Genomic DNA, 72,089 nt, shown 5'->3' on the forward strand with positions numbered 1-72,089 from the left:
CATGCATCCTCTGAGTGCCTTGCCAGTGAGGTATGTCATCAAGGAACCGTAGTCAAGCTGGAGTCAATTGGCATCAAGAGTAAAGACTCTTCTGGCAAGAATCATGCAAATTAAGCTGGTTGTAGTCAGAGGAAAGATGTAATCCCAACCCCAAAACATTGCCACCCTCAGCATCTGCAGAGTTCTTGTTTTCCAGTAAAGATGTTTCTCAGGCTAGAGTTCAGGTACAAGCACCCATAGATTCTTCCTTAATAGCCTAAACTTCATCACAAAATCTGAAGCAGTGAAGCATTCCATTCACAGCCCATCAGATGACAAAACTGACATTTCCTGGATCTGGACAACATTCATGATTGGACATAGTAGTAAAATTCATGCAATACAATGTTAGGCAAGGACCATTTTTAACAAGAGAAAATCTACAATTATCAGATTCTTTACCATCAACATCTTGAATGTCACCATTGACCTGAAGCTTATCTAGACCAGCTACAATAAATATTGTGGCTACAGGAGAAAATCAAAGGCTGGATTTAGCTGCAGATAATTTATCCCTTGACTCCCCAGTGCTTTTTTTAATCATTTTCAAAAGACATGCCACAGTGCATATATAAATACACAACGGCCAGGATTCAGATGGACTGGGATTGCACCTAATTTAGTGATTTTGGGATTACATGAATTTATAAAGAAGTTACATTATAGAAAGAGGCCATTTGACCTAATCATTCTTTAAAGGTGATGATCCTCCACATGAGCCTCTTTCCATCTTACTCTCATCCCATAATCACTCTGCAGCTCCTCTCACCCTCAGCTACTTATTTAGCTTCTCTTTAAATGTATCCATATGATTCATCCCAGCTACCTATTTTGATAGCAAGTTTCACATTCTCACCACTATCTGAGGTGGCGTCACTTGGGTTGGTGTCACCCAGTGGGGTAAGTCATGGTGTCATCTCCCCCCCCCCCCACACCCATGGACCTCCTCCTTTACTAGACCATACAGAATACTTAGTAATGGTTTTTGTATTAATAATTACTCAAAAATCATAATTCCCATATATCACTGAGCATAATAGCAATAATAGTGAGATTAACAACTTTAATTAGGAAAATTAAAATTACACCTTTAAATTATATCATATTCACTATAATATCATATTCACAGCTTGAGTGTATTTACAAATACTAATTACCACAATATTGTAGCTAAAACACCAGAAAATTTGACAAAAGCAGTGACTATAAAAACACCAGCAGTAACAAAAACGACAGAGCATGCTTGCAGCGCGTGCAGACGAAATCATGTGATTCGAAGCATCGTTGTAACTGGGTAATAATGACACCTCTGACCAGAACTCATTAGAAAGTAAATGAGCATAGAGTTTTATCCTTGTTGGTGTATTGATACATGTAAGATAGACTTACGAAAAATGTTTTTGTTTTTATAACTAACTACAGGGATATTTTTCTAAAAATAATCAATGTCTGCTGAAACACTGCACAAAAATTTTTTAGACCATCATTTTGGTGTCACCCTCCCTCTGATGGTGTCTCCCAGAGCAGTTCGCACCACCACCACGTACCCCACTAGTGATGCCCATGGTAAGAATTAAATTTGTACAGACTATTTTGGATTTATGGTGGTTTGTTTTGAACACCTTGTGAGTGGAACCAAAGGCTCTCTTTCAGTCAGGTTACTTTTCATCTTTGTCAACATTTCTTGAAGTTTACTTTCCCTAGGTCATAATTAGCCTTAGTTTCTCCAAGCTATTACAAACATTTTTATCTCACTGAAATATTTCAATAATTATTTGAAATGTGTTTTGACATAATACTGTGAAAATGCAATTGAAATTGCAATTGACAAAGAAGACATTGAGAAAGAAAGATTTGATAAAATAGAAGTTATCCCTTGGCTAACCAGTGCTACAACACAGTAGTTCAGCAGTTATCCATTGGGGGTGGTAGGTAATTTTAACAAAGTATGAATTCTGCAAGATAAGACAATTGGTGCTTTCACACACTGCCCAGTAGAACTCTGCAGTGACTTCATTGGGAAGTTGTATGAAGTGTGAAACTTTCATGGTCCTGGAGTAGATATATTAGTAATAAACAACTGGTCAGTTTGTGGAACGGACTCCATCAGAAAATGGTGGAAGTTGTTGCTGATAATGGGCAAGAGATTTCTTTTAGGAAGCACACTTTGGGATATAGCATGAAAGTAATTTGACACATTACGTGAAGCATGGTTAGAAGCAGCCTCTGGATGCTCACAGAACTCACCATTATTCTTTTCCTACCTTGTGAATGGGTTAATTGTAATAGAATCAATGGAAATCAATGGTGATGATTAATTGGTATCTTCATTATTATTGTAACTTGTGACAACTAGGATGGTAGAAGATGAATCTTAATTTTTTTTAATATTTAACGAATTTTGAGCTCAAACATATCTTGATCTCATCCAGGCTAGCAGTTGAGGGCTTCAAATTATGTTAATATCTCTGGGCTAGGAAAGGGAAGTTGGGTTCCTTCTCCTAAACTCTAAGTGGTAATGCAAATTTAGAAGGAGACTTGCATAGGTTTTAGATGAGACTATCAACACCATGTGTTGTTCGCCCTCCCTCTGATATCTTGATTGATTGAGTCACCTTAATTCAAAATTCCTTTTATTTGTCATTTCTTCTTTGGCTTGGCTTCGCGGACGAAGATTTATGGAGGGGGTAAAAGTCCACGTCAGCTGCAGGCTCGTTTGTGGCTGACAAGTCCGATGCGGGACAGGCAGATACGGTTGCAGCGGTTGCAGGGGAAAATTGGTTGGTTGGGGTTGGGTGTTGGGTTTTTCCTCCTTTGCCTTTTGTCAGTGAGGTGGGCTCTGCGGTCTTCTTCAAAGGAGGTTGCTGCCCGCCAAACTGTGAGGCGCCAAGATGCACGGTTTGAAGCGATATCAGCCCACTGGCAGTGGTCAATGTGGCAGGCACCAAGAGATTTCTTTAGGCAGTCCTTGTACCTTTTCTTTGGTGCACCTCTGTCACGGTGGCCAGTGGAGAGATCGCCATATAACACGATCTTGGGAAGGCGATGGTCCTCCATTCTGGAGACGTGACCCACCCAGCGTAGCTGGATCTTCAGCAGTGTGGACTCGATGCTGTCGACCTCTGCCATCTCGAGTACTTCGACGTTAGGGATGAAAGCGCTCCAATGGATGTTGAGGATGGAGCGGAGACAACGCTGGTGGAAGCGTTCTAGGAGCCGTAGGTGATGCCGGTAGAGGACCCATGATTCGGAGCCGAACAGGAGTGTGGGTATGACAACGGCTCTGTATACGCTTATCTTTGTGAGGTTTTTCAGTTGGTTGTTTTTCCAGACTCTTTTGTGTAGTCTTTCGCGCAAACAGAGGAACTACTGACATGGTCTTTGCCCTCAGACAGCTCCAAGAAAAGTGCAGAGAACAAAACAAAGGACTCTACATCACCTTTGTCGACCTCACCAAAGCCTTCGACACCGTGAGCAGGAAAGGGCTTTGGCAAATACTAGAGCACATCGGATGTCCCCCAAAGTTCCTCAACATGATTATCCAACTGCACGAAAACCAACAAGGTCGGGTCAGATACAGCAATGAGCTCTCTGAACCCTTCTCCATTAACAATGGCGTGAAGCAAGGCTGTGTTCTCGCACCAACCCTCTTTTCAATCTTCTTCAGCATGATGCTGAACCAAGCCATGAAAGACCCCAACAATGAAGACGCTGTTTACATCCGGTACCGCACGGATGGCAGTCTCTTCAATCTGAGGCGCCTGCAAGCTCACACCAAGACACAAGAGAAACTTGTCCGTGAGCTACTCTTTGCAGACGATGCCGCTTTAGTTGCCCATTCAGAGCCAGCTCTTCAGCGCTTGACGTCCTGCTTTGCGGAAACTGCCAAAGTGTTTGGCCTGGAAGTCAGCCTGAAGAAAACTGAGGTCCTCAATCAGCCAGCTCCCCAGCATGACTACCAGCGCCCCCACATCTCCATCAGGCACGCAAAACTCAAAACGGTCAACCAGTTTACTTATCTCGGCTGCACCATTTCATCAGATGCAAGGATCGACAATAAGATATTTGTCATTTAATAATACAAAAAATATAAAGTACACCATATACTTCTATTTTTGCTTGCTGTAATGGCAAACAAAGCTTTGCCATGAGCATTTCTTGGTACCCCCAATAATGAGAGAAAGAGAAGTAAAAGAGAGTCCGCTTGGAGACACTGAGTGTCTCTGCATTCACCTCTGGTGCTCCCACAGCCTCTGCAGCCGCACAGAGTCCTGTTCAATCCATAAAGAATTGCCCTGCTCTACTTTGGAAAAAGTGGAAGAGTGTTTTTTACACCAACGTTGGAAGAGAGACCGAGTCTCCGTTTAAGGTTGTATTAAAAAGGAAGTACGCTGTGAGCGTGGGTTCAAATTTCTGGGGGTGGACTTGAACAAATGACTGAGCTAACAAATGAATCCAGGACCAATGTGTGAATTAAATCAGTAAAGTCTGTTCTTAGAGAGCATGAGAAAGTAAATCAGGTTTTATGGAATAAATAATACACTTAAGTTCTTTGATGTGGTTTGGTTGCTTGTAGATTTCACCAGACTACCAAAGCATCTCTCTAACCCAGATATGTCACCTTTTTTCCCTTTGCATGAGGGCACCGTAGTTTGTCCTTAAATTATCCGTTTTCAAATTTAAAAGGACCAGAACATTACAAAGCTGAATTGTTTAGGCAAAGGTATCACAATTAAGTTCTCAAGCACCTCTGAGAGAAAGAAAAGCTTCTGATGGGTAATATCAATGGGGGAAATGCCTATAATTAATTCTGAACATGAAACAAAACACAGGCTAAGAGGGATTCTCATATCTGTGGAGAAAGTATTCAATTTCCTTATGGCTCATCCCTTCTTATCTTTTTGAACTCCATCAACCTTATACATCTCCAAGATCTCTTCATGCCTCACTTTTTGGCTTTTTTGCTTTTCACCTGTTTTAATGAGGCAGTTACCTGTGTCCTAAGCTCCAGTGTTCCCTCCCTGTAACAACATCTTCAACAGAGGATCTCGGCACATTGGGAGGTGAGACACAGAAAATACCACTGGCCAAATGCTTCAGATGGTTCCAAGTTCAAGATCCCATAGATCAATTTGAATGCCTGATTCTGGATCAATGGTCTAGAACTCTGTCTGTGATCCAATACCAGCCCACCCCCACCCCCCCAACACAACAGTTTTAAGAAGAATCAGAATTTATTGTCATGTTACTTGTGGCAGTAGTCACAGTGCAAATATTGCTATAAATTACTGTACTTTTAAATAAATTAGTGCAAAAGAAGGGAAAGTGAGGTAGTGTCTGTCATTCAATGTCCATTCAGAAATCTGATGGCAGAGGGGAAGAAGCTGTTCTTGTGCTGCTAGGTGTTCATCTTCAGATTCCTGTACCTCCCTTCCAAAGGTAGCAGTGTGAAGAGGCCATGATTTGGGTGGTGAGGATCCTTGAGGTTAAAGGTTGCTTTCTTAAGGCACCACCTTTTGTAGGTGTCCTTGATGGAGTGAAGACTGATACCCGCGATGGCTCTGGCTGAGTTCACAAATCTCTGTAGTTTTCTCCTGTCATTGGCACCTCAGCACCAGACAGTGATGCAACCAATCAGAATGCTCTCCACTGTAGACCTGTAGAAATTTCCAAGAATCTTTGATACATATTAAATCTCTCCAAACACTTCATGAAGTACAGCTGCTGACAAGCTTTCTTTGTGATTGTATCAACATGAAAGCCCCAGGACAGATCTTCAGAGATGTTAATATCCATGAATTTGAAGAACCCTTTCCATTCCTGACCCTTTGATGAGGACTGGTTCCATGACTTCCCCCTCTTGAAGTCCACAATTATCTCCTTTGTTTTGATAACATGGAATGCAAAGTTGTGCTTGTGACTCTACTCAACGAGCTGATCTATCTCCTTCCAGTACACTTCCTCATTGCGTCTGTGATTCTGCCAATAACCGTGGTGTCATTGGCAAATTTGTAAAAGGGATTTGAATTGTGCCTAGCCACACAGTCACAGGTGTAGAGCAAGTAGAGCAGTGGCCTAAGCACACATCCCTGAGGTGCGCCTGGGTTGATAGTCAATGAGGAGGAGATTTGGTTACCGATCCACACTGTCTGTGGTCTTCTGATGAGGAAGTCAAGGATCCAGTTGCAGAGGGGGCTGCAGAGGTCCAGATTTTGGAGCTTGTTGACCAGCACTGAGGGTTTGATGGTATTGAAACTGAGCTTTAGTCGATGAAGAGTAGCCTGATATATGTATTACTGTTGTCTAGGTGATCCGAGTGGAGAGCCAGTGATATTGCATCTGCTGTGGAGCGATTGTGATATTAGGTGAATTGCAGTGGGCCCATATCTTTACTTAGGTACGAGTGAATTCTAACCAATGAAAGCATTTCTATTCTCTCTATAAGTAAAGTCCTTCCTCCCTTGTCTTCATCTGTAATGCTTACACATCCTCCTTAACTACATATCCAGAATTGGACAGGAGGATCCTGACCAGTGATCTTAAAAGATTCAGCAAACTTCTGAGTATTTGTATGCAATGCTTCTGTTAATTAATATGCCTTTATATTACATGTACCTCTTCTTTGGTGCACCTCTGTCTCGGTGGCCAGGGAAGGCGATGGTCCTCCATTCTGGAGACGTGACCTACCGAGCGCAGTTGGATCTTCAGCAGCGTGGATTCGATGCTGTCGGCCTCTGCCATCTCGAGTACTTCGATGTTGGTGATGAAGTCGCTCCAATGAATGTTGAGGATGGAGCGGAGACAACGCTGGTGGAAGCGTTCTAGGAGCCGTAGTGATGCCGGTAGAGGACCCATGATTTGGAGCCGAACAGGAGTGTGGGTATGACAAAGGCACTGTATACGCTAATCTTTGTAAGGTTTTTCAGTTGGTTGTTTTTCCAGACTCTTTTGTGTAGTCTTCCAAAGGCGCTCTTTGCCTTGGCGAGAATGTTGTCTATCTCGTTGTCGATCCTTGCATCCGATGAAATGGTGCAGCCGAGATAGGTAAACTGGTTGACCATTTTGAGTTTTTTGTGCCCGATGGAGATGTTGGGGGGCTGGTAGTCATGGTGGGGAGCTGGCTGATGGAGGACCTCAGTTTTCTTCAAGCTGACTTCCAGACCAAACATTTTGGCAGTTTCCGCAAAACAGGACGTCAAGCGCTGAAGAGCTGGCTCTGAATGGGCAACTAATGCCTAAAGAAATCTCTTGGTGCCTGCCACATTGACCACCGCCAGTGGGCTGATAACGCCTCAAACCGTGCATCTTGGCGCCTCACAGTTCGGCGGGCAGCAACATCCTTTGAAGAAGACCGCAGAGCCTACCTCACTGACAAAAGACAAAGGAGGAAAAATCCAACACCCAACCCCAACCAACCAATTTTCCCTTGCAACCGCTGCAACCATGTCCCACATCGGACGTCAGCCACAAACGAGCCTGCAGCTGACGTGGACATTACCCCTCCATTAATCTTCGTCCGCGAAGCCAAGCCAAAGAAGATATTACATGTGCTTTAAGAACAATCTTGTATTGCTATCTTTTAAGGTCAATCAGTTCTTAAAATTGTCCACTTATTCTAGCTAACAAAATGTACTTGTTAGCATTAAATTTTATTCACCCTCTTGATTTCCATTTGACCAAACTCCCAAGTCTGTGGCAGTTCTCATAATTTTTCACTACATATCTGAATTTCATGCCATCTGCAAACCTTTAAGTTATGCCTGTATATCCAAGCACAGTTCATTAATATTTATCAAAAAGAACAGCGCTCCTGATATCGACCCTTGGGAAACACCATTGTATACATCACTTCATTCTGAAAAACAACTGTTCACCAACACACAGCTCAGTCAGTACAATGTTTTTCAATGTTGGCTGTGTGCCAGGTGGGGAGGATGCAGGAGGGAAAAGGAACAGTCTCTCAAGCAGCATCATTTCCTTCCTCCTCCTCCTCTTCCTCCAAGAACATTCTGGCATTCCCAAGGGAGCGCTACAGAGCAGACAGTTTCAAACTTCTCTCTCATGAAAATGCACTCACGAAAATACTATTCCAATTGCACTGCCAGAAAAGTCACTGTATAATCATGTACCTGAGGAGATAACATTTCCACAGTAACAAAAGGCTGTTTATTCTTTCAAGTATGCTCTCCTCTTCAATTAGATCATGGCTGCTCTGTTTCTTTACTCCATGTCCCTTGGAGAGAGTTCGACATTTACACCACCATTTGTGTGAAGAAATGTCACCCAGCTACACATCTGAACAACCATGTTCCAATGCTGTTTTGCCCATTCTTATCGGTTTATCTACCAGAGGAAGTAGTTCAGTAGTTCCTCTCTATCTGCTCTATCAAAACCTTTATTCATCTCTAACATCTCAATTAGAGTTCTCCTTATTTTTAAACACCTGAGGAAATACCTGCCAGTTTACGTGATTTGTATTTTAATCCTTTAAGCAGCATCGAAACATGAAAAGTAGGAGGAGAAGTAGGCCATTCCACCCTTTTATGTCTGCTGTGCCCTCATTATGATCATGGCTGATCATCCATTCCTTTCCCCATGCCCATTGATGCCTTTTGATTACCAAATGTTATCCAACTCCTTAAAAACCTTCAGCAACATGACTGGTACACTATCAATAATACCAAAAGACTGGAGTTGCAGGACGAGAGGCTTTTAATGCCATAAGACTTGGACAATGCTCCTGTTCTGGCCCAATCCCAGGTCTTGTACTGAGGGAGGGACTTGGCTTACTGCTTTTATTAGGGGATTCCAGGGGGTGGAGTCTCCGAGGGAAGGTGGGCCAGCCATACATTTGAACCAAACTCAGTGCCAGTAACCAAGTAACAGTATACCATTGTGTATCAATGGTCTATATAGCTTTCTGCTGTAGTAAATTCCTCAAATTCACCATGCCTGAGTGAAGGCACTTCTCTGTATCTAGATTCTAAATCTCTTGCACTATAATCTGAGATTGTGACCTCTCATTCGAGATATGCTGGCCTGGGGAAACATCCATCATCTATCCAATCTTTGTCAGTATTTTGTAAGTTTCAATGAGATTCTTCATCACTTACAAAACTCTAATGAAAACAAATGCAGTCACAGAATGCTGGTACAGCAGTTCCAGCATTCCAGCAAGCAGTCTGGTTAACCCTCAATCCCCTCCCCTATGAAAAGCATCTCCTTTCTTAGGTAAGAGACCAAAACTGTGCACTTCAACTTGAAGAGTGGTCCTCCCAGGATCCTGTATCAAAAATTCCTTGCTCCTGTACTCAAATCATCCTAGTGTCAAGGCCGGCATACTATTGGTCTTTTTAACTGTGTGCTGCACCTGCCTGTTTGCATTCATTCTTTGATAAGAACACGCAACTCATTTTACCTAATCTAACACCATTTAAATAATTCACCACATTTTCGTTATCCAAGTGGATAATTTCACATTTATCTTGGATCTGTCATGTTTATGCTCAATTACTCACCCAGAAGCCTCTGCATTCTCCTCACAATTCATAAATCCACCCAGTGCAGGGTTGATGAAAAGCTGAGAAGTTGTACACAGATATTCTGTTCCCAATCTAAGTAGTTAAATTATGAAATGAAAAGCCAAACCCTCAGGTACAGTGTCCGTCTAGTAGCCTTCTGCCACATGGAACAAGATCTCATTATTCCTTCTCTCCATCTCTGACCAATTATTTTTCAATGCCTGCGATTTGTGTATTTATTTACTTAGACACACAGCACAGGACCAGGCCCTTTCAGCCCTCAAACCCGTACCGCCCGAATACACCCAAATGACATACACCCCCAATGTTTTAAATGGTGGGAGGAAATCAGAGCAATTGGAGGAAACCCGCGCAGACACGGGGCGAACATACAAACTCTTTTCAAACAGCACCAGATTAGACCCCTGATGACTGGTGCTGTAACAGCATGGTGCTAACTGTGCCTCCAATTACCTTAATTTAATTTAACATACTAATCTTTTATGTGAAACTTTATCAAAGGCACTCATCTCACTTATCTATTCTACCAGTTCCATCCTCAAAAAACTCCAATAGTTTTGTCAAACACATTTTTGTTTCCAGAAATCCATGGCGACTTCATATGGATCCCTCTGATATTTTCCAAGTGTCTGTTACCTCGTCCTTTATAATAGTGTCTAGCAATTTCCCCAGTACTGATGGTTTGCAGCTTCTTGTTTTCTCAGTCCTTCCATTTTTTAAAAATAACGGGGTTACATTTGTCACCCTCGAGTCTGCAGGAACTGTTCCAATATCCACAAAATTCGGGAAAATAATGACTAATACATCCACGGGTGCAACTTCCTTTAGTACTCCGGAATGCAAATTATTGGACCCGGGGGATTTATCAGCTTTCAGAGCCATTAATTTCTCCAGCATTATTTTCTTATTTGCATTTATTTCCTTTAGTTCCTCATCTTCAATAAATTCTTAGTTCATTAACATTTCTGGAAGTTACTTGCATCTTCTTCAGTATAACCAAAACCAAATTATTTGTTTAATTGCTCTGCCATTTCTCAGTTCCCTATGATGAAGTCTCATCATTCTGTCTGTAGGGGGACCTACACTTGACTTCATTTTGTTTTTACATTAGAAGGCAATACATTCTGGTGACTCTGCCTTCAGGTAAGACACACAGCTGTATCAGTAACACTGAGTTCTAGAATTTCATGGCCCAAACATAGAACAAAGTGCTGAAGTCCAGAAGTGAGGTTAAAGAGATTACCCTTGACATGAAGTATTGAGCAAGTGTGACATCAAAGATCATTAGTAACGTACCTTCGCCATGGGTTTGCAGAGGTTCAAGAAAGTGGCTCAGCCCCACTTTCTTCCTCAAGGACAGTTAGGGTTGGAGAATAAACACTAGCCTTACCAGTGATACCCATTTTTTGTACAAGGTATATGAAGAGAACCACACAGAAGAACCATTTCAGTACATGAAAACTAAATTTAAAAAGCACCCTTTTTACTTCAATTGCAGTTCTTTTCCTAAATTTCAGTATTCTTTTAAATTGAAAATCAGAAATTCCAATTGCACAGCACTCACTGAGAACTGCCCCAAGTCTATCAGCCTCAATTTGCATTATCAAGTCCTTGAAATAGGTCTGGAACCTATGATATTCTGACAGGCAAGCAAGAGAGCCACTGCTGAATACAAACTTACTTTTGTACAAAGAATATAAAAAATAGGAGCAGGAAATGGACTATTTGACCTGTCGAGCCTTCTTTGCCATTTAATTAGATCGTGTCTGGTCATGGACTAAATTCCACTTACCTGCCTTTTCCCCATAACCCTTACTTCCCCAACATCAAAAATCTCTCTCTGTGTTTTAAGTATATTCAACGAGACACCCTCCACTGCTTACCTACACAGAAACATCCCCAAATTCACCACTCTCTGAAAAAAAGTGGTTCCTCTTCATTTCCATCCTAAACATACTCCCTCAAATCTTGAGGCTATGTCCCGTAGATCTAATCTCACCTACCAGTGAAAACAACTTTCCAGCCTCTATCTTATCTCTCCCTTTTATAATTTTCTATGTTTCTAAAAGATCTCATTTGATTCTTCTGAATTCCAAAGGATACAGACCCAAGGATCTCAATCTCTCTTCATAGGCTAATCCCCTCACCACTGAAATCAACCTGGGAAACTCCTCTGCACTGGCTCCAATGTCAGTATATCTTTGCTCAAGAATGGAGACGAGAATTGCACACAGTACTCCACAATTGCAACAGAACCTCCCTGCTCATAAATTCAATCCCTCCAGCAATGAAGACCAACATTCCATTGCCTTCTTCATAACCTGTTGCACTAGCAATTCCAAGACCTTCTGCATGACAGAATGCTTCCATCTTTCACCATTTAAGTAATAATCTGATCTTCTATGTTTCATTTCAAAGTAGAAGACCTTGCATTTACCAACATTTTAGTCCATTTGCCAAACCCTCATCTGCTCACCTAACCTATTTTTATCTCTCTCTGCAGGTTCTTCATATTCTTTGCACAATTTGCTTTTCCACTTGTTATTGTCATCAGTAAATATAGATACACTACCCTCTGCCCTTTCTTCCAAATCATCGATGTATAACATGAACAGTTATGGGCCCAGCACTGGCCTCTATGACACTCCACTCACCACTGATTGTCATCCAGATAAACATTCATTTATCCCAACTTTCGTTGTTTAACCAATCTTCTACATTACCCACAACTATATGCATCCTTATCTTTAGTACACAACATCCTCCTGTTCCCCTCTGCCCACCATGGCCATGACATTCCCAAAGAACTCCAATAAGTTTGTCAGACAAGACCTGCCTTCCTGAATCTATGCTGCACCTGCCTGATAGAACCATTTCTAGCTTATTCCTGAGAGGATACTCATTGCTAATGTCATAATGAAGCCCCATGGCTCAACTTGAGATTCTCTTATTGCCTTCTCATGTACAGTAAATCCCTGAATAATGCCATTTTGTTCAAAATGGTTGAGGTATAATCTTGATTAGGGAAAAAAAATACTGCACCACACTTTGTTATTGTTTGGGTTTGAACTGAATGCTGGTATGTGCTGCTGCTTCTTCCAATTTTTGCTTTTCAAACATTTATTCCTTGATTTATTCCTGTTGCTATGTGCACTGTTCACCTCTGTTGACTGCGCCTACAAAACCCCCCCCCAGCTAATCAAGAAGTTCAAGCAATCACAGCACCAGCATTACCACGATCATCAATACCACCCATCACTGCACCCCAATCTGAGGCAACAACCTGGTATTCTTGCAACTCTCCCACCTGCACTTCCTGTGATGATGACAACCAAGCGTTTCTCTGCCCTCAGTGATGATGATCTCTGCGGGATCCCAGTAGCCTCCCTCCCTATACTATTCACTACCACTACAGAAGCCGTCACTCATTCATTCACCAAAATTGATTAATTTTTTAAAATTTGGTTTTATTAATCTTTCTTAAGTGTCTGTATTGCACACATTTATTTCAATATTTAATATTAGAAGCGTTTATGGTCATTATTTAGAAGTCTGGTGATGTTTTTGTGACCAGAAATAAACCATAGGAACTTAGCTCTTGTTTTATCATTGAGCCTCTGGTAAAATTGGTTTTGGTTAATGTTCTTTCACTTAAAGTAACACTTTCCAAGAATCCATCAACAATGTTACGTGAGGACCTGCTGTATTCACAGGATATGAAATATGCCATCAAACTCATCATTTATTCTCCACCTCTAATAGGTCCTTCAACTAAGTGACTTGCTAAGCCATTTCAGAGGGCAGTTAACGTGGATGGATCTGAAGTTGCACATAGAGGAGACCAAGAAAAGGGGTATAAATTGTTTTTTATGATAATCTGGTAGTTATAATTATTGATACTTAGTATTTTACTCCAGAAGGGAAATATTAACCATTCTCTGCAAAGTATGAAATTAAGATGGAGAAGAGCTCTGAAATTTTGTTGTTCTTTATTTCACTTTCAACATTTAGTATTTTACACTATTCTTCAAGAAGACAGATCAGTACAGCAGAGGAACAGGCCCTTTGGTCCATGATCTCTGTGCTATCAACCATGATGCCAAATTAAATCAATCCCATCTGCCAGAAGGAGTCTATATCCTTTCATTCCCTTTCTGTTCGTGCAGTTGCCTAGATCACCCATTATCAACAGGGGCCACCGCGCATTTAATTAAAAGCCTTGTTTTCTTTTCACCTTATGTAACATGCACATTTTTAAATCTTTTATGTAGTTGGTAGGAGAAAAGTACTGAGGAAACTAAACTTGACTGCTTCGCAGGGAAGGGTGGCCATAGACTTTGAGCGGAGTCCTAGGAGGGGCCAGAGCTGATAAAAGGTTGGGAATGGCTGGACTAGATGCCTCTTAAATGCTGTATCATATCTGCTTCCACTACTTGCCTTGGCGTTCACACCAGACACTGTGTAAAAAAAAATGCCTCAAATATCATCTTTAAACTTTCCTCCTCTCACCTTTAAACAATATCTTCTGGTATTTGTCATTTCCACCCCGAGTAAAAGACTCTGACAATCTACCCTCTCTATGCCTCTCATAATTTTATATTCAGTACTTCTTGAACAGGTCTCCCCTCGGCCTCTAACACACCAGAGAAAACAATCTAGGTTTGTCCTACCTGTGCTTATAGTTCGTACTCTCAAAACTAGCAACATCCTGGTGAATCTCTTCTGTGACCTCTCCAAAGCTTCCACATCTGTCCTGCAATGTGGTGAACGGAATTGCACACAGTTCTCCAAATAGCGTCTAACCAAAGTTTAACACAGATGCAACATGACTTCCCAACTTTTGGATTCAGTGCCCCAACAAATGAAGGCAGGCATGATGTAGTCCTTCCTTCTTGACTATATTACAGATAGTGTTCTCAAATTTACTACAACTGAACTACTTTTGATCAAATGAGGAGTATCAGCGTGAAATACTCAGGTTTTTCTTTGTATTATTAAAGACCTTCAGGTGCTTTTCTGGGATTACATTTTAAGAGTTTTATATGGTTCTGGGACAAGGGTATAGCAACTGGTAGATGGGGATAGGGAGCAACGTGGACAGAAATAATCAAAATCATTGAGTGTGAACTGGATTGCTAGAGCTGAACTTTCCTGCCTATCATTTTCAGTAGTTCAGGTACTGGCAGTTCAGTACAGAACAGACCTGTATCCCAGCGACAGTCAGCACCTTCAGTGCAGAAGGGACCTGCATCCCAGGGACAGTCAAATCCCTCTGTAGAGAAGGGATCTGCATCCCGGAGACAGTCAACACCTTGAGGAGAAATTCTAGCTTGTACCCCAGGAGGTTGGCTGAATTAGAGCATTATGGCTCTAAGGAGAGACTAGATAGACTGCTTCCCCTGGAGCGGTGGAGGCTGAGAAGAGACCAAATATAAAATTATGAGGAGGATAGGTAAGGTATTCATTTTCTCCCCAAAGTGTGTGTCAAAGACAGGAGAGTGCAGATTTAGGATGAGAGGTAGAAGGTTTAGATCTGAGAGGACTTTATATTACCGAGAGAGTGGATAAAGCCTGGAATGCATTTCCTGAAGCAGTAATGGAGACAGATACTCTCATGACTCTCATGACTTTCAAGAAGCATCTAGATAAGTACTTGAATTGCCAATGCACAGGCTATGGTCCTAATGCAAGTGAATATGATTAGTGAAGATAGGTACAATGGCCGGCATGAATATGATGGGCTAAAGGGGCTGTTTCTATGCTATACAACTCTGATTTTGTGAAGGGCACCAGCTTCTGAGGAGAGAACCAGAATCCCTGCGAAGGTCAATATATTCTGGATCTTTGAACCCCAGTGAGAGTTAACACCGTCAGGTAAAGAGAGAACAGAAACCTGGGAGATGAAGCGAGAGAAAAGTCAAATGTTCCATCACATTATTTTCCCTTCTCTGATCAGGGAGGTTTGCAAATTACGCATTTTGCTTTGATTCAATTATTCCAAGTGGAAAGAAATCATGCAAATCTTCATTTTCCTCTCTAGGTAACGCCTAACACACTGGAGTTAAAAATGAAAAATTCCTCCTATGTTTTTCTAATCTTGTGACAGGTTGAAGATCAATGGTATATGGTCACTTCTCCTCCCTTGAAAAAGAAGGGTCATTTCCAGTTGCCAACTCAAATTGGATGCCTTCCTGGAGGCTTTGACACACTATGTGCCACTTCCAACTGCCCCACCCGGGAAAACAGTCATTCACCCTCTCAATATGTATAGGACTGTTAAAACTTTTCAAAAGGAACTCAGTGAAGAAAACACTTTGATTAATGCCTTAATTTTCTCCTGAGTCACCTATTATCCAGGATGCTTCAGGACATGGCTGAGGTATTGGCAACCCTGGATTCGAGTGAGGGATGGTGGTTGGCAATTAGTTGATGAAATTCCTTTTAAATGCTCATATAGGCTAATTTACCCTTGCTGTAACAGAAGTCAAAGCAGGCGAATATTTAGAAATGGCTAAACGAGGCACTATCGTCTTTTTTAATTTTAATTAACCCTGCTCATAGTCAGTGAGGCAAAGCTACTCTGCCCTCGCTCTCAGCCCCAGCTTCAGAAAGTGCCTCAGTGCTTTCGGGCTTTTTTTTTTGCTTTCTTTCTCTGACAGGCGAAGGGAAACAGACCTCCTTGAGCTAACACGGTCGCTATGGCAACAGGGCAGTGAGGAACAGGAAACAGCGCAAAATAGAATCTCATTCTGCTGAAGCCTGCAGTAGCTGCTGCAGAGCCAGCTCTCCCATGACAGGAGCTGAGCACCGACTGAACCCGTGATTAAGTCTGGAGCCTGCGTGAAAAAAAAAGACTGCAGTGGATGCTGAAGGAAGGTGGGGGTGGAATGGGAAAGGACAGAGCCCAAGTCCACACGTTGAGGGTGAAATCTGAGAGCACCGTTTTTAAGTTGCCAACCTTCAGCCAAACCTTCAGGAGCAATTTTAGGAGATACATTATCTGAGCAGGCTGGGGCTCTTTAGAAAAGAGGAGTTGCCCTAATAAAAGTCTTTGTAAGACCCGGCAAGCTGAAAATGGGAGTTTCCAAAATGAGGTCATTATATAAGATAGTCATTAAAAAAATCCAAGTGGTAAAAATGTTTAGCACCACCATTCGGATTGGTTGACATGAATAGTATAGAGGTAGGAAAATACTCAAGAAGAAACAACTGTTAAGGAGATACTGTTGATGAAGGAGGATCATGTTTGGCCAATTAGCCCTGTGCCTGCTTCTGTGCTGTAAAATCTATGTAATATCACAAACTCATTCTTTCTTCTGACCCTCGCCAAAGTATCATTCTATTGCAAGTATAATCCATTGTAGATAGTTCTCCCTGAAGCATCGTGGGAGATGGAGGGAAGGGTGATGGGCATTGAGGATGGATGCATGAGGAGCACAGCACACTTCCAACCTGCAGTATCACACCTTCACTACCCACCTTGCTGCCACTGACAATTAACATAAGGGAGGGGATAAGCCTCTGTCTGATCTTTCTCTCTACACTTTCTCTGCTCCCCCCACCCCCACCTGAAACACTGACTTCCATTGTGTTTCTACACTAGCACTGTGGATGGAATGCTCAGATGATCTGGTGCCAATAGGGACTCATGCGGTGCTGGAGAGTCATACAACATAGCCTGTGTTTCCATGCTGACCATCAAGTACCAATGTCTATGATTCTTATTTACAGCGCTTGGTTTATACCTTCCTAAGCCTGGAGATACTTGTGAGCGCTCCTCCAACACTCACTCAGGCAGTGCATTCCAATCCCAGTCACTCATTGGGTGAAAAGGTGCTCTCTCAAATCCTTTCTAAACCCTCAGCATAAAGCTATGCCCAATAATTTGAAGAAATTATTTCCTGCTACATACTACATACCCCTCATAATTTTACACATAGTAAAACCCCTGTTATCCGGAATTCAAGCAACCGGCAGCCTCAAGCAAAGATGGCAAAAAAAATTGCGGAAAATAAATAGGTAAAAAAATACGGGTTTTAAATTGACACACTTTGGCATTAGTTCACCAATCCACGCATTACACAATCTCATGTAACTGGAACATTCACTTATCCGGTATCTACCAATCCACATTGGTGCCAGAAAACAGGAGTTTTACTGTACTTCCCTCAGACCCCCTTCATCTCTTCCACTTCAAGGAAAACAAACCCAGCCTTTTCATTCTCTCCTTGTAACTGAAACATTCCATCCTGGAAACATCCTGGTGAATCTCCTCTGTACCCTCTCCAGTCCAGTCATGTTCTCCCTCGAGCATGATGACCAGAATTGTACACAAGACTCCAGTTGTGGCCTCTCTGCTGTTTCATACCCTCCCTGCTCTTCTATGCTATGGCCCATTGCTATGCCTATCTGTCATCCCCTTCACCTACAATTATCCACCTTGCTAGCAACAGAATCACCAATATAATTTGTGATTTAAGTACATTTAACAAGTTATACATCGCAAGCTCAAAAACATTCTCAACATATTTAGATCAACATTGCTATGAACTGGCTATGATAGTACAATAGTTATGTCACTGTGTCATGGTCCAGATAAGAACCAGTGTTTAAATCCCACCTCACCAGAACTGCAAGTAAAAAATATGGTATCAGTAAAAGTGACCATCAAACTGTCAGATAGGTGCTTAAAATTTCAGCTGGTTCAATAGTGTTCTTCAAGGAAAGCAACCTGATGACCCTTCCCAAGCTGGCCTGCGTGAGATTCCAATTAATATGGTTGACATTTAACTGCTTTGTGAATTAGCCTCATAAGTCACTATGTGGTGGCAAGCAAAAATAGGCAATAAATGCCAGTTTCACCAGTAACATACACATCCTGAGAATGAGCTTTTAAGAGCTTGTTCAATCATGAAGACCACTGCATCAGCTGCTGTATTGTGCTATGGAGTGTATCTTTAAATGTGAACATGCAGTTCTCTGTGATTCAAAGTAAAATGTTCATACTGTCATCCTGATTGGAGAGTCATGAGGTGCACGTGCTTTGCAGTAATGTAACATTGTCATAAACAGTCAGTCTATAGTTTAAAATCTAAACCTATAAATGGTTTAAGTAAGCTGCCTTGCAAATAAACCAGAGACACACTGCAGACGCTGGAATCCAATGCAAAACATGATCTGCTGGAGGAACTCAGCAGGTCGAGCACCATCAGTGGGAGAAAATAATGGTCAATGTTTTAGGCTGAAGGGTTCTGGCCTTAAACATTGACCATTCTTTCTCACCCATTGATGCTGCTCAACCTACTAAGTTCCCCAGCAGATCATGTTTTGATGCAAATAAACTATTCTGCTTTGAATACATGTATAGGTGTATACTGGCTCATAATACCTTTGTGGCAACTTTACAATTTAGAGACAAGAGTGGCAGTTTTCCTTTGAGATTAGAAAATTGGTTGAACACAGAATGAAGAATTATTAATCAGACAAGCGTGTTATCCCAATTTTCATCTGAAATTGATGTGTTCAAATCTCGTTCCCATTCATTCTTGATTCCCGTCCCTGAACATATTCTTAGGTCCATCAAATTACTATAAATAATTGCTATTGACCCACCATGGGAAAACTTTAAATCAAAAAATAAATCAAGAACATTCTGTGTACGACAATGTTTACAATTTAAATACAATTTAAGGATGTACATAGAATACATATGTCCAAAGTTAGATTATCTCGTTTTTATCCTGATGTTGATCCACTATGTGACAAATGTAAAATTTTTGAGGCCTCTCTGATTCATCTGTTCCGGGAGTATCCAGAACAACAAGAATATTGAGAACAATTTTAAAAAATCTATCACAGATTCTTAGGATTAAATTAGAACCATGTCCTTTTATTACTTTGTTTGGTTATTCTTTTGAAGAGAGGATTTCCTTGAATTCAGCTCGAAAAGGAATAATAGCTTTTACTTCATTGATGACCAGACGAGCAATTTTGATAAGATGGAAAGACAGTAGAGCACCAACTTATAACTTACAGGATGTTATGTCTTGCTTGAGTTTGGAAAAAAATTAGATATAATGTTAAAGAGATCACAGTTGAATTTGACAAGATATGGGGCCCACTCATCGACTATTATCATAATTTGATTACTTAGGCAGGGGTGCTCTAGGGGTTTTCTATCTGATGTCTGAGAGCCGATACTTTACAAATTATTTGCTGGTGACCATGTTTAGTGGGAGATTAGATTAGAATGGGGTTTCTTCTTCTTTTTTTCTTTTTTCTTTTGTTATTTTTTTTAACTAGAAGTGATTGGTCTATTTAGGTAATCACAATCTATATCTCAATATTAGAATGAGGTGAAATTCTCATATTTCACTTTTTTTGAGAATTATGTAAGACATTGTATAATTGATATGTGACTCATAGTCTTTATTGCATTATAGCAAAGCTATATAATTAATTAATATCTAAACCCTATATGTTGTGTCCTCGTTGTACCATCGGAGGTCTTAATAAACACTGAGAAGGCTTGTAAGTTTAAAAGCACAATTCTTTACTCACATTTGGTGACTGGTCATGTATTGATTCAATATCGCACTGAGCATGCTCACCACTCAAGTGTGATCCAGTTCTTACAGTCTTACAGTGTTCATGCTCCCAAGTTTCCTCAGTATATAACACTATACAGGTAGTATTTCTCTCTATCAAATTAATAAAAATGTTTTAAAATAAAAGATTGGTTGGAAGCCAGTCACTTTGTTTGTTTTAGACTTTTTTCCAACCCAAACTAATTTTTCATGGTTCATTTCTGCAACCCACTTGCATGGTATCTCAATTTTCAAAGGCTTTTCAACAAGAATGGATATCAGAAAACTGTGGTGACGAGGAACAGTGATACTGATATTGATCAAGCTTTATCGTGTCAATATTGAATTAAAATGAAACATAGGTATATTTGGATAAAAATTTTAAAAACTGCAGGATCTAGAAATCTGAAATAAAATCTGAAATCTATTAAATAAGAATTCCTCAGACCAGGTAGCGTCTGTGGACAGAGAAACGAAATTAACGTTTCAGGTCAAATATGCTTCACCAGACCCAATGAACTGTTTTATTGAGAGATTTGCAATGCATGCCTGAGCTTGAGAACCAGTCAGCATATGCACATGTTAATTAAACAATATCCTGAAGGAGAAAATGATACCTTGAGTGTCTAAAATGATATGCATGTAAAATAAAAGAGAAACACTTGTGGTGCACATTGGGCGAATGCTGTATGGTGTACTGTTGAATCTTCCTGCACTCTGCAAGATGAAAGTTATTTTGCTTTTTTTTACAGAAACTAATAGATTTAGCTTTAAACGAAAGCCACAAGAAATAGCTGAAAGATGTACATTCCAGATAAGGAACAAGATGTAAGGTGAGGCAATTAGTGAAGATACATGTTCATAAAAGATCTAAAAGTTACATTGCAATTTTGTGGCTTTTTTAGATTGTACCTTGCACAATAGATTTGTGTGTAAAGTGCTGGACAATTTCAGTCAAAGCTGTTGAGCAAGCAATATCTAGCATTTGAAAGTGCATGTAAAATGACTGGAGAGTTTTGTCCACCACAAATGACTGAAATAGTTGTGGTCTGTTATTAGAGTGCAATGACAGAGCTACACAACAGAGTCCAATATGTACTGGTGAGACCAATTCCGTCCGTTGCTATTGTTGCCATTGCCCATCACTCTTTGCAGCCTGGTCAGTTCAGAACAGCCAAATGTTTCAGTTGAAGTAATGCTCACATTTTAGCAGCCTGTAGATCCAAGGCTGAGGCAAGCCACAAAAGTAATTTCAGTGGCCATTCTTAACAAAAACAAAAAAGAGAAATTCATAATTTCAAACAGGAAGAAATTGGGATTGTACAATATCTATATTATATGCAGTAATGGCAATAAAAACGAGCTTTCAAGTAAAAATGAACTAGTGCTTTGATGTGCAAATTAATATTGCTGTTGGATCATCCAAGATGAGTCAAGCCATATACACTGTAGCAAGTTCAATTGGATATCATCAAATCACAATGAAAACCTACTCTTGTGAGGTTCTGTAAATATTGGTGCAAAAGGAGCCACCTATCATTGCAAACCATTAAAAAAGGATCCACCTTAATTGTGAAGGTGTGGTGTATTACTTAAATGTAATGTTTCTTCTTTTATAATAGTGACTGAATTCATTTGCAAATTGGCTGCAAAGTACTTTGGGCCACCTGAGATCAGGAATAGCATGATGTAAAACACGATTCTTGCTCTTCATCCCTACCACTCTATTTCTTCAACCTTCCTTTTGATCGGTCACCATATTATCTCCTTGTATAATTTTGTGCCATATTTTCTTATTTCATTGTTGACGTGAAACAAGTTGCTCTGCCAAAGGTCCATATAAATGTATGTTATTAACTTTGTTGTGGATGAGCCACTCTACCCTCCCAGTGCCTTTCACAAATAAAGAAGAAAACTATACTCTAAAAGAAGTATTTAGCCCAGATGTCTTTGCAAACTAGCCAGGGTGTATCCCATTGGCAAAATGCAAGAGTAAAATATAACAATCAAAGGCAATATAGAACCTGGATCTGCCACAGGGATCTCATCTGGATGAGACAAAAATGGGATGGAATAGGTGCAATGTTTGCAACTTCAACTGTTTTTCATAATTAGCATAAATTATTTGGATTCAGGAACAGGCAATTTATTTTTGAATATTTTATTTTTGATTTTTCAAATCCAAAACAACAATACAATCTTTCTCAACAATGATAAATTACATTCAGAGTCCATTCCCCCCCACCCCTCTCCCTTCTCTCACATACCCTAATACCCCAAGGAAAGGATTATCTAAATTTCCTCCTAGCAGGATCTCACCTTTGTACACAGCCAGGTTGAATGGATAAAAGTTCCAATCTCCACACCACACCTAAAGCACATTTCCAAAACTTCTGGTTTGGATTATGTAATTTTTGTAGTGTGAGGTACAGTTTATGCAGGAAATTGTTCTGTACCAACTTGCACCTGGCATTAATAACTGCTGTCATGCTATCCTGACACAGATCTGCCTATGTCCGTCTCCCACCTTTCCCTCGACTTGTACAAGTCCGGCTTTGGGCCCTCACATTGGAATAGGAGATACATCATCAAAATAAATGTACATGTATTTCCCTTTCGAATTAGAATCTCCATGTCACTACACATGGCTGGGGCCATAAATGGTCCCAAATTATCCCATAAGAAAGATCTTAACTGAAGATAGCAGATAAAGGTTTTATTTGACAAATCATACTCATTCCTCAGCTGTTCAAATGACATGAGTTGCCCCTGTTCATAACAATCCTTGATACACCTAATCCCCTTCCAGCAACAGGTGTCCAGGATCTTATTATCCAGAGTCATAGGTATTAATCTGTTCAGGGGCAAGGTCATTTTAGGAGACAACCCCATCTTTAGCCTGATACATTGATGTATTTTTTTCCTTGTCTGTATTACATGTTTTAATATGGGGTTATCGGCTTCCCTTGCTATCAATTTACTGTCCTATTTATATATTAACTCTCCTGCTCTTTTCTCCTACCGTGTGCAGTCCAATTTGTGCCCAGAAGGGGGGTACTACCTCGCTCATAGAGGGAAGCGATAAACCTCGACTGAGCCCAATAATATTTTTTGAAGTCTGATAATTTCAAACCTTTCAGTTTGTAACTCCAAGTCAATTTTTTCATGGACACCTTAAGCATCTTAAAGCAGCTCTGAAGCAATGGGTTGGGCAAGGACTGAAATAAATATTGCAGTCTTGGCAACACATTCATTTTAACACAATTAACCCTATCTCACAAAAGTTTTGGGCAGGGTTTTCCATCTATCAAAATCCTCCTCAATATTCCAGAGCGAAGGGAGATAATTGAGTTTATGTAAATTACTCAAATCCTTATCTACTTTTATCCCCAAATATTTTATGCCCTCTTGCTGCCATTTAAACTGGGTCCCTTGTCGGTACTGCCTGTGACAATGGCATGATTTCACTTTTATCCAAATTTATCTTGTACCTAGAGATCTTGCCATAATCTTTCAGTGTGATCTTCAGCCTGGCCAACAATTCCCCTGGGTCAGTCAAATATACTAGCACATCATCCACAAATAAATTGATTTTGTGCTCTGTTACACCTCACCAGCAGCAATTGAAAGATGCATAAGTAGATGGATTAAATTTAACTCAAAATTTATTAACAATTGTCAATAATATAATTATCTCAATAAACTCAACACCCAAACATAAGCCTTCATGGCAACTATATACTAACAATAGATATTTATAGTGTGTATGTAAAAAGAAATACTCAGACCATTACAATCTAAGCCCGAATGCCCCAAAATAAACTCCCAAAACAAAACCCCAAATCAGTCTTGTCAAGTAAGTCAGTCAAAAGAACAGTCCATAGAACCTGGTCTCCAGGTTTTAATGTCTTAGTTCAGTTGTGCATGGGTCTTTGAGTTGAACGTGGAGAGAGATGACTGTTCACTGAGCAGAGTTACTACCTTAGCAGGTGAACACAGGAGACTTTCCTTAGTTTCTCATGTGGTAACAATCACCTTCAGTTTTCTCACAAGGGAGTTTCTCCTAGTCACTACCATGAAGTTCACCCCTCTGAAGCCCTCTTCGGGTTTGCATCAGGTGACCCTCTGTCACACGAAGTCTCCTCTGCCAAAATCCTGCCTTGGGTTATACCAAGTGACTTTTTTCTCGAAAGGGGACTGGAGAAGCACCGGTCAGACACACACACTCTGGGAATCAGAGTGTGAAATCTGTTGTCAGAACAGGAGTGCTGGCACCCCCACAAAGAGAGTAGCTCAGCTTCTGCCTTTCAGCTGGAGCTGCTGGGGGAACACACTGACAGTTCATTCCTCAGTGCGCTGGATGGTTTAACTGCCACATCACGTCTTCAGCACTTTTGATTGGAGGAGAGGGGCGGACGGCAGCAGGCACACTCTCAGTGAGTCCATTGGTTTCAGTGCGTTGCTCTCATGCTCCACACAGCTGTTTACTCTTCCAGCTCGCTGCTCCAGCGCTCCACACAGCGCGCGCTCCTTTCTACTTCTGCACAGTCAGTTCTGTCCCTGGTCAGAAATAAAACTGTCCATGGTCCATAAAAGGCTCCTCCTGGCCCATCTTGAACCCTTTTATTTCTGGATCCTGTCTGATGACTTCTGCCAGTGGTTCAATAGTTAATATAAACAATGCTGGGGGCAGTGGGCAATCCTGCCTAATGGACCTAACCAACAGGAACACTGGAATAATTTGTAATAATTTTAGCTTGGTAAAGCGTTTTAATCCAATTAATAAATGGTTGTCCAAATCCAAATTCCTCCAGTACTTTGAACAGGAAGTCCCACTCCAGTCTGTCAAAGGCATTTTCCACATCTAGAGCTATGGCTCTGCCTGGGTCCACCCCTGACTGTGCCAGATGCACTATATTGAGTAATTTACATATGTTTTCTGCTGATTGCCTCTTTTGTACAAATCAATCTTGGTCTGGATTTGTTGACTTCAGTAAATATTGTGCTAATCTATTGGCCAATGCTTTTGTTATAATTTTCAATAATTAAATGGGCCTATAGGAGGAGGGATTCAGGATCATCATAATAATTGCTGTTGAGAAAGACTCCAGGAGGATTATGTCTCCACCAGATGATCCACCACCATTAAGCATTAAGAAATCTTTGGACTCTTTATAAAATTTGGCAGGGAACCCATCCTCCTCCTGGTGATTTGTTAGTCTGCAGTGCTTACTCAATCTCCTCTCTAGAGAAGGGAGCACTCAGCCCTTCTCTTTCATCCTGATCCAAATTTGGTAACTCCAATTTAATGAAATCCCCCACTGATTCTGATTTATGCAATTCCTTATAAAACTTGTAAATTTTTCATTTATCTCCTTTGGTTTATATGAAATCTTGTCTCCCCCGTTTGGATCGCATTAATTGTTCTTGAGACCTCTTGCCAAGACAAGGCTTTATGGGCCCTTTCCCCCAGCTCATAATACTGTTGTCTCGATCTTAAAATCATCTTTTCTATCTTATACGTTTGCATTGATTGTATTGTATTTGAGCTTTTTGTTCATCAAATTCCTGTATTTTTCCTCAGAACCCAATCTTTGATAATCTTTTTCCAACTGGGATATTTCCTGTTCAAAGTTGTTAACCTCTTTCATATGGCCCTTTTTTAATACCTTTGGTATATCCAATTATCTGGCATCTTAAATAAGCATTTAATGTGTCCAATAATAGGAAACTATTGGTAGTAGAGGGGCAGTTTGTCTCACAGAATCTATCTATCTGAACTCTAATAAAGCTACAAAATGCCAACAGCAATGAGATAAGGCACCATCTGTATGCCATGGCCAGCTTATCTGACATTATGATGGACAAAGTCAAGGGTGAATAGTCAGACAGTATCCGAGCCTTGTATTCAGTCTCCACTATCCTACCCTCAAAATGGGCTGATGCCAAAAATAAATCAATTCTGGTGTAGGAATCGTGTCATCTCAAATAAAAGGAGTAATCCCTCTCTCTTGGATTCTGCCTTCTCCAGACATCTATTAAATTTAGTTCTTTCATAAAGGCCAGGGTAGATTTAGCTGCTATGACCCTTGTTACTTTCCTTACTGACTAGTCCAAGACCAGATCCAGACAAAAGTTAAAATCCCCTCCAATCAAAACATTTTTACACACTTCTGTTACCTTCAGAAATGTTTAAATTGTTCATCATTGAAATTCAGGGCATATATATTCATAAGTGTCCATGGTTCAGAGTATATTTGATAGTGGATCATTACAAATCTCCCAGCTGGGTCAGTCACCACATCCAGATCACCACTGGAATATTTTTCCCTATGAGGATAGCAGCTGCCCTGGCTCTGGAATTGAATAAGGTCATCACCATCTGGCCCATCCACCCCCTTTTTAACTTTCTGTGTTCCTGATTTGTGAGGTGGGTCTCCTGTATAAATGTCATATCCACCTGCATTTTTTAGGTGTGCCAAGACACTTTCTCTTTATCTTACCATTTAGCCCATTTATGTTGAAACTTACACATTTAATTGTCTCATCTGTTACCCCAGAGCCTTTCCATTATTTTCCTCCCCTTCCTTTTTTTCCCCTGATATTTATCTTCCATCCATCCTATTATCCATGGGTCTCTGACGCAGAGAATAAAACCTTGAAATAAAACCTAAACAAACTGAAAAAGCAAAACCAACAAATCAAAGAAAAAAACAATAAATACCCCCAGATACCCCTCCCACTTCTCTTCCTCCCCTTCCTTTCCCAAGAAAACTGATGCCAACTCACCTATTATTATGGAGGGTGCCTATTGTGCCCATCTACCTCTTCCTCTGTTTCTCCCCCCCTTCTCAGTGCTCCTTATATTATTGCTTTATTTAATTTTAATATTCATGTTTTTCACAATACAACAATAAAACATTCCCTTCAATATTCTTATCATTTACAATATGTACAACCCATTATTCCATTTATTTCTTCCCCATTTATATTTACATTTAATCCCGAGAGGATGGCAAGTTTTTAACATAACTCATTTCCTCCCTGGAGTTCGTGAGGATTTTTTTCAGGGTGAAGGAGGGTGAACTCTATCCCCTTTTACTTTAATTTTTTTTTAACTGGGTCAAATTCCTTTCTTCAACTTAATAACACCACACTAATATACGAAAAAAAAAGGACTATTTTACTCTCATGTTCTGTTGCCACCCCCCCCCCCCCCTTTCCTTCACTCCCCTTGCCGTTGCCCATAAAATTCACTCCTTATCCTGGTAGCAAAAGAGCTTGACCAGGGCAGAGCCTGATCTTTGATCTGGGTCTGGGCACAGGGGGATGGGGGAGTCATGAGAGACCAGTCGGCTCTTTCTACTTTTTAAAGAATTCCACTGGATCTCACCTCTCTGCACCCTCCTTTACCTCCATTATCTTTATATTGTTTCTCTATAATTCTCTAAGGAGCCCATTTTTTCCCATATTTTTCTCTTTCTCTCCCTCCTTTCCAGTCTCTCTTTCACTCGATCAATTCTCTCCTCTTTTGGTTAAATTAACCAGCCTTTGCACCACTCCCTCTGCCCTCGTATCCCTCTGCCTTTCTTTTCTCACAGTACTTCCTTTCTTTCTCCTATTCTTCTTCTGTTTCTTCTTCCTCATTGTCGAAAGTTGTCACCTCCTGACATCTTCTTTCTTCACCAGGCCCCTAAGCCTTCTAGGTTGCACTGCTCCCACTGCCTTCCAGACCCAATGCCTTGTCTGTCTGACGCCATTTCAGCTGCGATCTCCTCCCAGCCCTCGCGTGGATCCTCCTTACCAGGTAGGTGCCTATTCCCTCTGGTGGTCCGCAGCTTCCCTTCCATCACCGTCCTCCACAGGCCCCAGTCATTACTGCCATCATTGGGCCTCCGCCACTTCACTCCATGTGCCCGCGAGTGCTCTCATCACCTCAGTCATGGCCCTCCCTTGGCCCCCTCCCAGCTCAACCCCTTCAGGGCCATCCACCCTCATTCTTCTGGGCAAGTCTTCCTCCCGTGGGGTGGTCCAGGGCTCCGCAGTCACTGCTACTGCCTTCGACATTCTTGTAGCCCCAAGGTCGGCCTCTCCACCACGTGGTGAGCCTTTTCCTCCTTCCAGTCTTTCCTGGTTTGCTATCTTCATTCTCTTTCCTATCTTTTATTTTCTTCTCAATCTTTATTTTCATATTTCCTGGTTATCTTCTGTCTTTTTGTTTTTTTTTCCTCAGGGATCTTCCTCTATCTGTTTTTTTATTATCTTTTTTCCGGGGAGTCTCATATCTCCTTACAACCTCTCCGCCACCATCTTGGGTCTCAGAAATAGCCAATTTGAAAATTCGTGGGAGACACAAATTGAGAGGATAATACTGGGAGAAAGACAAAAATTTAGAAAAATTAATTTAAAAGCTCCTGTGAAGCACTTTGGGCCTGTCGGCTGTTCCAAAGGCCATAAGTCTATGGAAGTACAAGTTGAAGGTGCTGAACAAGCTTATATGCTAGAGCATGTTGAAGTTAAAAAAGAAGTAGTGCTGGATCTTCTTAAAAACATTCAGGTTGATAAGTACCCAGAACTAGATGAGATACACCTCAGGTTACTACAGGAAGTAAGGGAAGAGAATTCTGGGGCAATGGCAATAATCTTTGTATTGTCCTTTAATGCAGGGGAGGTACAGGAGGATTGGAGAATGGCAAATGCTGTACCCCTATTTAAAAAAGGTAATAGGGAGAATCCTGGGAATTATAGACCTGTGGGTTTTACATCAGTGATAGGGAAACTATTAGAGAGGATTCTTGGGGACAGGATTTATGAGCTTTTAGAGAAGTAGAGTCTTCTCAGCGATAGCATGGCTTTGTGAGGGGTAGATCATGCCTCACAAGCCCAATTGAATTTTTTGAGAAAGTAATGAAAGATATTGATGAAAGTAGGATGGTAGATGTGGTGAAAGTTATGAGCATGGAATCCATGGAACCTTAGCCACATGGATTCAGAATTGGCTTGCCTGCAGAAAGCAGAGGGTAGATGGAATGTATTCTGTGTGGCGATCAGTGACTAGTGGAGTTCCACGGGGATCTGTTCTGGGACCCTCCCTACTGTTTGTGTCTTTTTAGAAAAGACTTGGATGAAGAAGTAGAGGAATGGGTCAGCAAGTTTGCAGATGGCACAAAGATTGGAGTGTTGTAAATAATGCAGAAAGTTATCAGAGGTGACAACAGAATATGAACAGGATGCAGAGTTGTGTGGAGAAGTGGTCGATGGGGTTCAATCTGGATAAGTGTGAAGTGCCTCATTTTGGAAAGTCAAACTTAAAGGCTGAATAGATGGTTAATGATAAGATTCTTAGCAATGTGGAAGAAAAGAGGAACTTTGGAGTCCAAATCCATAGATCCCTCAATCATACAGGTTGATAGAGTTGTTAAGAAGGCTGGTCTTCATTAGTTGGGGGATTGAGTTCAAGAATCATGAGGTAATGTTGTAGCATTTGTAATATTGTACTCAATTTTGGTTACCTCAATACAGGAAGGATGTGGAAGCTCTGGAGAGCCTACAGAGGAGATTTACCAGGATGCTGCCTGTCTTATGAGGCAAGATTGGAGTGAAGAAGGATGAGGGGGTGACTTGATTGAGGTATAAGACATTGGTGAGACCAATTTTGGAGTATTGTATGCAGTTTTGGTCACGTAACGTATGAAAGATATCAATATGATGGAAAGAGTGCAGACAAGACTTACTAGGATGTTTCCCGGACTTGAGGAATTAAGTTACCGGGACATGTTAAACTGGTTAGGGCTTTATTTCCTGGAACATAGAAGAATAAGGGGAGATTTTAAAGAGGTATCTAAAATTATGAGGGGGTAGACAGAATAAATATAGGTAGGCCTTTTCTATTGAGGGTAGGTGAGATGCAAACCAGAAGGCATGGGTTAAGGGTGAAAGGGGAAAAGTTTAGGGGGAGTGTGATGAGGGAACTCCTTCACACAGAGAGTGGTGGGAGTGTGGAGCAAGCTGCTGGCTGAAGTGATGAATGCAGGCACAATTTTTAACATTTAAGAAAATTTTGGACAGGTATATGAATGGGAGAGGTATGGAGGGCTATGGACTGGGTGCAGGTCAGTGGATCTAGGCAGAAAATGGTTCCGCACTGTGGTGGTACACCACCGGCCTACTGCAGGGGGCAACCTCTGTACCTGCAGGAGTGTAAGGGGACAGGGCAACACTTGGCTGGCTGTCAATCAGTCGGCCTGAATGGATCAAGCCCCACCTGCTCGGATGTCAATCACCCTCCATGCCGGCCTCCCAAGGCCTCACTCAGAGTTGCTGCGGCCACAGCCAGCCTGGCTCTGTGGAAGTCTTTGTGGATTAAAGCCTGTTGTACAGTCTTTACCTTGTGTGTGTCTGATTCTGGCTAACAGCATACCACACACAGAGACTAGAAGGGGCGAAGAGATCTGTTTCTGTGCTGTAATGTTCTATGATTCTAATAGCTACAGGATAGACTGCAAATTCATTTCTGTGTAAAATGTGAGGTTTTCCGCTTTCACAGAAAGACAAAGAAACATGGATAGGAAGAAACTGAAGGATGTAGAAGAGAAAAAGAATAAATGGCTAAATATAGCAATGCAGGTTTCTAAAGCCATAAAATGAAAGCAAAGCATGAGAGGCCTTTAAAATTACAAAGGGTAGATGAAGAAAAGAAAATGTGGTGAAGACCAAAACTCAGAGTCATAAATGAAATAATAGATCACACAGTGAATTCAGAAGATCAGGGAATTTACTACCATTCAGGACAATTAAACCAAAGGCATCAGTCCATATAAGGGGAAACTAAATAATTACATGAGGGGAAAAGGCACAAAGAACGTGTAGGCAGAGTTAGATAGCCGGGTAAGTTATTCCTGTGCTGTGGGATCTGTCATATTCCTGGTGCACAAAATGAGTTCCCAGATACAGCAAAGTTCTGCAGCATCCCATTAAATAATAAATGAAGTTGTTACAGAATTTAAACATGAGCCGGGAATCTTAATATGGAAAGCACAAAGCTAATGCAGGCCATCGAAAGCACGTGTAACAAGTGTTCCAGGCAGTACAAGATGCAAGCATGGAATGGTACATAAATTTGAGTTTATGAAAGGTGAAGAATAAGGTAGCCATGTGCCTAGCAGATTATCTCGAATTGATTGTAATAATGGCATAACCAGAAGTTGAACTGAAACTAGCCTAGATATCAATGGAGACCAAAGTAGATAGTCTTTATGACAGAGATGATCTAAGAATTGCAATTGATTTGAAACCAGTTATCAAGGCTATAAACAGTCAGGTTCAAGCAAGAACAACAGGGGAAGATGGGATGGATTCAAGGTTAAGATACCACTTTTCTTTTCCCAGTGTGTAACTAGAAGAGACTAAGGCATGACTAGGATGGAATATTGAACAATTTTAAAACCTACCACATTGACCAAACATTTGGTCTATATTTCCTCATGTGCCTTGACATTGGGTTTTGCTTGACAGCATTCTTGTGAAATGCTGTACAATAGTTTGATATGTTAAGGACATATGATAAATGGAAGCTGGATTGTAGTATTGACAGGACAATGTGGAAAAAAGCTTCTAAATTTAACTCAAACAGTGCCTGACCAGGAGCGTTTGATGAGACATCATAGAGATAGTTTTTCATTTTCATGAGCTTTTTTCCTCTATAATTCCTCTATATAAATGTTCCTACCTATATTTATTGCCCATACATTAACTCATGTCCCATAGGCTAGGTTATGATGACCATGGCTAGTTCCACAACATAAATATCTAAAGCTAGAGGCATTGGTTTCTTCAGCCAGCTCAGATACCACAGAAAATGAATAGAACCAGGTTATCCTTCACCTCAAAGGATTGCCTAAATTAGTATTCACCAGAGAAAAGAACTTTGATCAGGATGAGTTCAAAATAGAACAGGATTGTGTGCTGGATGATGTTGAGATTAAGAAAAGGATGCATTGGACCTACTTAAAAATCCCTGGGGCCAGAAATGATATACCCAGGTTGCTGTGGGAAGGGAGGGAAGAGATAATTGGGGTAGTGGCTATGATCTTTGAGTCCTCCTTGGCCACAGGGGAGGTGCTGGAAGATTGGAGAACGGCAAATGTGGTTGCCTTGTTTAAAAAAGGTAATAGGGAGAATCTTGGGAATTACAGACCGGTGAGTCTTACATTAGTGGTGTGCAAACTAATGGAGAGGATTCTTAAGAATTTATGAGCATTTGGAGAAGTACAGTCTACTTAAGGATAGTCAGCATGGCTTTGTGAAGGATAGATTGTGCCTCATGAACCCAATTAAATTTTTTGAGGAGATAGCAAAAGAAGTGATGAAAGTAGGGTGGTAGATGTGGTCTATATGGATTTTAGTAAGGCTTGTTCAGAAAGTCATGAGGCATGGGATCCACTGACTGGGTTGTGTGGATTAAAAATTGGCTTGCAGGTAGAAACCAGGTAGAGGACAGAATGTATTCTGCCTGAAGGTCAGTGACTAGTGGAGTACACTAAGGATCTGTTCTGGGACCCCAGCTCTTTGTGATATTTATAAATGACCGAGCTGAAGAAGAGGAAGGATGGGTCAGTAAGTTTGGAGGTGATACAAAGGTTGAATGAGTTGTGAATGGTGCTGAAGGTTGTTGTAGGTTACAAAGGATATAGACAGGATGCAGAGTTTGGCAGAAACGTGACAGATGGAGTTCAATCTGGATAGGTATGAGGTGATGCATTTTGGAAGGTCAAACCTAAAGGCTGAGTACAGGGTTAATGGTCTCATACTTAACAGTGTGGAGGAACAGAGGGATCTTGGGGTCCAAATCCATACATCTCTCAAGGTTGCCACTCCGGATGATAGGATTGTTAAGAAGGCCTATGGAATGTTGGGTTTCATTAATGGGGAAATGAGTTCGAGAGGTCATGTTGGAACTCTATAAATCTCTGGTGAGATCAGACTTAAAGTACTGTGTTCAGTCTGGTCACTTCATTATAGAAAGGATGTGGAAGCTATGGAGAGGGAAGAGAGGAGATTTACCAGGAAGTTACCTGGATTGGAAAATAAGTGTTATGAGGCAAGGTTATCAGACCTGACTGGGACTTTTCTCTTTGGAGCGCAGAAGGATGAAAGGTAACTTAATAGAGGTCTACAAGATGAGAGGCAGTGCCTGTTTCCCAGAGCAGGAATAACAAACACCAGGGGTCATTTCCACAAAGTGAAGGGAGGGAAGTTTAGGGGAGACATCAGGGTTAAGTTTTTTTTACACAGAGAGTTGTGGATGTCTGGAATGTTTTGCCAGGTATGGTGGTGGAGGCAGAAACATAGGGGGATTTAAGAGACTCCTAGGCAGGCACATGGACTGAAGAAAAATAGAGGGTTATGGGGTAGGAAGGATTTAGTATTTTTCTACGGTAAGGATATATAGATCAGCACAACATTGAGGGCCGAAGAGCCCATACTGTGCTGTGATGTTCTATGATCTATGTTTGAGTGGAATAATTTAGAATTTATAACACAAAAACAGAAGATTTGGCCTAATTGATCTATGGTAGTTTGAGCCTTTTCCTCCCCTGTTTCCATTCAAACTATCAGCATATCTTATACTTTCTTTCTCCCTCATGTGTTTATCTTAAAAATATCGCGTGATCGCTGCAACGGCCCTGTGAGTACCAAGTTCCATATTCAGTAGTGTTGACTCTTTACTCATCTCTCTCCTTCCCACCCAGAATGTAAAATCTTAATATGCGATTTCCTTTTCTACTGCAGAATTGCAATGAACAGAGATGATGTCACATGGAAGAACACCCACGTTAGACCACCAGGGCACCAGAGTTTATTAACTGTTTGCTTCCATTGCCTCTTCATCCCTCAAAGTGCCAGAGACTTAGGATTTATCCAGAGATTATATTTTGATTTCAAATCATGGTTTATGTTAAATTTGCTTTTGTAACTGATGCCTGTGATAATATTACCAATGCTTCAACCTTTTACAAGTTTGGTGACCTTGGGTGTTCAGTGGAATCTAGATGTTCCTCACTGTGGTCCTATCATTTGGAGCAAAGTTGAACTCTGACATTGCAAATTAATCTCATTCTCACAGCCATTGTGTCATTGGACCTGAGGTTAAAGGAAACAATCAAGAATTAATTGAAGATATCCCATTCCTGATTGCTATCCAGATAGCACTGTTAGAAATTTAGAGTGTGTGTGTGTGTGTGTGTGTGTGTGTGTGTGTGTGTGTATGTGTTGGTGTGTGAGTGCATGTGTGTGGGTACGAGGGGGTGTGTGTGCGCACGCACGCGTGCAATTTCTGTTCCTGTTTCAATTTCTGTGTAAGGGTTATACCCATGGTTATGTCTGAGTGTATGAAGATCTGCTTGTGAATTAAAGATGGTAAATGTTTATAAAGTCTGAGGAGTGAGGATGGTGTAAAGGGAATTGTAATCAATGGTGAATTCAGTTTCCAACAACAACCCCAAATAGCTTTTTAACAGAGAAACCACATCAAGGTTGGCATCCAACAATTTCAGTATAAAGCACATATGTTCACTAAGGGGGTCTGATAGATAGTTTGAAGATGTCTATCCTTCCTCTCTTCACCAAAGCAGATAGTGAGAGCTGGAACAGAATTAACCTCAAGTAGACAAAATGGAACCAAGAATATCCCAGCTATAAATTGACTAAGAGAAAGAAGAGAACTTGAATTTTTGGGAGTAATTTGAATTGTATCTTTCTTTCCCACACATCCCCCTTCCATCCCCACTTCCTCATTTTCACAAACTACTTGAGTTTAATTTCCTTTGATGTGCTCTTTGGGTTTGGGGAAATTCGTAAGTTGCCTTCATTTTCTGCCCTGTTTCCAGTCCTTGTGCCACTGAGTGCTTGTTTTTAGGTTCCTGTAAATTTTCCCTGATGTTAGCAGAGTGAAGAGGGCATGGCCTGGGTGGTGGGGGTCTTTGAGGATAGAGGCTGTTTTTTAATACACTGCCTCTTGTAGATGTCCTTGATCCAATGAAGTCTGTTGCCTGTGATGTCACAACCCTCTGGAGTTTATTCTTGTCCTGAGAGTTGGCGCCTCCATACCAGACAGTGATACCACCAGCCAGAATGCTCTCCACGGTACACCTGTAGAAGTTTACGAGAGTCTTCAGTGACATACCAAACCGCCTCAGACACCTCACAAAGTATAGCCGCTCTCAAGCCTTCTTTGTGATTGCATCAACGTGGAGGCTCCAGGGCAGATCCTCAGAGATGTTGACACCCAAGAATTTGAAGTTCTTGACCCTCTTCTCTACTGAGCCCTCAATCTCAATCCCCGGCCCTGCTCGCCCTCAGCAGGTGGTGGATTCTTTGATTCCCTAGGGGAATACTTGATATTTGCGCATGAGCACACACTCATCCACGCAGGTCTTGATGAAGTCAGTGACACCTTTTACATATTCAGTCAAATCTATGGATGAGTTCTTGAATACATTCCAGTCCACCGATTCAAAGCAGTCCTGCAGATACTCCTCCACCTCCCTCAACCATACCTTCGCCGTCTTCACCACTGGTGCTGTGGTCTTCAGTCTTTGCTGCTTGTTCGCCGGGAGCAGAAGTCCAGCCAGGTAATCAGTCGTGCTGAAGTGCAGTTGTGATATGGCTTGGTATATGTTTTTCGTGGTGGTGTAGCAGTGGTCAAGTGTATTGGTTCCCCTGGTCTCACATATGACATATGTCAGAGACTTCTTCAGGGTTGGTCTGATTAAAGTCTCCCACAATTTTACAAGAAATTACATGAGCCCCTTATGTCAGCTATATTTTTCATAGGAGTGGGGGAACCCAATCTCTCTATTTGCCCCACCACACACCCAGTCTTGAACAATCCCCAAGTGCAACAGTGCAATTGAGATTTTAATTTCCTGAATCATTCTCTGGAATTGGATTAAGTCCCAGTGCTATGCTCCTCAATTCTATTTACCTGCCTTTACTCCATATTCTATATAGTGATCATGTTAGATAATCAAGAATAATCAGTCTAATTCTTGAAAGATTAAATTCTTCTTCTACATTTACAGTGTTTCTGAGAAAAAGAATTCATGATTTCCACTATTCTTATGTGCAGAACTGCATGCTGATTTTGCTCCTAAACAGCTTAGGTCCAATTTTAACGAGTTATGTTCCCTTGTCCTGAACTCCCACATTAGAGGACATCATTATTCCACACCTATCCTATCAAATATCTTAAATAATTTTAACCAGCTTAATCAGAAAACCCCTGAATATTCTAAATGCAAGTGTACACAGCATTTAGGAAAACTGTCCTCATAATTCAATTTTTTTGAAAGTGTTATCATTGTGTAGTACCCCAAGGTTTTCGCATGCTGTTTTTCCATGGTGAGCATCTAAATTTCTAATCTAACTTGTATTTAACAAAATAAATCATTCTGAGGTGCTTCACCAAAGCGTTATCAAATAAAATCTGGATCCAAGCCACCAAAGGACAGATTAGTAAAAGCTTGTTCAAAGAGTAGGTTTCAAGGAGCATCTTGAAGGAGAAAAGGGAGGCCAAAATGTTTAATTCTAGAGTCAGAATTTATTGTCATGAACATGTCATAAAATTCATTGTTTTGTGGCTCCTTTACAGTGCAAACATTTCTATAAACCATATTTCAAAATAAATTAAAATTGTGCAAGAAAAAAAAGCCAAAGTGAGATAGTGTCTTGTGGTCCATTGATGATTCAGGAATCTGATGGCAGAGGGGAAGAAGCTGTCCATTTGTGTTTTGCTTCAGGCTCCTGTACCTTTTTCCTGAAGATATCAGTGAAGAGGGCATGACCTAGGTAGTGAAGGTCTTTGAGGAGAGAGACTGCATTCTTAAGACACCTCCTCTTGTAGATGTCCTTGATGGAGTGAAGACTGGTGCCCATGAAGTAGTAGGCCAAGTTAAAAACACTATGGTTTTCCTACCCTGAGCATTGGCACCTCTATACCAGACAGCGATGCAACCAGACAGAATGCTCTCCATGGTACATCATAGGAATTTACGAGAGAGTTCAGTGACATACCGAATGTCTTCAAACTCCTCACAAAGAATACTCTCTGTCAAACCTTCTTCGTGATTGCGTCGACAAGGAGGCTCCAAGCCAGACTCTCAGAGATGTTGACACCCAGGGATTTGAAGTTCTTGACCCTCTCTACTGCTGATCCCTCGATGAGAACTGGTTCACGTTCTTCTGATTTCCTCCTGAAGTCCACAATCATCTCCTTGGTTTTGCTAACATTGAGTCCAAGGTTGTTGTTGTGACACCACTCAAAGAGCTGATCCATCACCCTCCTGTATCCTTCCTCATTGCTATCTTTGATTCTGCTGACAATTCTAGATCTAAAGATTCTAGATTCTTGATTTAATGGTCTGACATCTGAAGGCATGGCCAGCACCTAAAACCATTTCTGATGAAGGGTCTTCAACCTGAAACATTAACTCTGTTTCTATTCCCTCAGATTCAGTCTGATCTGCTGAGCATTTCCAGCAGTTTCTGTTTTAATCAAATGCTGGGGTCCATCAGAGGCAAGAAAGGGAGTAATGTAAATATCTTAGATGGTTATGGGCTAAGGACATGACAGAGAGAGGGGTTTGAAAAAATATTTTTTTTTAAATTGAGAACTGCTGTATTGGGCAAATATCAGGAAGGTGATGGACTTCCTGAAGATATGGGAAGATAGTTTTGGATGATCTCAGTCTGTTTCAGCTTTAGCTCCAAGTTTGTGGCAGGGATCAAAGGCAGTAGTTTCCTGTCTTGCGATTACTTACTTCAAGAATATTTCTGCTCCTCCATAAATGGATGTGGGGCAAAGAATTTGACATTTAAGGCAGTGGATAAATAGGAGGAGGTGGTAGAGCTGAGCAGCAATAACATGTAGCTGGAAACTGAACATTTAGATGATGTTATGAAAGGGCTACATTTGGATGGGTAATGTGAGGTGACTGAGGTTGATACTGGATATAATGCAATGAAAATTGGAAGACAAGCCATTGTCATAGTTCTGACGAGATAAATATGAATGGAATCTATCCAACTCAAAAGCAGGGGAATGCATTAGATGGAGATGTTGTGGTCAACCATTTCAAAAGCTTCAACTGGGATCAGTTCCAATAGAAATTTTAGGGAAGGTGGACAGGATTTGGCAGGTAACCAGCACGTTCAATGAATTTGGAGAAGAAAGAGTGATTGAAACCGAGGTGATTATTTATGAAGGCAAAATGTCAAAGTTTTTTTAGGAAAATATTGTTGATGGCAGATTTGAAGGAGAATGGGATAGTATCTAAGGACAGCAAAATATTAACAATATCAGTTAACATGGGAGGGAAGAGGCGAGATTTAAAGTTTGTCATTTAATTGGAATAGGAATGAGGGAATCGCAGGTGGTTCCTATGAACAAGATGAACTCGGGGGGGAAAAACCTAAAAGGACATTAGAGAGAAATTGAAGAAAGATGTCAGCCCAGGCAGGAACTCCTCACACAATACAGTTCAAACCATTTTACCAGAAGGCAATCAGAAGCTTGGGTGTTTTTTTTCCTTCACTGTCCAAGACCACTGAGGCCAATTATGACTTCCTCAATTTCATTTGTGATGACTTAATTAACTCAGCACTGATTGAGAATCACAAGGAATACTTTGACTGTAGGACTCAGTCCCACACCAGAAACTACATTCTCAGAGGATGACAGAAAATAATTTGAATACAAAAGTAACTGTGTACAGAAGGTTGAGTTGGGTCTTTGGGTCAGAAGGTACTTGAGCTTCTAATCCAGGCTGACACTCCTATGCACTACAGGGGGAGTGCTACACTGTTGAAGAGGAGGTATTTAATGGAGTCCTTTAAAATGGACTTAAAAGATTCCATGTCATAATTTGAAAGCGGATCAGTCCCTGGTGACATGTACCTCAATCAACATCACAGAAACGCAGATGATCTGCTCATTATTGCACTGGACCTTGGGGACCTTGATCTACACAAATTGGAAACTTGTTTTTGATGTTGCAACAGTGACTATACTTATGAAGTTGGCAAAGATGCCCTGGAAGTGAACTCTCTTGTTACTGTCTCTTTGCCAAGCTCAGCAATTTCCAGAGTGTTCCAGTATATGTGGCATGCTCTTATCCTTTGGTCCGGAATTGCTAAATTTATGTTTGCCTGATGCCAATTAATTAGCAAAAAAGAAGCAGCCCTTCAATGCTGCACCACACTCGGTGGTGACTGTTTGTCCCCAGTTCAAACAATGTCTCTTGTAGCGTAAGGGTGTCATTCAGAGTTGTCCAAATACTTATTTCTATTGCAAGTTGGTGTCTAATATAATTGAAATGTATCAAACATGATACAATACTGAAGGATAATAAACTATATAGTTGGAAGTGTCAATTTAATACTTATGTAGAATAAAATATGAAAACTAGTATCAGTGAACTAAAGTTTAGTTGTGTATGAGCCCGCCCTGCTGTACATCATGATTCCCATGTCATGATGTCACCCCTCCATATATATAGTAGCCATGTTAGTCTGATGGTATTAAAGAATGAGAAAAGCACCACGTCTCCGAGTCCTAATTGTGTAAGTGCATACACAAGTTTAAACTTAGATTAACTTGATTCTAGAAGCCAATTGCATCCTGAACCCAGTCCTTGTGTAGCTAGCATTTTGCAGTCATTTCAAGCAGAAGATGATCCCGTAAATAGAAAGTGTCACAGTTCTTGGTTTCCGTCTGCTTCTGTTACCTCAGTAGCATGCTTCAGGCTCTTGAACCATGAATCCAATAGAAAGCAAATTCAACTTTGGTGGTTTGAGAATTTCAATTCTGTTTGTGAAAAAAAGACAGAATTTTGAAACTATCAGATATTTGTTAAAATCCAATAAGTTCACTTTATCTTTACCCCATTCACGACTAAATATGATTGTAGTCCAATGCAATGTAAGGAGACTATCAACTGCTCCCTTGAGTTATCCAGCAGGACCATCAGTTATACCAACCTACTGTTCTACCACCTGCTTCTCAGGGTAGCTGTGATGTGGCAATAAATGCCTACCTCAGGAAAAAAGACACACAATCACTGAGTGTCCACACATCTGCAGTTTGTAGAGCAACGCAGCAGGGACATGAAAATTGATTGATTTTTTTTGCCTTTTCAGGTGCAATTAAATCGACTGGAGACTGGGTTTGAGGTGTCTTTCTTCCTGGATAAGTAAAATGATCAGCATAGACATGGTGGGCTGAATGGCCTGTTTAGTGCTTATATGGTTCTATGTCTCAGGGAAGGTGAGGCACTACTTTATTGAGTTGAGACACAGAGAACAGACAACAAACCCTTTGCTAACTATTATATGATGCAATCCTATTTACCACTAAGGCACTAGAGGAACCTCACCAAAGCCTTCGACTCCGTGAGTAGGAAAGGGCTTTGGCAAATACTAGAGCACCTCGGATCCCCCCCAAAGTTCCTCAACATGGTTATCCAACTGCACGAAAACCAACAAGGTCAGGTCAGATACAGCAATGAGCTCTCTGAACCCTTCTCCGTTAACAATGGCGTGAAGCAAGGCTGCGTTCTCGCACCAACCATCTTTTCAATCTTCTTCAGCATGATGCTGAAACAAGCCATGAAAGACCTCAACAATGAAGACGTTGTGTACATCCGGTACCGCACGGATGGCAGTCTCTTCAATCTGAGGCGCCTGCAAGCTCACACCAAGACACAAGAGCAACTTGTCCGTGAACTACTCTTTGCAGACGATGCCGCTTTAGTTGCCCATTCAGAGCCAGCTCTTCAGCGCTTGACGTCCTGTTTTGCGGAAACTGCCAAAATGTTTGGCCTGGAATTCAGCCTGAAGAAAACTGAGGTCCTCCATCAGCCAGCTCCTCACCATGACTACCAGCCCCCCCCCCCCCACCCCGCCACATCTCCATCGGGCACACAAAGCTCAAATCGATCAACCAGTTTACCTATCTCGGCTGCACCATTTCATCGGATGCAAGGATCGACAACAAGATAGACAACAGACTCGCCAAGGCAAATAGCACCTTTGGAAGACTACACAAAAGAGTCTGGAAAAACAACCAACTGAAAAACCTCACAAAGATTAGCGTATACAGAGCCTTTGTCATACCCACACTCCTGTTCGGCTCTGAATCATGGGTCCTCTACCGGCATCACTACGGCTCCAGGAACGCTTCCACCAGCGTTGTCTCCGCTCCATCCTCAACATTCATTGGAGCAACTTCATCTCCAACATCGAAGTACTTGAGATGGCAGAGGCCGACAGCATCGAATCCACGCTGCTGAAGATCAAACTGCGCTGGGTAGGTCACGTCTCCAGAATGGAGGACCATTGCCTTCCCAAGATCGTGTTATATGGCGAGCTCTCCATTGGCCACCGAGACAGAGGTGCACCAAAGAAGAGGTACAAGGACTACCTAAAGAAAGCTCTTGGTGCCTGCCACATTGACCATCGCCAGTGGGCTGATATCGCCTCAAACCGTGCATCTTGGCGCCTCACAGTTCGGCGGGCAGCAACCTCCTTTGAAGAAGACCGCAGAGCCCACCTCACTGTCAAAAGACAAAAGAGGAAAAACCCAACACCCAACCCCAACCAACCAATTTTCCCTTGCAACCGCTGCAACCGTGTCTGCCTGTCCCACATCGGACTTGTCAGCCACAAACGAGCCTGCAGCTGACGTGGACATTACCCCTCCATAAATCTTCGTCCGCGAAGCCAAGCCAAAGAAAAGAAAGAAAACTAGAGGAACAAGCAAGTGGCAAATGTAATATTCATTTTCTCATCCAGTGTTGGCTGAGAACAGAGCCCAAATCTTCAGATATGGTCAGGGCTCTTTTCTGAAATTCAAACTTCTGGCTTTGGAGTGAGTTCATATGATTCTCATTGTGCAATTACATTCCTGAGAGTTGTTAGAGTCTTGACTGAGGCTTGGAGACTCTGTTATATCTGCATTATCTTGCCTGTGTCCCAGTCTGTTTCAACAGACTGCAAAGAGCTTCCTTTGGTCTCTCCATCTCTCCTTTTGTTGTGGTTTCAGGATTTGGAGCCCAAAAGCAATCCTGCATCTAAATTACAACAGGCTGACAGTCTTTAAGTTGCCTCCAAGATCGTAAATTGGAAAATGCTTGTATAGCAGATTCAGCTGTGTTAAACAACTGATATTTGTTTTTTCTTTGTTTCTTGGTTTTTTAAAGCATAGAATCCAACAACAATGAAAGGGACAATTCGGACTTTTGTACCTGTGGCACTCTTTCAAGAAATCTCAAGGCAGTACTCTTTCAACATAGCTCTGTAATTATTCTCGCTGTCATTTATTTATTCAATTCCCCACTGGTAGTTATTATTGAATCTGCTTCCACCACCAATGAATTCCAGTTCATTATGACTTGCTGTGTAAAAAAGAATTCTCAACTCCCCTCTGGTTCTTTAGGCAATTATCTTAAACCCGTGTCCTTTAGTTACTGACCCCTGTCAGTAGAAACATGATTTGGACCAACTTTATCACATCTTCCCTTAATCTTTTCTGGCAATATCCAATTTCTTAGTTTTTGTACCCTGCACCCATTACAGATACCAATCTGCATTATACACTATATCTTTTTTTGCTGTTATTTTCTCAGTGTCATTCATAAAGCTGCTAATTTCCTATTAGGTGTGGTGCCAAGAGCAATCCTCTTTTACCAAGTGAATTACTTACTCAAAGGTGAGTCTTGATAATCAGTAATGATTATTGTTCAAGTAGAAGGCATATTGGTCAACTCTACATTTGACATCGTGATCCAGAACAGAAACCTAAATGAGTATCTCATTCTTAATCCAGGTCCCGCAAGGCAAATGAGGTACTTGCAGAGTATGGAAAATGTAAGAGAATATTAAAGAAGGAAGTCAGGAAGGCAAAAAGAAGGCACGAGGGTGCTTTGGCAGATAATGTGAAGGTAAATCCGAAGCGTTTCTACAAGTATATTAAGAGTAAGAGGATAACAGGGGACAAAATTGGTCCCCTAGAGGATCAGAGAGGTCAGCATTGTGTGGAACCTCATGAAATGGGGGAGATCAAAAATAGTTTTTTTGCATCAGTATTTACTCAGGAAATTGCCATAAGTAAAACTCAAAATTCTGTGGACACTGTGGTTGAAGTAAAAACACAAAATGCTGGACAAACACAACAGGTCAACAGTGTCCTTTATGTAACAAAGGCAGAGATACATATCTGACGTTTCGGCCTTGAAATGTCAGTTATGTATCTCTGCCTTTACTACATAAAGGACATTGTTGACCTGTTGTGTTTGTCCAGCATTTTGTGTTTTTACAGGAAACTGGTATAGTGCATACGGATGGAAGAGAAACAAATAGAAGTGTCATGAAACATAGATATTAAGGAGGAGAAGGTGATTGCTGCCTTATAGCGAAAAAAGGTAGACGAATCCCTTGGACTGGATATGATATTCCTTTGGACCTTGAGGGAGACAAGGGTTGAAATTGCAGGGGCTGTGATGGATATATTTAAAATGTCATTAGCCACAGGAGAGGAGCCAGAGGATTGGAGAGTAGCTCATGTTGTCCCACTATTTAAGAAAAGGTCCAAAAGTAAACGTGGTAACTATAGGCCAGTGAGCCTGACATCAGTAGTAAGTAAGTTACTGGAAGGAGTTCTGAGAGATAGGATATATAGGCATTTGGACAGTCAAGGGGTGATTTAGGACAGTCAGCATGGCTTTATACGTGATAGGTCATGTTTAACAAATCTTGTAGAGTTTTTTGAGGAGGTTACCAAGAAGGTAGGTGAAGGAAAGTCTGTGGATGTTGTCTACAAGGATGTTAGTAAGGCCTTCGACAAGGCCCTATATGGGAGGTTCATGGAATTTAGCAAGGTCTTCGACAAGGTCTCTCATGGGAGGTTATTTCAGAAGGTTAAGACACTAGGTTTCCATAGAGTGGTTGTAAACTGGATTTTAAATTGGCTGAGTGGGAGAAAACAGAGTGGTAGTGGATGGTTGCTTCTCAGACTGGAGGCCTGTGATGAGTGGGGTGCCTCAGGGTTCTGTGTTGGGACCATTGTTGTTTGTTGTCTATATCAATGATCTGGATGATAATGTGATAAATTGGATCAGCAAGTTTGCTGATGACACAAAGATAGGAGGCATAGTGGACAGTGAAGAAGATTTTCAAAGCTTGCAGACCGATCTGGACCAACTGGGAGAATGGTCCAATAAATGGATGACGGAGTTTAATGCAGACAAGTATTAGGTATTGCATTTTGGAAGACCAAATAAAGGAAAGACATGCACTGTAAATAATAGGGCTCTGAGGAGTGTGAAGGAGCAAAGAGACCAGGGAATACATTGTTCCATGAAGGTGGTGTCCCAGGTGGACAGGGTTGTAAAGAAAGCTTCTGGCATCTTAGCGTTTATAAATCAAAGTATTGAGTATAGGAATTGGGATGTTATATTGAAGTTATGTAAGACATTGGTGAGGCCAAATATGGAATATTATGTGCAGTTCTGGTCGGCTAGCTACAGGAAAGATACCAAAAAGATTGAAAGTGTGCAGAGATTTACTAAGATGTTGCCAGGTCTTCAGGAGTTGAGTTACAGGGAAAGATTAAACAGATTTGAACTTTATTCCTTGGAAATAAGAAGAATAAAAGGAGATTTGATAAAGGTTTACAAACTTATGAGGGGTATAGACAGAGTAAATGCAAATAGGCTCTTTCCACTTAGATTAGGAGAGATAAATATGAAAGGACATGGCTTTAGAGTGAAAGGGAAAAGTTTTAGGGGGAATATTAGGGGAAAGTTCTTCACTCAGAGTGTGGTGGGGGTGTGGAATGAGCTGCCATCTGATGTGGTGGGTGCGGACTCGATCTTGAATTTTAAGAATAAATTAAATAGATACATGGATGGGAGAGGTCTGGAGGGTTATGGAATGGAATCAGTTTATTGGGATTAGCTAAACAATAGTCAGCATGGACTAGAAGGGCCAAATGGCCTGTTTTCTGTTCTGTGAGACAGAGGTGCACCAAAGAAGAGGTACAAGGACTGCTTAAAGAAATCTCTTGGTGCCTGCCACATTGACCACCTCCAGTGGGCTGATATCACCTCCAACCGTGCCTCTTGGCACCTCACAGTTCGGCGGGCAGCAACCTCCTTTGAAGAAGACTCCAGAGCCCACCTCACTGACAAAAGACAAAGGAGGAAAAACCCAACCCCAACCAACCAATTTTCTCTTGCAACTGCTGCAACCGTGCCTGCCTGTCCCGCATCGGACTTGTCAGTCACCAACGAGCCTGCAGCAGACGTGGACATTTACCCCTCCATAAATCTTCATCCGCGAAGCCAAGCCAAAGAAAAAGAAAGAAGTATTCTATGGATCTAAGGCAAAGAGTGAACCTATTACTGGCCCAGCTAAGAGTAAAACTGAGACCACTATTTTATCTCAGAAAAGTCACATTTGAAAAGGTAACTTGGAAAAATGTAACAAACCCACATATGCAATGCCCAAAAAATAAATCTTTTAAGAAGAAAGTTATCATCTTTGGTCGAGGAGGGTGGAATAGCGTTCTCACCTCTGAGTCCAGACTGAGAGCAATAAGCCCCAGGCCAAGGATTTAAAATCACATGCTCAGAAGGATGTCTCACCTTTTGGTTTTATTATTTCAAAGAAGAGCAGGGTATGCTACCCAGTGTTTATAACTCAACCAACTCCACTAAAACTGAGATTCCATAGTCAATTTAACATTGCTGGGCTCTGTGTTGAATGTGCATGTGGTTATCAAACTGACCAGAGAATGGGTTAACAGGTTCTTTTCAACTCCTGTCATCTATCAAGGGACTGCTTTTTCATTTCTTTTTTTCCCCCGTAACATAGCAGCAACCTCTTCATGGAGTGCATCTGGGTAGATCCAGGCGAGCAGCTGAGCCTTACGAATGGGTTCTCGCCTAAGTCAGAAGCAGATGGATGGGGGGTTTGTGCATTCAACTTATTTAGTTAATGTCTAATCTATCAGCTAGAGGGGAGATTGCTCGTCCTTCTGTGTGTGACTGAATACAGGCCATGCACCAAAGCATAGTGTACTGTAGGAGGAAAAGATACAAGCAAACAGAATACATTGCTGTTGATTTTTCTCTTAGTTAAAGCCTGAAGCTTTCACACATCAATATTTAACATTTTTTATAAAAGGGATGGGAGATTGGTAAAAGGGCTTTTTTAAAATCACAGGATGTGGTCATCACTGGCAATGTTTGCATTCAGTGCCCATTTGTTCTTGCCCCTGAATTGAGCAGATAGTTAAAGAGTCAACCCATTGGTGGGTTTGGACAAGCAATTAGCCCATACTGGATAAGGACAGCAGATTTCTTTCCCTGAGGGACATTAGTGAGCCAAATGGGTTTACACAACAATCTGGTAGTTCCATGGTTACCATCATTGAGGATTGGTCTTTGTTTAGATTTCAGATATATTAAATTATTTGAATTTAAACTCCCAGCTGCCATGTCTGGATTTCAACTTGTGTTCAGAGATTTGATAGTTGGCGTAGTAACTTGATCATTACACCACTGTATTGCTCCATTGATGTTTGGATAATGCTCCGTCTCACCTCTGTATCAGTCAAAGGAAGTAATACTGAACAAGAGCAAGAAGCAGTGTTCACAAGGCTTCTAAATGTGACCTTCAGGAAATTCTCAACAACAGATTTTTTTTTAATTTTTGATGGTCTTGAATATCATAGAATGGTTTCAGCTGCATTAAGGTTAGGTTTTAATACACCTCATACTTATACACCATTTTATACATCTTAAGACTAGACCAGACTGTCTAGCACTTCTAGGTTTAAGAACAATGATTTTCCAACAGGTTTTCAAGCTCTTGAACCTCCCATACTTCCCTAATTTTAACCATAAACTACTCCGGGAGCATCAAAGTTCTAACTGCACTATTGAAATGTTACTTTTTTTTTGCACTAACTATAACTGTGAATATTTACCATAAAACCTTTGAACCACAGAATGCTACAGCACAAAAACAGGCCCTTCAACCCATCTAGTCTATGCCAAACTTTCTATTCCACCTCATCCCATTGGTCTTCACCCGGACCATATCCGTCCATACCCCTACCTTCCATGTACCTATCCAATTTTTCCTTAAATGCCAAAATCTAACTTGTATCCTTCACCTCTGTGGCAGCTCATTCCACACTCTCACCACCCTCTGAGTGAAGAAGTTCCCTGTAGACATTTCACCTTTCACTCTTAACTTATGGCCTCCATTTCGTGTCTCACCTAACCTCAGTGGAAAAAGTCTGATTTCATTTACCCTATCTATATCTCTCATAATTTTGTATACCTCTATCAAATCTCCCTTCATCTGCAACACTCCAGGGAATGAAGTCCAAACCTATTTAACCTTTCCCAATAACTCAACTCTTCAAGGCCCAGCAACATCCTGGTAAATTTTCTCTGCACCCTTTCCATCTTATTGATATCTTTCCTGTTGGCAGGTGACCAAAACTGCACATAATACTCCAAATTTGGCTTCATCTTCAACATAACATCTAACTCCTGTACTCAGTACTTTGATTTATGAAGGCCAATGTGCAAAAAGCTTTCTTTACATCCCTATCTACCTGTTCTGCCAATTTCAATGAATTATATATCTGTATTTCCAGATCCCTCTGTTCTGTTGCATGCTATAGGTCTTTGTCATTTACTGTGTAAGTCCTCCCAAAGTGTAACACCTCATGATTGTTCACATTAAATTCCATCTGCTATTTTGCAGCCCAGTATTCCAGTTGGTGCAGATCCTGCTGCAAGTTTTGAAAGTTATCCCTGATGTCCACTACACCTCCAATCTTAGTGTCATTTATCTATCCATTCATATTTGTTATCTCTTTTTCTGTCTTGACGTTTTGTTGTACTATTTATACTACACTAAAACCCGTGGTATCTAGCACCTGTGGGGATTGTTAATTGCCGGGTAAGTGTATTTTCTGATTGCTTTAGCCTTACTCTTAAAATGCCTAACTAATACACCTGAATAAAGAATAAACAAGTTAAAGACAAAAATAGTATATGGTACTTACACTGAACAAACTTTACTTCCATAAATATATGAACCTACAGTGGCCAGGAAATGTATTGCAGTTACTTGGAAGTCTGATTCTTTCTTGGAAATAGCCCATTGGAATACTGAAAAGTATAATGGTGTTCGCCTGGATGAAAATTACTTGTAACTTAAGGAATAAATACATGTTTTTGCAGGTATGGAACCCTTACAAAATGTAGGTTTGAATACTGAATAAATAAGATACTTATTCTATTTATTTTTCTTCCCTCTATTTTTCTTCTTTTTATTGAAATTTTGATAAAAAGTAATTGGGCCTCTTCTTTGTTGAATTGGATTTCAGATCTAGATAGCTCCTTCTCTTTTTTTTTCTTTTTCTTTTTTTCTCCTCATTTTCTTCTCTTTTTTCTTTCTCCTTTTTCCTTCTTCACCTTCTTCATTAGGGGTTTGAGGGAGGGGGATAGGGGTCATATTTGGAACATGTATTAATGATTCATATTTAATTACTTATCTGTGATGATAATTTGGTGTTGTTTGTTGATAAAATCAAAAATAAAACATTCAAAAATCAATATATATATATATAAAATATTTGACTTTATTATCAGTCACATTCACTGAAAACATTTAACTGTCGCTTCATCTGTTGGTTTCTCCCCCTCTCTGAGGGCACCCGAAAGACGAGCAATAACATTACAAATTACACCCCCCCCCCCCCCCCCAACCAAGGTTTACAGATAAAGTTTCTGACCAGGGCGACTCTTATTAAGCAGGGATAAGGAGATACTTTAAGGGAGTCACCCAATGATGAGCGGCATCAACTAACTTGCCATTGCTGTTTCACTCAACTTTATTCAAACAGCTGCTACAAGCAAAGCACAACCACGGCTCTCTGCTGGCTGAATATTTTCTCCTATCTTCACCAAAGCTTTATGTGTTACTTGAGAAAACATTTACTCTTTTAAAGACATATTTTATGTATTATTTTATTCTTGTTTATTTTAATTTTTAAAATTTATTTTCCTTGATTTTTTTTTGCTGATTATTTGAGGCTGGTGGTTGCTTGAATTCCAGATACCAGGGATTTTACAGCATTATAGTTGGAGTATCTTGGAAACCTGTTGGCTGCAGTTAGTAAGAATTTAATTGCATCTTAACATTGTACAATTTGTATACGTGACAATAAACTATCATCATCACCAGCCTATGGCTGTGAATGTTGTGGTTGCCATGGCACAGGAAATACATCTGTTATGGTCTGCATGCTTGATCTTAAAATTCTCCTCCTTGTGGTCAAGGAATGCCCTATCTTCTGCATCATTTTGATCAACTCATCACCTACAATCCTCCTGCATTCCCTTTTATTTTTGCCATTTGTTCACTCCTCTACCATCAACCTAAGCTCTCCATTTCCTTAAATTTCCTTAAAACCTATTTCCTCAATCGAGATTACTCTTTATGGATCAGATTTGTTTGATAACCATGCCATGAGACATCCTGGGGCACTGCTATTTAAATTTAAGTTGTTGTATTTATATATTCAGGAAGAATAATATATTTTAGACTTCCCAAAAAAATGACTGTGATCTTATTATTTGTTGTACCATTGAAAATTCAACATCCATAAAAGGTATGACAATCCAATAAAGTTTATCTTGGAAGTTTTTAAAAGGAATGGAGGGCAAATGAGGTGCCCTAGATGTAGGTGGGAAAGGACTAGCCAAGATGGGACAAGATAGAGTCAAGGTATGATGAGATAAGTTTTGTGGGGCAGGAGAAGCCAGAAACAATGGACCTATCAAGACAAATTCAATTGTGAATTTTGAGTGAAGAGAGAAGTGGCAATACAATTTTGGTGAGCTAACAGGTTGGAGTCAGTGGTAGGGAGATCACTTGAGGTGATGAGATCCAAGACAGTGTGGAGACCACATCCTGATGATGGTTGGTGAGGTCATGGCAACTCAATATAAACCTTAAGGTATCTTTCAGAATCACAAACTCAAAACTAAAAGTGAAATTTTATACCTCTGAGATGTCATTTGTTATGTACATATTGTAAATTTGTATTCTATGAGGCAGAGTGGAAGCCTTTCCATCAAATGCAGCCAGCACCATTTAACACAGAATAAAATTCCCTCTACACTGACCAGTAAAATACTCCTTTGGAAAATACATTACAGATTAGATGTAAAACAATGTCCCCACTTCTTCAGGATTGAAGATAACTGGCTTTCCGTGATTTTGTGAGTTTTGAGGCCAAGGTGGCATGTTCCTTCCACTGCCCACACAGTATATTTGTATGAGTGGACCCAAGGTTCTCAATGTCATCTCATGTGCTCCTTCTTTATTTTGATCATGAGCCAAAGTTTTCCAGGAGTCAGTGGGGCAATTGCATTTTTCAAGAAGACTTTGACTTCTACACTGTCCCTTCAAAAGCATTTAGTTGGTATGGCATTGTAGGGACAGAATAATGCTGCCTCAGTTCTGTCAAACACCCAAGACACATACAGCAAAGCTACACTTCGAACAAAACTACACAATCGCACAGGGAATATATTTACTCGATGCTTCACCCTGATGCAGACATTGCAGGAATTGTTCTATTATGAACATATTTTGGGGTAATCTAATCACTACAAAGCATTTGACTTCTGTTTTCAACCTGATACCTGTGCAGTTTCAGATTTGACTATTGTCAAGTTTCTCAATAATGTCGAGGACATTAAATGATGTCAGTTTTGGCTGTGGAGAAAAAAAAAATCAAAATCAGTCTCTTTGTTTGAATTGGTGTTGCCAGTGCTATGTTAAAATATACCTAATGGTTTAATAACAAGATCTCTCACCTCCAACTGCTCCACACAACCTTCTATTCCTGACTGCCAATGCATTAAAGTCAAGTTTAAAAATGTTTCACATCTTTATGATTTCCTACCAGTGATTGGTCCTTAATTCCTAGAGATCCTCAGGATTACTGCAAAAATCTTAGAAGGGTATAGAAAATGTAGGAGTGAATTTAAAAGGCAAATTGGGAAAATGAAAAGAGGGAATTGTTAAATAATTTTTTTTTAAATCCAAAAGTGTTTTAAAAACATTCTAGCTCTTTGCGTTAGAAGATAACTAGAAACAGAGGCTACTTCGTATTCAGAGGTAACACACACAGACGGTGAATGTGGGTAAGCTTAAAGAGAATTTTGCCAAAATGTCATGGTAATGTTGTAGCTACAGTGGAAGGGTGTGAATATATGATGACATAGTAAGAGAGGAAGTATTAATGGGTTAGTCATCTTGAAAGTGGGTAAATCCCCAAGCTCAGGTAAAATATATTCCAGGTTGCTGAAAGAAGGGAGAAAATTATGGAGGGACTTGATCACTCCTTGTCTGCTTCCACCCATCACTCACCTCCCTGTTTCCTAACTCCACCCCTCCCTACTTGAATCCATGTGTCCATCATCTTTCTTTCCTTTGTGGTAAACCACTGTTTGTACATTTAACTTTTGGGGCACACCCATTGGCTGGATGTACCTGTGGCTCCGCCCTCAGACACCCGAATAAAGGTGACTGTTCCACAGTCCCCACCCCAGCTCAGAACAGTAGACCAGCATGGATGTGCCTCCATTCCACTGTGAATATAAGCCTGTCAGTTTTGCATAACTTCCAGTCTTTTGGAGTTATTGATGGTGCTGTGGCAACTGCAGGAGCTGAAGGAAATCACTGCTACCACACCAATGGTCGTTAATGACTTTTTATTCAAATTCAGCGTAAGGGCCCTCAGTCACCTAGTGCATTGTTACGTCATAATCGCTGCCCAGGGCGTGCGCTGGAAGAGATGCTGGAGTCAGAGAGAAACCTCTGACAATGCCATTTCCCCATGGCTGCCCCGCCACGTGGTGATTCAAGTGGGGCTGGTTCGCCATGAGGATGTGCACTGCCACACAACACCCCCCAGAACCGGCTACGTGTCCTGTTGCTTTGGCGGCCGTCTGCACCGGCTGTGATAAGTCTAAATGAGCAGCTTTTAAGCGGTCCACAGTAAACAGTTCTTCCCTGCCCCCCTCATCTAAAGTAAAAGTCCCACCTGACTGCCAGAGAATCCTGTATGGCCCTTCGTATGGGCGCTGCAGCGGAGCCCTTTGTGGTCCTCTCCGGACTAACACAAATTGCACCACACCCAGATCTTTTGGTTGATGGGATGGTCGGGTGCCGTGGTGCAATGTGGATGGCAGGGTTAGGTTGCCCAGTCATTTATGGAGGTCTGTGAGCCACTCACCACCATTGTGCATTGCCTCGGCCTCCGGGCCGAAGAATTCACCTGGCAGGGAGAGTGGCATGCCATAAGCTATTTCTGCTGATGAGGCTTGCTGGTCCTCCATGAGGACGTCCTAATCCCAAGGAGAACCCAGGGCAACTCGTCCACCCAGTCGGGGCCTGAAAGTCTTGCCATCAGAGCGGACTTTAGGTGTCAGTGGAACCTCTCTACCAACCCGTTAGAGTGTGGGTGGTAGGCCATAATGTGGTGCAGTGTTACCCCTAAAAGCCTTGCCAGCTGCAACCATAGTGCAGATGTAAATTGGGCACCTCTGTTGCTCGTGATGTGTGCCGGCACGGCAAAATGAGCGATCCACTGGCTGACCAGGGCTCTAGCACAAATCTCCGCTGACGCCTCACAGACCGAGATGGCTTCTGGCCACCTGGTTGCTCTGTCCATTATGGTAAACAGGTACTGTGACTCCCTAGACACTGGCAAGGGGCCCACGACATCCACGTGGATATGCTGGAACCTCCGTGTTGCCAAATCGAAATATTGAAGGTATGTAGATCCAAACCATCCCTACCCAGCAGCACCATGTGCAGACTGTGGGTGCCACCATTGTAGATGCCACCATCCCCGGGAACCAACAACATCATGTGCGAGTCATGGGGGCTGCCATGTTTGAGATCCAGCAGCACCGCATGCGAGCCATAGGAGCTGCCATCTTGGATTCTGCCATCCCCCGATCGAACACACAATCACTCTGCTGCATCAACAAGCAGCAACCCGAAACTAGCCTCCATTACGTTGGACCAGGGCAGTCCTCATCAACTCGCCAGCTCAATAATGGACATTCAGGTAAATGGTCACATGACGAGTTGCCTGTTCTATAGTGGGAGCACTGAGAGCTTCATTCACCACAACACGGTACAGCGCTTCTCCCTTGTGGTAAGGCTGATAAGCCAAAAAGTCTCCTTGGCTTCAAAGTCGTATTTGACCGACATCCACAGCTACTGCGTTGTGACCTTGACCATGCAAGTTACGGACTATAAGGACTTCAAACTCCTAATGATGTCGCAGCTACGCGCTGCTGTGCTACTGTGACTGGAATTTCAATGTCACCTTAAAAGTGCGATGATGGAATACAACGGGCACCATCCCCCTTCACTGTCTGTAACTAGCAGTTTTTAAATCGCCCAGTGCACTATACTGGCAAATACCTTTCAGCTGTTCCTCCCCCCACCGTCCACAGCCAACAACCCAACCGGTCAGCATGCATGACCTGTGGACTCTCCACCCTCAAAAATCACCCCTCCACCACTGTTGCCAACCTCACCCCTGGATATAAACCCATTGTCACCAAAAGTACAGTGCTGGGGACAAGGCCTTTATTAGGGTGGAGGTACAACAGCTACTCAATGAGGGGATCATTGAACCCAGCACCAACCCTTGGAGAGCACAAGTGGTGGTGGTCAGAATGGTTATTGACTACAGTCAGATAATTAATAGAAACACACAGCTGGATGCATACCCCCTCCTCTGTATATCTGATACGGTGAACCAAATCACGCAATATCATGTATTCTCCACCACTGACCAAAAGTTGGCATTTCATCAGCTCCCCATCCACCCAGAGGACTGCCAATGTATTGCTTTCAAGGTGAATGGCCACCTCTAACATTTCCTGAGGGTCCCCTTCAGCATCACAAGCGGGGTCTCGGTCTTCCAGTGAGAGATGGACCACATTATAGATCAGTTTGAGCCCAGATCACATTCTTGTATCTGGATAATGTCACCATCTGTGGCCATGACACCAACCTCCAAAACTTCCCACAGACTGCCAGACTCCTCAGCCTCACGTACGATAAGGATAAAGATGTATTTTGCACTATCTGCCTTGCCTTCCATGGCTGTGAAATTGAGAACGGAGTAAATGGGCCCAACCCTGACCGCATGCGCCCGCTTTTGGAACTTCCCCTTCCCCACAGCCTTAAAGCCCCGAAAAGGTGCCTCAGCTTTTTGTCTTACTACGCCCAGTGGGTTCCAAACTATGTGGACGAGGCCCACCCTCTTGTTAAATCCATCACTTTTCCCCTAACGCTAAAGGCCCATGCAGCCTTGAACCACATCAAGACGGACGTCGCCAAGGCTACGATGCAGGCTGTGGATGAATCCACTAGTTCCAAGTGAAGAGCAATGCATCTGTCTTTACCCTGGCTGCCACACTTAACCAGGTAGGCAGACCCGTCACTTTCTTCCCTCATGCCCTACAGGGCCCCGAAATTCAGCACTCCTCTGTCAAAAAGGAGCCTCAGGCCATTATCAAGGCGGTACAGCACTGGAGGCACTACCTGGCCGGAAAACGATTTACCTTGCTGAATGACCAGCGTGCAGTCGCACTCATGTTCAATAACCAGCAATGAATTAAAATCAAAAACAACAAGATATTGAATCAAAAACAACAAGATATTGAGGTGGAGAATTGAACTTTCCCCCTATAATTACGATATGAGTCCCCAGATGCCCTATCCCACAGAACCTGTGCCAGCACACAATTGACCACTTACAAGCCCTCCACAATGATTTCTGCCAACCTGGAGTCACCAGGTTCTTTCACTTTGTCAAGGCTCACAATCTGCCTTACTCCATTGAGTGATGATCAAACACTGCCAGGTCTGTCCTGAGTACAAACCACATTTCTATCGGTCAGAGTGCAGTTGATAAAGGCCACCCGCCTCTTTGAATGACTGAGTATCGATTTCAAAGGTCCCCTCCCCTCCTCGGACTGCAATGTGTACTTCCTCAATGTCATTGACGAGTACTTGCGTTTTCCGTTCGCCATCCCCTGCCCAGATGTGACAGCTGCCACAGTCATAAAGGCCCTACTGTCCACCCTGTTTGGCTTCCCCTGCTATATTCATAACAACTAGGGGCCATCCTTTATGAGTGACAAGCTGCGCCAGTACCTGCTGGCCAGAGGCATCGCCATGAGCAGGACCACCAGCCTCAACCCCCAAGGGAATGGTCAGGTGGAAAGGGAGAATGCCACAGTCTGGAAGGCTGTCTTCCTAGCCCTGCAGTCTAGAGGCCTTCCTGTCTACTGGTGGCAAGAGGTCCTCCCTGAGGTGCTCCACTCAATAAGGTCACTCCTATGTACTGCCATCAATGCCACTCCACATGAACGAATGTTTTCATTTCCTAGGAAGTACGTTACAGGGACCACAGTGCCGGCTGATATCCCCAGGGCTGGTTCTACTTCCATAACAGCCCCCAATATGCCAATGTGGCATACCTTGATGGGCAGGAAGACAGTCTCTGTTAGGGATCTGGTGCCCTCAGGGGCTCCAGAAACTATTTCTGATCACCCCACACCTCTTTCACCTCTCGCCATCCACGATGCATCAGGGCCATGGCAGGTTTCCCCAGACCCCACCGATGGCATGCCAGACTTGGCACCACACAGCCACCAAACCAAACGACTGCATACAGACACCCCAGATTGTTCAGGAACCTATCACTGCACCGCAGTCATAGCCAGTGCTACGGTGGACACAGCAGCAAATCAAATCACCTGAGAGACTTAACGTGATTGTATCTCATGCACTTCACCCCACCGGGCTCTTTTTTTAAAAACAAGGGGTGAATGTGGTCAACCACTATCTATATATTTATCTGTTGGGGCACTACCATTGGCTGACTTTACCTGTAGCACCACCCACAGACTCTGAATAAAGGTGACTGTTCCACAGCCTCCTCCCCAGCTCAGGACAGTCGACCAGCATGGACGTACCTCCTTTCTATTGTGAATAAAAACCTGTCACTTTTGCATAACTTCCAGTCTTTTGGAATTATTGATTGTGCATCACCTTGGTTCATTTATCACATGCCTCCTTCTCTCCTCTTTATACTGGCTACCTTCCTTTTTCCCTCTCAGGGTCTCAACCAAAACAATGATAATTTCTTACCCCCCCCCCCCCCACCCCTTTACACAGATGCTGCTTGTCCTGCTGAGTTCTACCATCAGTTTGCTTTTTTTTTGGTCCAGATGTCAGCATCTGTGGTCTTTTGTGTCTACAAATTAATCAAGGTTGAACAGCTTTAAAATGTTCAGAGAAAATTGTGCCTGACTAAATAGACTTGAATTGTTTTGAAGAGGTAACAGGGAGGGTTAAAGAAGGCAATGCATTTTATGAAAGCTTTTGACAAGGTCTCTTGTATCAGATTTTCAAATAAGTAAAACCAACAAGAGTGCAACAAATTGAACCCAAAATTACCTCAGTAACAGGAAGCAAAGGGGAAGCAGACAGGTATTTATTTGACTAGTGAGCTCTCACCAATGTCCATACACAATTCTTTAGTTTTTCTAAATTATAGATGCAAATGTAAGGAGTATGATGAATAAGTTTGTAGAAGATACAAAAGAAACTGCATGTTTGAGAGTGAGAAGAAAAACTTACAACTGCGGGAAGATATAAATAGCTTTGTCAGTTGGGCAGTGAAGTGACCAACAGAATTAATTCTTGAGAAGCATGAGATAATGCAATTTAGGAAGTGCTACAAGCAAGAGATTCCTTATTAGTAATTTAATATTTTTATTTTTATTTCTTTTATGATTGTATTAAATGTTGATGCCAGCTCTTTTACTTTTTCCTTTTTCTTCCTTTCCCCCCTTTGTCCACTGTCTCTTTTCCTTTCTCTTACGATAGAGGAGTAATTTCTAGGCTTAATGTGCATTTTAAGGATATAATTTTTTGTATATATGTACATATTCATATATACATTAATCGAGTCCTTTTTATATATATTATATTAAAAATAAAATAAAATATAATTTTAAAAAAAGCAAAAGGACACAATTAATGAGAGGGTACTAATAGATGTAAAACATAATGTCTTTGGGGTAAAGCTCTCAGGACCAATTAATAAAGCAGATAAGAGGACATTAAAAGGCCTTTCCTTTATTAGTAAACCCATAAGAGCAAGGAAGGTATCTAGAATGTTAGACCTGAGCTTGAGTCCTCTGTTCTGTTCTAATTACTACATTATAGGAAAGATGTGCCCAGGAGAGTGTGCAAAGCAGATTTATGATGATGTATGCAGAACTGGAATATCACAGCTACGAGGAAATATTGGATAAACAGGGTTGTTTCCTTTGGAACAGAGATGACTGAAGGGAGATTTAAATGAAATGCATAAAATTATGTGGCCTAGATAGAGTAAATGGGAAAGACCTAAAGGTACAGAAATCAAAAGACAAATTTTAAATAAAAACAATGCTGGAGAAACTCAGCAGGTCAAACAGTGTACTTTATGTATCAAATATAAAGATACAATAACCAACATTTTTGGCTTGACCCCTTCATCATGTTATGGAAAAATGTCAGCAGGTGCCTGAACAAAACAGTGGGGCGGGAGGGGTAGGGGGAGGAGCACAGGCCCAAAGGCAGGTGGTAATATGTGGATAATAGGAGGTGGTAATATGTGGATAATAGGAGGTGGTAATATGTGGATAAGGAACGGAGGGCACAGCAGCAAACAGGGGGAAAGAGGGATGGCTCAGTGAATAGAGATGGAAGGGGTGGAGAGCTAAGGGAAGGGGAAAGGAAGGGAGAGAGAATGGAAAGTAGGTTAGCAGAAACTAGAGATGTTGATGTTAATGCCATCCATTTGGGGAGTGCCCAGACGAAAATTCAAGCATTGTTCCTCCAATTTTTTTTGTTGGGATAATACATAAGGCCATGGACAGAGATATGAGTATGGGAGGGGACACAGAATTGAAATGGTTGGCCACTGGGAGATCCATGTCACTGATGTGGACAAAGCAAAGGTGCTCAGTGAAGCAATCTCACAGTCTGCGCCCAGTCTCTCCAATGTAGAGAAGGCCACAAAAGGAGCATCGGATGCAGTAAATAACTTCCATGGATACACAAGTGAATTGTTGCTTCACTAGGAAGGCCTGTTTGGGACCCGAATTGTGGTGAAGGAGGAGGTGTAGGTGTGAGAGTTGTGCTTCCTGTAGCCTATAGACCAAGTTCTAGAAGAAGAGGAGGTAATACTCTCTCAAGTGAGACAGACACAAAGGGCTAACTAACCTTAGCCATCTGTAAATTTTCTACAATCTTAGAGAACTGGAAACTCTGGTATTAATATGGATGATATATCTCTCTCTGTCTCTCCAGATTGCTCAACCTTCAACTGCCTCTAACTGATCAAAATGTTTGCTTGATGTCCAGGAGTGGATGACAATCATTTATTTCCAGTTAAACACAGGCCATTGTTCTGGAATGCATTCCCTGACACAACCTTAATTTCTTAACCACAAACCCTTTTTCATCAGCTTTCTGACACTGAACCAAACTGATTTAGTCTTGTATCTGTCCCTGAGATGAGCTTTGTAGTCTTCAGTGGTGCCACTAGTAAAAACCTCTACTCACACCTCTATTAATCAATGATACTGCTTCAATTCATCTGCTGTTTAAAAACTCATCCAAACCTCTACTGACAATTCCAATGTACTCTTGATTGGGCACCCATCTTCTATCTTTCACGATCTTAAACAAGAAAATCTGCAGATGCTGGGGTCTAGTGCAGTACACAAAAGTGCTGGAGAAACTCAGCAGGAAGAGTTCTGCCTGAAACATAGATTGCTTTTTACTTCCCATGGATGCTGAGTGACCTGCTGAGTTTCTCCAGCACTTTTGTGTACTTTCACAAACCAAGTTCATCCAAAATCCTAATGTGTACCAGATCCTATTCACCACTCTGTGGTCACTGAAATATAAGATCCCCAGTGAGTTGACCAATAATTCCAACTTACAAATCTAAAAACTCATCCTTTCTTGATTTTGTAACTCCCTCATGCCCTCCATTGAAACACTTTGCAATGTTTTGTTATGTTTTAAGAGTTTCAGGTAAGTGCAACATGTCTTAAACAAATTTTAAAAATCCTGCAGGAGTCGACATTTCTGGTTCAATCAATCTTGATGAAAAGTCTCGTCTGAAAACGTTGACTTTCCACTTCCCTTTACTGATGCTGCCTGCTCCATTGAGTTCCTCCATCAATTTAGTTTCAGCTCCACATTCTAGATTCAGCAGTCTCTTGTGTCTCAAGTTGTTTTAAAGTTGTAAAGGTGTGAGCGGGTTTGAAAATAGAACAGGAAGCTATTTAGCCCACAGAACCTGTTCCAATAATCCATGAAGTCAAGGCTGATCTGTGATCTCACTTCATAACCTTAAAAGCTTTGGCTACCAAAAATCTATCACTCTCAAGTTTTATGTGCATAATAATTAACATCAACTGCAATTTGTGGAAAATTTGCAAAAAATATACCATTCCATGTGCAAAAGTGCTACCCATTTTACCTACCTAACGTTCAGGCTCTAACTTTTTGGCTTTGGCACAAGTCTTAGGCTTCCAAAGAAGTAGAGATAGTGTATTCAATGCAAAAAAAAAAGTTCATCAAAGACTTAATCTGATTTTTTATAATACTAAATCCCAGAAACAAGTTTATAATTTTTTTCCCAAAAATTGCAGAATTATCAATCATTGATGAGAATGAATAAAACAAATTATAGCACAGTACAGGCCCTTCAGCCCACAATGTAATACCAACCTATAATTTCCTACCAAAAAAAACTAAACCCTTCCTACCTCATAACCCTCTATTTTTCTTTCATCCATGTTCCTAAAGGTCTCTTAACTGCCCCTAATGTTCCACCCTCCACCACTAACCGTGGCAAGGCATTCCAGACACCCACAACCCTCTGTGTAAGACAACTTATCCCTCACGTCTCCCCTTAACTTTTCAGTTTGGAGAGATGTCCTCTGTTGTTTGCTCTTCCTGCTCTGGGGAAAAGGCATTGGCTGTCCACCTTATCAATACCTCTCAGAATCTTGCAAACCTCTATTAAGTCTCCTCTTATTCTTCTTCACTCCAAAGAGAAAAGTCCCATCTTTGCTAACCTTGCCTCTTAAGACGTATTTTCCAATCCAGGTAACATCTTGGTAAATCTCTTTTGCATCCTCTCCGTAGCTTTTGCATCCTTCCTAGAATGAAGTGACTAGAACTGATCACAATACTTTAAGTGTGGTCTGACCAGAGATTTATAGAGTTGCAACATGACCTCTTGACTTTTGAATTTAATCCACCTATTAATGAGGCCACATCCCGCAGGCCTTCTTAACTATCCTACCAACCTGCGTAGCAAACTTGAGAGATTTATGGATTTGGACCAAAGATCCCTCTGTTCCTCCACACTTTTAAGTATCAGACCATTAACTCTGTACTCAACCTTCTGATTTGACCTTCCTAAATGCATCACCTCACACTTATCTGGATTGAACTCCACTGCCACTTTTCCACCCAATTCTGCATCCTTTCTATATTTTGTAATCCACGACAACCTTCAGCACTATCTACAACTCCTCCAATCATCTGCAAACTTACTGACCCATCCCTCTGCTTGTTTATCTAAGTCATTTATGAAAATCACAACGAGCTGGAGTCCCAGAACAAATCCCTGCAGAACTCCACGAGTCACTGACCTCCAGCAGAATACTTTTGTCAACTGCTACTCTCTGTTTTCTATATGCAAGCAAATTTTTAATCCACACAGCCAAGTTCAGTGGATCCCTTGCCGAATGACTTTCTGAACAAATCTCTCATGGGGGACCTTGTCAAATGTTTTACTAAAATCCATATAGTCCACATCTACCACCCTACCTTCATCAATTTCTTTAGTTACCTCCTCAAAAAACTAAACGTGAGGCATGACCTTCCCTTCACAAAGGCATACTGACTATCCTTGAGTAGACTGTCCTCAAAATGCTCATAAATCCTATCCAGAAGAATCTTCTCCAATAGTTTGCATCCCACTGATGTAAGACTCGCCAGTCTATAATTCCCAGGATTCTCCCTATTATTTTTTTTAAACACAGATACCAATCTCCAATCCTCTGGCTCCTCCCCTGTGGCCAAGGAGGACTCAAAGATTATAGCCATTGCCCCAGCTATCTCTTCCTTTACTTCTCACAGCAACCTGAGGTATTTTGCACCAAGTCCCAGAGACTTATCAATCTTTATGTTTTTAAAGAAGATCCAATGTTTCCTCTTCCTTAATCTCAACATTGTCCAGCACAAAAACCTGTTCTTGTCCAACCTCAGCATGCTCAAGGTCTTTTTCCCTGGTGAATAATGAAGCAAAATATTCATTTAGGACCTTCAACCTCTTCCACCTCCAGGTATGTTGTCTCCTTTATTCTTAAGTGGCCTCATCCTTCTGTTCTTCCAACACACATAATCCTACTTGCCTTCTCATATCCCCTCCAAACTCTCCCAAGTCCTTTCCTTAAGTTCCTTCCTAGTTACCACATAATTCTCACTAACCTTTCCTGTTTCTTAAGTTTAATGTATGCTTCCTTCTTCTTTCTCAGCTATGGTCCCTTTTTCTTACCATATTTTCCCTGTTTCAGTGGGGAAAAACCTATCCTGAACCCAGCGCAAGTAGTTCCTAAGCATCCTGCACATTTCTTCTGTGCTTTCTCCTTCGAACATCTGTTCCCAATTTACTCTCCTTAATTCCTGCCTCATCCCATCATAATTATCCCATCCCTAATTTTGTCTGTTTTTATACTTGTCCATAGCTGTGCTAAAGCTCAGACAGTTGTGGTCACTATCACCAAAATACTTACCCCACCAAGAGGTCTGCCACCTGACCAGGTTCATTACCCAGTACTAAATCTAGTATGGCCACTCCTCTGGTCAGCTGATAACATACTGTGTCAGGATTCCTTCCTGGGCACACATGACAAATTCTGCCCCATCTATCCCTCTTACAGTCAGGAGGTGCCAGTCAACATTAAGGAAGCCAAAGTCTCCCACAACAACAAACCTGCAATATTTGCACCATTCCAAGACCTGCAGACTTAACTGGTCCTCGGTGTCCCATGGTCTATTTGGGGGCCTATGGACTACACCCATTACAGTGATTGTTCCCTTCTTATTTCTGACTTCCACCCATACTGGCTCAGTAGACACTCCCTGTACAGCATGCTCCCTTTCTACAGATGTCATACTATCCCTAACCAGTAGTGTTACTCTTCCCATCGACCTCCCGTCCTATTTCTTTTAAAATACCTAAACCCTGTTACCTGCATCAGCCAACCCTGCCCTTCCTTCAGCCAAGTCTCTATAAGGGCCACATCATAATTCCACGTACTGATCCAAACTCGAAGTTCATTTATTTTATTCCTAATTCTCCTTGCATTGAAATAGGCACATTTTATACCCCTAACTGACTACATTTATCTGTCCTTCCTCGCAGACTCACAAAACATTGTATCCTACTTTTACCTTCTGCATTCATATTCTGGTTCCCAACCACCTGCCAAACTAATTTAAACTCTCTCCAACAGCTCTAGGAAACCTGCCTGCCAGGATATTGGTTCAGATGCAGCCCGTCCTTTTCATACAGGTCAGATCTTCTCCAGAAGAGATCTCAATGATCCACAGATTTGAACCACTGGCCCCCTGCAAGCACAACTTCCTATTCGTACCCTCTCTGGTGTGTGGCACAGGCAGCAATCCCAAGATTACCACCCTTGAGGTCATGCTTTTCAGCATCCTTCCTAACTCTATATCCCTCTTCATGACTTCATTCTTACTCCTATCTCTTTCATTGGTACCAATGTGGACCACAACAGCTGTCTGCTCACCCTCCTGCCTAAGAATGCTGTGGACTCGAACAGAGATGTCCATGACCCTGGCAGATTGGGAGGCAACATACCATCCAGAAGCCTCCATCTCATTCAGAGAACCTCCTATCTGTTCCGAATCAGATTTTACTGTCATGAACAAGTCATGAAATTCATTGCTTTGCAGCAGCATGAGAGTGCAAACCTTTATATAAACTACCTTACAAAAATAGTGCAAGAAAAGTGGAAGTAAAGCGGTGCCCGGTTCGTTGATAATTCAGGAATCCGATGGGAGTGGGGGAAGGAGCTGTCGACTAGCATGTTCCCCTAACTAGCCAACCCCCAATCACTATCGCTCTCCTCCCCCTCCCCTTCTGACCCAAAGGGCCAGACTCCGTGCCAGAGTTGCGACCACTCCAACTTCCCCACCCAGCAGAATCCAAAACTGTATCCTTATTGTTGAGGAAAACAGCCACAGGGGTGCTGTGCACTGAATAGCTTCTAACTTGAGCTGAGCAACACTATTGTCAGAAGAGAAGAATGTTGGCAATTCTCAGTGGGCCAGGCAGCATCTGTGAGGAGGGAGAGTTACACAGTGGATGATGAAATTGTTTCATGGATGTTCATTTAAACCGGTTTCTGTCTCCACTGTTTCCAAGATAGTTTTATTTCAGCCTCCCAGCCTGCACACTATCTGCTTTTTGCTTCCACCTTGTGTCGTGTGAACAATTCCAACATCTAGCATCCCCAAATTCAAGTATGTCCCCCCTTTGCACCAGGCATCTGTCGTCGGTCCGCTCAGGGCACCCAGCACATCCTTCTCCAGCTCAAGCCACTTGGTTGAACTCGCAAGCGGGCTGCACTTTTGGCTCCAAGTCGCGTCTGAACGGGCGCAAGGAGTTAAAGCAGGAAGAGCCGCCCCCTCAGCCCGCCAGCAGCCTCCTCCCCCGGGGACTAAAGGTCAGCGCGCGAATGATTAGTCAGAGCTCCGTTGCCCTGGCAACCGCGTCACGTGCCGGGACTGGGCGCCCATCCAACACCACCAAGAGCCTGATTAGTCATGAGAGACGGAATTGGAGGGCCTGACTCGGTTAAAGAAAAGCGAGGGACTGCTTTTACAGCCTGTGCATGAATGCGCTACCATTTCAATGCACGCTCTCCCATTTTTATTTTCTCAGAGTAACATCCAAGCGTACTTGATTAACCCCTTGAGGGCTGCAACAGATTTGGAGGCAGCGCCATCAAGGTAGAAGCCGAGCAATGCGGAGCAAGGGGCTGCCGCGCTCTCTTGGACTGGCTGTTCGTGGCTGGGCCATCCCTCTGTTTGCAGATGTAAAGGTGCACCAGAGAGCAAAGAAGGGTGGACTGTCTCATCACCTCATTCCCTTGCACATTCCACAAATGATTTCCACAGTGATGGATAATTTAGCCCTTTTTCTGGTGTTGGGGGGGGGGGGGGGTTGGATGCTTTGAATTTCCCATTGAAGTGGTGATTTTCCAGTGCTCTGAAGAATTCCTAGTGGTTTGTCAAACTTCTGGTGATCTTGTGATTTTTGTTTCCTCCAGTTGTCAAATTTCCAAGGATTTGGTCAGTTCCAAGCTGATTTTGATGATACTTTGATGTATTTCTCAGTTTCGGATGGTTTGTAGGTTTCCCAGGTTTGTTGAATTATTTGGACAGCTGTTGTGTGTGTCTGATGGTTATATAAATTCAATTGAATTTCAGATTTTCCAGTGGTATTGTGATTTTCATATAGTTTGGAAAGCTTTTGATTATTGGATGATATTCCAAAGAATCAAATTTCACTTCGTGTCACAACTTTCTGATGATTTGGTCAATTTCAGATTATTTTGTTAATTTTCAAATTGTTTTAGTAAACATCTAATGATTTAGTGTGTTTCTCATTTAGATGGTTGATTTATTTTCCCTTGTACTTTAGAAACTTTCAGAAGTTTACTGAGCTTGTGTTATATTTAATCATGCTTTTTAGGATAGTTTACATTTTTGAAAATTTCAGTCAACCTTTTCCTGACCAGTGCCTTGAATGGCTTGGAGCGTTTTCAGTTATTTTAATTCTTTAATTATTTTGATATGTTGGTGTGTTTTGCACGTTTTGGGTTGTGAATCGGTTGGCTTATGGTATTCTAAAGTACTTTTTACCTTTCGCACTAGTGTACCCCAAACCTCATTTTGTTTTCAAATTTTTTTAATGCTACAACTTACTTTAATTCTCCAAGATAGCTGTACTTCATTTCTATTCTCTTTGCATCCTGGAATTAAGTCACTTCACGCAAGCAAAGGAAAACTTTTCAGTAGCTCTTTTTCCACTGGCATCCCAGTTCATTGGCTGTGCAGTGTCCCAGGATAGGAAAGCCTTTGTGCTGTTTCCACTGGGCCACCCTTAACTGGGACACAACTCATCCCCGGGCGGGCATCAGAGGGTTCTACCTTCAATATGGAAACAGGTGACTCTCTGCTGTCCCTTTACCACCGGTTTTATCAGCATGCCGGCATCAACAAACACCGGGGACATGAGTAGGGGGAGAGGCAGTTAATCCCCAGAGTGAATTGACGTCATTTGATGCCGGCGTTTGGACAACATTTATTTTCCACTGGACCCTGTCCCAGTAAGTTCCCAGTTAATTGGAAGAACAGGGTACCAGTGGAAAAAGAGCTTGAGTGTCCATAGATCTATGGCATAGAGAATTACAAAAGTTCATGACCTCTATGTGTGAAGAAATTCATTTTCTCTCCTAAATAGCTGACCTCTTATTTTGAGACCATGATCCCTACTCAAAGACAACCAACCCATCCAGGGAAATATTGCATGTGCCTATCGAATCCTTTAATAATCATGAAAATCACAGAAGACTTTTTTTGAATATTTTATTTAATTTTTTTTCATTCATGCATTAAAGCATTATACAGAACAATAAATATATAAATTTAAGAAATTTTCATTTATTACATGATGGTTATAACCCCTCCCCTTCTCCAACCCCTCACCCCACCCAAAAAACATATAAAAAGATATATAAAGTAATATAGAATAAGAAAGATAGCATCATGGATTGCTCACAGTATTGCTTCCCAACGCACTGGACTCCAACAAAGTTTATATAATTAATTTAAGGAAGAAGGTTGCCACAGGTCTTAAGAGGCTGGAAGAACATTTCTACATGTTTATACATAGAATTTTGCATATACAGGTGCCAAATTCACAAAAATGTAGCATATTTATTTCTCAAATGATATGTAATTTTCTCTAAAGCAATACAACTTTGAATTTCTGCATTCCATCTTTCCATATCTAAATGTGTATCCAAGCCACTACAGTACAATTCCCTGCTGATGCTAACGCTATTTTAAAGCAGAAGACTTTGAGATTGAAGATAGTTCTGAAGTGAGTCCAACTATTGATCAAGAGGAATCAATGTGTAATGTTTCTTACAAGACTCAAGGTGAGCTGACTTTCTTCCCAACCGAGTATCTTTTCTTAGGTAGGGAAACTAGGCATATATATAATATTCTGGGTGCAATTTCACTAGGGTTCTAAATTATTGCAGTAATAAATCCTTTCTCCTATCATCTTACAATAGAGGTCATTATACCTTTTGCTACCTTAACTATTGTTGGTGCTGGCTAATTTTCAGTAATTCTTGTGCAAAGACAGCCAGGTCCCTCTGGACGCCAATTTTTTAAAATATATTTTACAAAAAAAAGTTTTTTACTTTATCAAAACAGCTATGGATATGTGTATCCCCACCAAATCGTTCAGGGTTTTCTCCAACCATAAACCCTGGATAAACAATGAAATCAGGAACCTGCTGAGAGCCAGGCATTTAAGTCCAGAGATCCAGATCAATACAGAAGGAGCAGGTATGACCTGCGAAAAGCTATCTCCTGGGTGAAATGGAGATTCTGCATGATAATGGAAACTGCAAAGGACACCTGACAGCTGCAGCAGGGACTAAATGCTGTAACTTGCTACAAAACCTAATCCGTTGCTACAGTAGACAGCAAAGCTTCACTCCCAGCTGACCTCTGTACCTTCTACACCCAATTTGACCACAGTAACAGCAAAGAACCATCCCTCCACACCCTCATCTCCCCTGATGATCCTATCTTGTCTGTACCCAAGATGGCGTGCGTGCTGCCTTCAAGAGAGTGAATCCAAGAAACCAAATAGTCTGGACTTAGTACCTGGCCAAGTATTTAAAAATCTGTGTTGACCAACTTACCAATGTATTCATGGATATTTTCAATATCTCACTCAAGCAAGGCATAGTACCCAGCTGTTCCAAACAGGTGTCAATCATACCGGTGCCCAAAAGGAGCGGAGTAACCGTCCTTAATAACTATCAGCCAAAAGCACTTATTTCACAGTGATGAAGTGTTTTGAAAGGCTGATGTTGAAGCATATCAGCTCCTGTCTGACATGGATACATTCCATTGTGCCTATTGAAACAACTGGTCAACAGCGAATGCCATCTCACTGGCTCAACACAAAGCCCTGGAACTCCTGGACAGCAAGATGCATTCATCATGATGCTCCTTATTGACTACACTTCAGCATTTAACACTATCATCCCCTTAAAATCGATCAGCAAACTCCAAGACCTGGGACTCCACAACCCACTGTACAATTGGATCCTTGATTTCCTCTCCTCCAGACCACTATCAGTGAGGGTTGGTAAGAACATCTCCTCCACAATGTCCATCAGTACTGGAGCACCACAGGGCTGTGTTCTTAGCCCCCTGCCCTACTCATTTTACACCTACGACTGTGTGGCTCGGTACGACAATAACACCATCTACAAATTTGCCCATGATACCACGGTAGTGGGTAGTATTTTTAAAAAAAAAAAGGCAACGAATCAGTATGCAGGAGAGAGATTGAAAACCAGAGATAGAGAGGGTGAGCAAATTTAAGTTCTTGGGAGTCACTAACTTGGAGGATCTTTCCAGGACACAACACACTAATGGCATCATGAATAAAGCACGTCAGTGCCTCTTTCCTCAGGAGTTTGCAGAGGTTTGCTATGACTCCAGAAATCCTGGCAAATTTCTATAGATGTGTGGTGGAAAGTGTGCTGACAGACTACATCATAGTCTAGCACAGTGGTTCTCAACCTTTTTCTTTCCACTCACATACCACTTTAAATGTTTCCTATGCCATAAGTGCTCTGTGATTAGTAAGGGATTGCTTAAGGTGGTATGTGAGTGGAAATAGAAAGTTTGAAAACACTATTTTAATCGTCCCTAATTGACTCGACGTGGACGGTTTCATAACTCCAAAGGAGATGGCTCAATGATAATTTTTCTCAAGCAAAAGATTTCAGTACCAATTGGGTCTAGAGCAGTGATTCTCAACCTTCCCTTCACTCTCAGATACCACCTTAAGCAATCCCTCACTGATCACAGTGCACCAGTGGCACAAGGATTACTTAAAGTGGTATGTGAATGGAAAGAAAAAGGTTGAGATCCACTGGTCTAGCAGCATCACACCAATACTCTGAGCATAAAGCCCTCCAAAAGGTAGTGGACATAGCAGGAAACGCTGCCGTCACAGAGTAGCAGCAATCATCAAGGATCCACACCACCCAGCACACACACTGTTCTCGCTGCTGCCATCAGGAAAGAGGTATTGGTGTCACAAGACTCACACCACCAGATTCAGGAACAGCTGCTATCCCTCCTCCATCAAACTCCTCAACAATAAACTCAATCAGAGACTCTTTTAAGGACTCGTGTACTTAATTGACTTTTTATTTTCTCTGTATTGCAGAGTCAGTTTGTTTGCATTCATTATCCATTTACAGTTCTTTGTTAATGCATACATTGTGCACAGTTTTTTTTGCACTACCAATAAGTGGTAATTCTGGCTCGCCCACAGGAAAATGAATCTCAGGGTTGTATGTGGTCATGCATGTACTCTGACAATAAATCTGAATCTTTTTACTGCAGCAAATGACTGTATTTTTCCATATTAGATTCCATCTGCCTTATATTTGCTCATTTGTGTAGTTGTCTTCATTCCTCTGAAGCCTCTCTGTATGCTCCTCACATCTCACACTGACCCTCATATGGCTAATATTAAATTTTAGCACTGAGTATCTTCTCCCCCTCTGCACCAATCCCTGCAGGAGTCCCAATAACGCATCCTCCCAACGTAAACATGACCCATCTGTTTTTTTGCTTGCTTAACCAGTCCACAATCTTTACCAGTGCATCCAATCCTAAGTGCATTTCTTTTCCTCTGGAGTAGGCCTTGAACTCCCAACCTTTGGATACTCATCAAGTGTTTTTGGACACTTTAAGGTGGTCTGGTATTTATGAAATTCAATGTGATTCAAGAACATCGGGAGAATAAAAATTCTAGAAAATAATTTTTTTAATTAAATTCAAAATCCTGTGTTAATCATGTTGTGCTTGTAAATCCAAATCATCCCATCTGTGTCACACTGGGATACACAAATCAGCAGAAAGACCCTTTGGATCAAATTGAAAAAAAATGTTATTAGTAAACTGCTCTAGTTTGATACATGGAACAAGGTGAGTGCTCTAAACAAATGAAGAAATAGTGGTGAGTTTGTCTCATTCAGTTCAGATCTTTCCTCCTCCTTCCAGATTCTGTTATGAAGGTTGGTGGCCTTTTCCCCTGTTGTGGCCACAGAGCAAAATATCATCAGAGCAGCTGACTCCAGCTCAGCAAATGCGGAAGAGATGATAACCAGCTGCACTTCCCACACATTGGGTCTCTCGGCTGTGCTGACGGACAAGAATGCTGCCCTGAACTTTGCCAGTGCTGTTTTCTCCAAACCTCCTCCCCACACCACAACCTTTAGCTGCTAACCCAAACCCAGCTCCAAACCATAAATCTCTTCTTCCTCTCTATCTCCTTTTTCTTTGAGATCATTATTTGAGATTTTTTTTCAGTTTTATTGTTAGAGTGCATACATGGCATCACATACAACTCTGAGATTCCTTTTTCCTGTGGGCGCGGCAGAATTATCACTAATTGTGCAAAAAGTAAACTGGACACAGTATGACCATGTAAATAATCAAAAGAACTGTTAACGTAACAAGTGTAAACAACTGCATGAACCTATAGTCAATTGTGCAAAAATTTCTTCAACTTCATGTTCATTTTTTTGACCTTTAGCTGTTTGACACTAAAATGGTTAAATTAATAGAACAGATTAAGTTTTAGTTACCTTCTGTAAGTTTTTTTAAAAGTATCCCAATCCTCTATCTTCCCTCTAATTTTTGCTTCCTTGTGTGTCCCTTTTTTTGCTTTCACGTTGGCTTTGACTTCTTTTGTCAACCATAGTTATGATATTTTTCCATTCAAATATTTCCTCTTTTTTGGTCTGTATTTATCCTGCACCTTCCCCATTTCTTGCAGAAACTGCCTCCATTGCTGCTCTGCCATCTTACCTATTAGTGCTTTCTTCCAAGCTACTTTGGGCAGTTCCACTCTCATGCCACTGTCATTCCCTTTATTCCACTAAAATACCAACTTTATTTTCTCCTTGTTAAATCTCAAATTGAATTCAATCATATTGTGATCACTGACACCCCCCTCCCCCCGCAACAAATGGTTCCTTAACTGTAATCACTGCTGGTGCATTACACAACAACCAATCCAGTACAGCTGATCCCCTTGCAGCTTATCAATAAGCTGCTCTAAAATTCATCTCATAGGCTTTCTACAAATTCTCTCTTGAGATCCTGTTCCAACCTGGTTTTCCCAATCTACTTGCAATCGTCCTTCTTACATACCTTTTCTATCTTCTGTTGCAATTTGTTGTCCATATCCCGGCTACTGCATGGAGGTCCGTATATAACAGCCAATAGTGTCTTTTTACCCTTACCACTTAACGCAATCCACATTGCTTCTATATCTTCTGATCCAAGTCACCTCTTTCTAAGGATTTAATGTTGTTCCTTACCAACAGAGCCATGCCGCCCCTTCTGCTTACTTGTCTCTCCTTTCAATATGCTGTATGTCCTTAGACATTCAGCTCCTGACAACATCCAAAAATTTTTTTTTAATTTACAGAAGGCAACTAAAAAACACTTGAGGGAAAAGCGGAGATGCAGTGCTTCTGTGGGGTTCAGCTGCCTAGTCGACTGCTGTCAGCTCCGCACGGGCTTTGAACGTCCTGTTGAGGGAGCCGACAATGATTTTATTTGAAATCCTTCGACTGTGGGTCTGCGCCCAAGATGGCGGCGCCTATTAATCGGCAGCACTACGAGGGGCTGCAGTCTCCGGGGAAGTGGAGGACTGGAGCAGGGCACCAGAGGAAGGGAAGATCATGCACTGTCTGAGAAGAAGCAGAGGAGACAACCTGTGGGGAAGGTGACCACAGTGGCGAACCAGTGAGGTGGCTCTGCAGCTGAAGGACCAGTACATCTGGTAGGCTACTGGCGACTCGAGGTGAGGAACCCATGAAAGCTGTGGGATGCTGGAGAATGCCGTAGGGAGACTCATGTCAGGCTGCAGACTGCTGGTGACTGATTTGAACTGGCTGGGGGGGGGGGGGGGTACTAGGTATCAGAACCGGGATGCGAGGAGGTGCTGAGGGCGCTGAAGGGCCCCTAACCATGTGGGAGGTTCAGATCTGGAGCGAATGATTTGCACAAGACTCTGTGTGGCTGTGGAAGTGCTGGAGGTGAATCTACAGTCACTTTTCATGACTCTGGGGGTACTCTTCTGCTTCTCTCCCTCTGACTGTAAGAGGCGCAGGGAATTCCTGTCATGGCAAATCTATCTGCCTTGCAGCAGGTAAAAAGAAATTTCATGTAATATGACACTGTTTTATTACTATGATGATAAATTGTATCTTGAAAA

The 72,089-nt window shown here is 41.6% G+C and overlaps 2 long non-coding RNA genes across 2 annotated transcripts; one reads left to right on the forward strand and one right to left on the reverse strand.

Annotated features, from left to right (window-relative positions):
- Positions 1-6,807: 6,807 nt before the first annotated feature.
- On the forward strand, positions 6,808-35,213 carry LOC138763073 (uncharacterized). Its single transcript, XR_011357314.1, has 4 exons — positions 6,808-6,919; positions 13,344-13,434; positions 20,920-21,000; positions 33,959-35,213. It is a non-coding gene; the product is annotated as an uncharacterized lncRNA (long non-coding RNA).
- A 15,315-nt stretch (positions 35,214-50,528) lies between these two features.
- On the reverse strand, positions 50,529-52,015 carry LOC138763098 (uncharacterized). The gene is made up of 3 exons (XR_011357321.1): positions 51,689-52,015; positions 51,133-51,270; positions 50,529-51,031 (listed from the first exon to the last, which is right to left on the reverse strand). It is a non-coding gene; the product is annotated as an uncharacterized lncRNA (long non-coding RNA).
- Positions 52,016-72,089: the final 20,074 nt, after the last annotated feature.

The sequence above is a fragment of the Narcine bancroftii genome, chromosome 1, assembly GCF_036971445.1.
Source record: "Narcine bancroftii isolate sNarBan1 chromosome 1, sNarBan1.hap1, whole genome shotgun sequence".
In the NCBI taxonomy this organism is placed as follows: Eukaryota; Metazoa; Chordata; class Chondrichthyes; order Torpediniformes; family Narcinidae; genus Narcine; species Narcine bancroftii.